The following is a 72,089-nucleotide window of genomic DNA, read 5'->3' on the forward strand; positions in this document are numbered from 1 at the left end:
CAAACCCAATAACAGGGTTTAATTTGTGCCAGGACTCAGTATGGCTCAGGCCCAGCATCTATTTCCACATCTGGGGAGTTAGCCTAGTAACCTGTGCAAGACACCTACATTGTCCATGAGCAGGTGCAAAGTGCCTCCGGCAGCAGATCTGGGGTGTCATGTATTATTTATTTCTGTATTGCTCTTGTAACTCACCTTTTCCTTCTTACAAAAAACCCAGAGCCGCTTACATGGTCCTCCTCCTTGTATCAATCTAACCCTCACAACAACCCTCTGAGGTAGGTTAGGCAGAGAGTTTGTGACTGATCCGAAAATGTCCAGTGAGCTTCATGGCCCAGTGGGACTAAAACCCAGATTTCCTGAGCCACAGGGCAAACACTCTAACCATGACACCTGACTTTCCTTCATTCAAAGAAGACCAAGGATTCAGATGCAAGACAGATGCTTATTTGTGAGCTATTATATTTCCTTTATCAATGAAAGATTACAGGCAGTCCCTACAAACAAGGGGTGGGGAGAAAGCTTTGTACTTTCCTTGCTTTTTCAGATCCGGCCTGTCTTTTTCTATCAATGAAATGCCCCTGAAAGTTCTTGAGCTGTAGAAAAAATGAAAAAAAATGAAAAGAAGCGCGTTGCCCCGACGATATCCCTTATTGAGATCTGAAAGAGCAGCTTTTGAATGGTAGGACCAGTTCCTGCAAATACAAAGTAGTCCGTGGGGCTTGACCTTATGCTTGTATATTTGCACAGGAATCCTATGCAAGTTAACTCAAAAGTCATCAAAGTTCGGGGAGACTTATACCCAAGTAACTAAGTATGGTGCCTCAGCAGTGCAGCCCGAAGTACCCGTATAAGCCTCATACATCTATTGATTTCATATGGCCGGGTGTCCAGACGGGTGCAAAGGAGAGCAGAACGTCCTCTCTTTACACAACAGTAACGAACAGCCTGGCCGTGTTGCGAGGACCAGATCCAAAGGCCACATGCGGGAAGTAGCCGTCATTTTCTTTCTGCCTTTTATATCATGCAAGAGCCGTAAGATGGCCTGAGCCAGACACTCGTCATTAAGAGCATGCCAGATGTTTGAGGACACTATGCATCCAGTTCAGATGCCAAGATCGAGAACAACCTTCTATGGCGATCCTTCTTCCTCCAAGCTGTCCTGCTTCTTTCTCTTTCTAAGGCAGGGACGGCCGGTGCACAAAGAAGGCTCAGGCTATGGCCCAACAGGTAGGGAGGTAGATCACCCGACAGCCACTTCGTAGCGCAGCTGGAAAAAACAGACTTTGCCGCCGCGAAGCGCGTTCCCTTTAAATCTTTCCCGGAGTCGGCCTCGCCCTCAGAATGCTTTCTTTCTTCCCCCATTCCTTTTCCTTTCCTTCTTTCTTTTTTTTATGAATGAAAACGCTCCTCGAAAAAAAACCCTATGTAAATCAAGGCCTCTTTGATTGGCTATATTTCCCCAGATGGGAGGGGGGCGAAATCTTAGACCGTTCATCGCTGCGAGGGGGCGGACTTCGAATGCACTGCTGGGCAACTGCGACCGTTCTGGACTGGGAGGCGTTGAAACATACGAGCGCCATTGGGTGCCTGGTAGGGTAAACAAGCTAAGATTGACAACCGCTGGCAGGGCTGCGGGCCAATAGACACGAGGCGAGGCGGGCTCTGGAGGCCGCTCGGGGGCTCCGACAGCAAGCCGAAGAAGACACAGGGCTTCTAGCGACGCTGCACAGCGGCATCGCGGTAGTTCCATGGGCAGGTGAGGAGGGGCGCAGCCTTCCAGCCTCCAGGGTTCGGGGCCGAAATCCAGACTGGAGCTGCTGAGCAAGGGGGCATAGAGTTGTAGAACCGGGAGGCTGCGGCGACTTGCGGGGATGCAGGCAGGTGCTTGGGGCTGCAAGGTGGCGTGGTGCTCGGGTGAGCTTGGCAGAGACCCTTTGCCACTATGGAGACATTAAGTAGATCGGAGCCTGCAGTTGAATCTCGACGGCTGGAGCGGGATAGGTTTGGGGGATGCAGAAATGCACTGAAGAAGGTGCTACGGCGGCATATGCACAGCCGCGCCGCCACAGGCTGCAGCAGGCACTCGCTCGGCTGGGAGCTGCTGCTTCTTTTTTATGTCTTCTTTCTTTTTGCTGGCTTTTGGGGGGGGGGGGCGAGGGAATGAATGTGGGCGATTTTATGAATGGAGCTCGTTTGTGTGAATGGAGCCTTGAGTGCGGGGGCGGGAGCTGAGGCTCTGCTCGACGTTCTGCACAGGGGGTGGGGGCACTTCTGAAGGCGTTTCATGAATGGAAGCGAGCTGGGAAGTGCGGCTCTTGTTTTTGTGAATGGGGCCCTACGCTGGGGATCTAGTTACACTCTACCTGCTCTTGTTGCTTCCTCTGCCATTCATAAAACTTAGGCCAGATTCGCGCGTGGGGGAGGAGATGGCAATTGTATGGTTTGGAGACGTTAAAGCTTTTCTTGGAGGCGCAAGAGCGGGAGAAGGCGAGTTTGACCAAAGCTGACTTAGCATGTGCGATGTAACATTTGTGAAGATGCTGGTTTCGTTTTTGTTGTTGCTTAAAATTGATCACCCGTTTACTCAAGAACGACCGGCTAAGGGTTCGAGTGCTTTCAGATGTGCGTAGCGTCTAAAATGTTTGTGTTCCCAGTGACATTTAGGACTGATCTGCAACAGTTGGTCTGTTCGGACAGAGCAAGTCAGAGGCGATCTCACCGCTACCATCTTCTCCCTACACCCTACCCCATGTTGGAAAACCGCACATTTTCCTCAGCCCCCCTTTCCTCCCCAAATGCTAATTCAGTATCATGGTCAAATTCAGGAGAAAATTTATTTATGTACTTATTAGAATACAAAACTTTTGCGCACAACTCCACAGTAAATTTACTTTCCCGGGGTGACTGAAAGCGGCCCTTTGCCAGCACTTCTTTTACAACATGCAGGCTGCTCGGAGCAGCAAAAGTTGCGTCAGCAGAACAAGGGACTAAGTGGTTTTCCGTTTCGTGCTGGATTTCGTGTCAGCCTATCATGGAGATTCTGTTGCAGTATGTTTAAGTTTTCGAGTAGATGAGCTAAGATTTCTAAGCCTTTGTCAAAGGCTTATAACAATAGTGCTTGCACATTCTGAAAAGCAATCCCCATTAAAAACAGATGAGTTTGCTTCTCAGTGTATAGTATGTGCAGGCTTTCCAGCTCATCCTGAAGGAATATTCGCTCTCTCCCTAAACTAGAACACTTGAATGTAGATCCCTTTCCTGAAAGCTGATCTCCTTCATAAAGTGGAATTGACTTTCTGTGCACTTGTTGCTATTTATATTTTATCTTTTGACCATGTAGGGAGAAAATGCTCCAAGCAATGCGATCCCTACCTTGTAATCCATGCTGTTCTCCCTGTGTTTGTTCTTAAGTGGTTGTAATTTGTCTTTAGTGATGTCACAGTTGTTTCTATAGTAACTCTGTGACATCATGGTTAAAGGTTGGAGCCATTTGTGTGTTGGCTAAAAGAGATGTGGTGATAGAGTGGCACCTTAACAAATGAATATCATAGCAACTAGATGAACGGAGGGGGAAAATATACTATAATGGGTTCATTTTCCAGAACAGTGTGTTTGTATGTTAAACACCACAGATAATCCTCAAAGCTTGCAGACAGTATTCAAGTGCTATTAGAGCTGAAGTCTCGGTTAAGGTGGCCTAAAGGCAGAACATTCTTTGATTTCTCTCCTTCCTCTTCCCTGCAGTTTAAAATCTGCCACAGCTAGATTCTGAACTCTTCTCATCCTGGAATTGCTCGATGCAAAAAATATTCACGGGAATATTAAAGAAACCACAAGCACAATGGATGGCTTTTATGATCAGCAGGTCCCTTTCATGGTCCCTGGGGTAGGTCTTGTATGCTGCTACCTTTTTATGTAGTTCTGCCTCTATCTTAGTATATGACCCTTTATTTGTTTTATTGTATTGCATTTTTCTCTTCTCCTTTATGTGATGTTCACATTGGCTCTGTACTTCGAAAGCGTGTATTTCATACCTGTTGTGAACCAGCCAGAGAGCTTCAGATCTTGGGCAATATAGAAGAAATCAAGTAAATAAATAAATATCTTTGCCTTTACCAGAAACAGTGCATGGATGAATGTCGAGGGAGGTCATTGAATGACAGAAAAAGGAAGTTTCAAGACACTGACTTGGCTCATGATTCTGAAGGTAGTTCAGAACTCCCCTTCTCATTTAAAAAAAAATCCTGAAAAGCTTATTTGAACCATCACCTTTCTGAACAGTATGTGTGAACTTTTTTGTTGGTGGAAGAAGTGAAAACATTTTAATGGCTTTTCTTATTTCCTTTCAGAATTATTTCAAGATTTGAGTCAGCTGCAAGAGGCTTGGTTAGCTGAAGGTAAATCTCTGTTAAGCACACTATCTGTATCAGCCTTCTCCAATCTGGTGCACTCCAGATGTGTTGGATTACAAAACCCATCGTTCTCTGACAGCATGACCCTTGAAAGATGCAATCCCACATATCTGGAAATCACCAGGCTGTTATCTACAGCCTTGTTGTCCTTTAATATTTCTTGGCTTGGCTGTACTAATCTGCTTTGCCCACTGCTATGAAAGAGTCTCTTCTGTGCCTATTGTTTTTATTGCTGTGGAGCTTGTGATTTGTAACACATGTTACTTGCATGATGTTTGTATTGATTTTAACTTGCGAGCTGCCTTGGGTTTGTCTTTGGATGAAGCAAAGCTGGTTGTATGTTAAACAGATAGAGAAGCTCTAAGCAATGCAACCTTTTTTCTTTTTGTAGCCCAAGTTCCAGATGATGAACAGTTTGTTCCAGATTTTCAGTCTGATAACTGTAAGTCACTCTCTTATTCTTTTGTCTGCCTGCTGTGGAGGCTGCAAATACACTGCAAATTCTGTAGCTGATTTTAGTTGTTCCTTTGGTTTTGCGTGCAAGTTTTGGCTTTGTTAATAAAATATAGTTCTGGTATTTTGCATGAGTTAATGGGACTGGCAGAATTTGGAAGAGATGGGAGCAGATAGAATGGTGTAATATTGGAGCCTCTGTTAACAGCATAACTTTAACTGAAGAACTACAAATATTTATTTGTGTATCTCTGGGGCTACTTATTAACCTTGGTATCTGCAGAACGTTTTCAAGCCCCCATGAATACTTCATAATGTAAAAGATATTAAAATCCATTTGACAGCAAGCACAAGAGCACTCTCTCACCAGCCCTGTGCCTCCCAATTCCCTCAATGACTTTTCTGGCTATTATAACCATAGCTAGCGAAAGCTGTGAAGGACAAAGCTTTGCTGGTGAAACCTGAGCAGCTTTAGGGAGCATTAGTCATTGGCAAGCCAGCAACTCTGAGAAGGCAGCTATAGAAGCACTCCCTCCTTGTGCTGCATTGCCAGGAGAATTCTTCCTTCCCTGCAGTGTTAGGTAGCCAACACCAGGGCCTATTACTCCCCTTTTGGGTGCAGGGAGCTGCTGACACATACATGTTCCCTGCATATTTTAAGCCTGTGGTCTTGGGGCATGAAAAGTGCACTAAAAGCTAGATGGTCGTCTTAAACTTCTCAAAGGAGAACTATCCGCTCAGCCCCCCTCTCCAGACACACGTTTTTGTTGCTAAGCTGTTCTGATTGCTGCAGAATCCATTGAGAAGCAAACATAGCCTGCAGTGGAACGGATTCTTGATTCAAACTCTGTCACAGCATGCAGTGGAGTATTTTGTGCTACAGTAAATGCATGTTAATTATTGCCCTTTGATTACTTTGAAGTGAATGGGAAGCTTGCCATGAAAGCTTCTTCAGACAGACAGCATGTTTTGCTGTGTTCTAGCAGTTGTTCCCCCGTCACCGTTCCCTCCTCCTCCTCTTCCTCAAGATGAAAGGCAGCCTGGAGTAAGAATTTTTCTTTCTGTGTTGACATTCTAGCCCAGCCCTTCCAGTACTCGCTTGGAGCAGTATAAAACTGCAGTCAGGCTGTGTGGGCGGAGGTGTTGTTGGCAGAGGTGTTCGTAAAGCCTCTTGGCAGGTTTTTACAGCTCTGTAACCTGAAGGATTGTGGGAGAAACCAAATGTCTTCTCCTGAGCATTGGGCCTCTGCAGCAAAGCTGGTTGATGCTTCTGTTCCCCTCTTGGGTCAAAGAGGTGTTTCTTTGTGGTTTAAGCATAATGTTGCATTTGGTATGTGTGGCAAGCAAGTCAATGGCAAGAGAAATTCCCGTTGGAAGCTGCATTATATATATATGAATGGTTTCCTGCCTGGAATAGATCTGTTATTCTTACTGCAACATTAACTCTTACTGGCACAAAATGCATCTGTAGATGAAGCAAGTTTGGCTTCGGACAGTCTTTAGAATTTTAGACGACTGAAACTAGTGATTAAACAAAATCTTTGGTCTACAAGCAACAGCAGGAAGGCTAAATGCTAAGTAGATGTGAGAGAGATGCCTTCCAAAACTATTGCCCATCTTCAAAACCTTTTCAAGAGAGGGGATCTGAGCCTTTCCTTGTTTGGAAAGGAAAGTAATCTCGGAAACAAAATCTAGGGACTGAAGCAATCCCTGTGGCCTGTGTAAAAGTTGATAATTAGTTACCAGTATAGCTGTATGAAATAATACAAAGAGAAATGAAAAGGGGGCCTGGCATAGATCGGCTGGATGATGATTCATGGTTTGGATTATTCCTGTGGTTTCTGGCACAGAAATCAACTGTTGCATGACTATCATGTTAATCATAAACATGCTTACTTGAAAGTAAGTTCCATTTCAATGGGTGGGGCTTGGCACCAAGTCAATATGTTTAGGACCGGAGCTGTTAAGGATGCAGTTGATTCTGTTTTTGTATCAAAAAATGTTGTTTCTAGATGTGGGATTAGGGTAAATTGGGGGGAAGTATTGGTGGAGTTTTTTTGATGCTTCCCATTATGTACTTCCATGAACTTGTTTTTCGAATGCCCTTGTAGGCTGAACTTTAAAAGACTGGTTCTTCTGAAAGTTCTACATATCTCCCCACATCTCTGAATTCAGTTTTCTGAGAACAACATGGTAAGAAGCTTTAGGTCAGCCTCACCCAGTGTGGTCCACCTAGATGGGTCAGACTGCAGTTTCCATCCCTTCCAGCCAGCATGGCCTGCTGGTTGGAGATGATATGAGTTGTAGCTTGCATCATCTGCAGGATGGGTTAGGGAAGGGTGCTTTAGGTCAAGGTGCCTCTCTTCTACTGCTTCTTATTTTTTAAAACTTATTAGGCAGTATCAAATGGTATTTTGTCATTCCACAAAGTCAAGAGTGCTAGCAGAGCTCTGTCACCACTTTCTGTTGCACAGATACTTGAGTATTGCACAATCAGTTGTGAGAACGTAACAGCTTACAGAGCCAAACTTTGTTCAGGAATCTCCTCTTGTTCAGAACCTAGTTTCTGATAGTACAACATCATTTGTGCAAGTGGAATGTCACTGATTATTTTTATTATGGAGGCTACTTCCTTAATATTGACCTCTTCCAGATCTTAACTCTGTTTTATGCCACAAACATACTGTTCTTAGCATTTGTTGTACAGCTTCCAGATGATTTTCCATTCATGTCTCGTGTTGCTTCTGTTTTGGAGAGAGAATATATTTCCCTAACTAAATATCCTTATCTAACAGCCAGGATTGTGACTGTGCTCCCACAGTGGATAGTGCTTCTAATAGCATTAGTATTATGACACAACTCCTTCCCTCCTACTCACCCACATATCTGCATCACTTGGGGAACATTTAAACATTCTTTCAATGCTAAATGTTCCTTTTCTGTGCCTATTTTATTGCAGTGTTCCTGTCTGGGTTCTTTCTGATTGTTTTATGGTTTTACCTCTGTAAAGTGAACTGCCCTGGATGAATGCCTGGGAAGGTGAGATGTACATAGAACACAAGCAAGCAGAGGAACAGTTGCATAGCCTCAAAATGGGAGCACCAGGACAGCTACTCCTTTTGAACGTTTTTCTCACCCTATGAGGTTAGCTTCAGAAGCAGACTTCAGTAAATCTGTAATGGTTACAAGGGTTCATAGTCACAACCTTCCATCTGATAAGACCTTGAATAAATAAGCGGGAAGCTTCTTCCTATCCTTAGAAATAGGTCTGTGGATAAAGATAAAGGGCTAGATCAGATAGCAGTATTTTCAGAGCTGAAAGCAGTTTGAAAGAAGGATAGCTGCTCCTGCAGTGTAAATTCATCCTTGCTTTACTTCTGGTAAGCTAAGTTTTCAGATTTCTGTGTTTTAGAACACCCTGCCAAAGTTATTTGACCACAGGTGACAGCAAGCAATGGTTCTATAGATGCCCCATGGACAGCAAAGCACTTCCAAAATCACTTCCAACTCCCTTGTCTACCTCCAAAGAATCAGCAATGTTATACTCCTCTAACATAAATGAAGAAAAGGGCATGATCAGATGTAGACAATGGTATTCTGCTGCTCTTAGCAGCATATTAAAAGTCTACTATGCTGCTGCTTTTGGTGAAAGAGGTTTTTCAGCTGTCAACATTTGTGCTGATCAACTCCATTTCTTTGATGGAGTGTTTGTGAGCACAATCCTATGCATGTTTAGATAGAACAAAGTGCAGAAAAAATGGCTGGCTGAGGAATGGTAGTTGTACGATTTTTTTATTGAGTAAATATAAACAGGCTTGCACCCTTAACTTTTTCAGCTGGAACTGGTTGCTGTAAAAGTCTGTCTGGTGACACAATAGTGTTAAGCTTGATTAGATTTGTAGCTTCCCCAACCTGGTGTTCTCACGCAGATGTTTTGGACTATAACTCCCCAGGCTTTGACCATTGGCCCTCCTGGCCAGGGTTTATGGGTATCCCACTCCAAAACACTGGGAGGGCATCAGGTGGGGAAATTTAGGTTAGAGAACCCTGATTGCCGCTTTAAAGAGATTTTTGTTCGGGTTTAAAAAAAAAAAAAGCACTAAGTTTTAGTGATACTGCAGATTTGGAATCTCCTAAACTGTAACTTTGGAATCCAATTTCAGATTAGTCCTGGGAAATTGGAACCATGCCTGCTGCATCTCACCTTTCTTGTCAGTGTAATTGTACATGTGCATTGTTACAAGACAAAGAATGCATCTGATAAAAATAGGCTATTTTCTGCTCTGGATAGGCTCAGTCTGTGTCCACCCTTTGGAGGATCAGCAATCACAGCATTTCTAAGTAAAGAAGAACAAAGTTCAGGGTCAGAGTGGCTTTGGTTCAGACCAGTATGAGAGACTTGAGGCAGAGAAACCTTGTCCCCTGACCCTCAGTCAATATTTCCACCTTGGTTCTGCAGAGATAAGGAGATAGGGGCATGTATGATGGGCTGATGAGGAAAGAGGTTGTTCTGTGAGAACCTACTTTCTTCCACTATAGTATACCCTGCAGCTAAGTGCTCTGGAATTGAGGTGTACAGCGATCTAATCCAGATCAGCTGGCTTTTCAACTGGCTTTTCATGCATGTAAAGGCACACCATTGCCAAGCAACTGGTTTGTCTGGTCACTTTGAGATTGGTGCTTCAGTAGGGGAACCATACAAGCCTAGAAAATAAGGGCCCTGAAACTAAGCTACTGCTTCTGCAGAAGGGAAAGGGATGGATAAGTGGTTGGTATCTTGCAAGAATGCAGAGAAGCATCCTCTTCTGGAGTCTCAGACAGACCCAGGGTAAGACACTAGTAGCGAACAGCATCTGAAGAGTCCCAGCTTCGGCAAGGTTTGCAAAGAGCTACATATCCTGAAAAGGCACATATGTTACTAATGTTTGCCTTTCTGTTTTCATCCAAATTGGGTAATTTGCTTCATTTGGGCCCTAAGCAATTCTTCTGTCCTAGTTCTGCTTTTCTAACCCATCAGTGGATGTTCCCTCTGAAAGTGTACTAGTCATCAAAGTTGTGGTGAGAAATGCCTCCATCAAGACATTTGCATGGTACAGCTTTTGCTGGACTGTTCTGCTTGGGACTTCAGGGGGAGAATTAGTAACACCACCCAAAAATTCCAGCATCTAGAAAGAAAGGATGCCAGTGGAAGGAATTTTAGGCCAGCTCTCTCCTCCTTGATATGTTAACGTTAATCAGTACAGAAGAATTGGGAAGTATGAGGAAAAAAGATATGATCCAGCCAAGACAGACTGAAACAGTACAGTTTAGTTGATTGTGTGTCCAAGTTCATTCTATTTGCATAAGTAAATTGAGATGGATACTTTGAGCGTGCGTCTCTACACCTTTCAGTGGTGCAAGCTGTCCTAGGATAGTCCCGCCGACTGCAGTGTTATGGCATCTCTGCCATGGCATCTGAGAAGGAGGCAGACTTACCCTGGCATGGAGCTCTGTCCAAGCAAGGGCCTGGCCAATTTCCTAGTGCTATTTCAGCATGATTGTCTCACTTGGCTGCCAGTGGACAGGTACGCAAGGAGGGACCCGTGATACCTCCTGTCCAAATAGTGCTGCATTCTTGACTTCCTGCCTGTCTCAGCATGTCAAGACACATCCTGTAGTTGTACCACTTGCTTTCGTCTTCAGGTTCTAATTATAGTGAGGATATTAGAACCTGCATTTACTCTGATACAGAATGTGTGTGTCTGAAGCACTGAGCTCTTTCCTGGAGTGCTGGCATGCCTCTGCGTTCCTCAGTCGGAACCCAAAGAAAGCACTCTGGTGCTGTTTGCTATGCTTGTTGCCTGGCAGGGCACCAGAAATGGCTGTTGCCAGTAACATATTAGTTGTTATTAGGGATGGGTAAGAAAAAAAACTATATTCTTTAGCTGCTTTGGCCTTCCCTGGCTTGGCATCTTCCAGATGTATTGAACTACAACTCCCATCACCTCAGTGAGCATGGAGGGTAACAAGTTGGGGAAAGCCAAGTTATACCCTGTTTGTTTCATTATTAAAGGTTTCACTCCTGTGTGCATGTTAATTGGTCTTTCTTTTGCTCAAGAGCAACCCAATGCTTATATATTTGATGATGATCATGATCATGATAGTTACATCCTGTCATTTTTCTTCTTGCAAAAAAGTCAGGTGGTTTTCAAGATTCTCCTCTCCACTTTATTCTCACAATAACCCTATGAAATAGGTTAGACTTGGATTCAGTGCCTGGCTCCAAGTCAACCAGTAAGCTTCTTGGCTGACTAGAACCCAGATCTCCCCAGTCCCAGTCCAGTACTCCAACCAGTATACCATACTGGTTCTGACTGGATCAAAATCTCCATCTGCTGTATGACCTGCATTACTCAGCAGAACACGCCCTTGGATGAGTGGCCAAGCATGTGTCTTGCTGCAGATAGGGAAGAAGAGCGCTCCGTTGAAAGCACGGCAGCACTAGGAATCTGCATCTGTACTTGGATGCACCGCCAATTTATCCTGCGGTCTGGTGAACTGCAATAGGGCTCTTACCTTCACTGCTTAAAGCAGGAGTGAGCAGTGGTTTGCAGCAGATCTCCCAAGAGTTTCTGGTTCCCAATACTTTAACAGGAGCACATAAAATACCCCAAGACTGGCTCTCTTCTAATTGCATATCTCTCAGCCTCATCTATAAAATTGGATGACTAATTTATTGCTTTGGATCATGTCTTTTTTTCACTTCCGCTAGCCAGTTTTAGAGTACTGTGTTAGGAACTCTGGTATATTTCTATGTAAATTAATTATGAATAATTGACTCCACCCCCTCAGCCACCATTTTGTGTCTGGCTTGAATATAAATAAATAAACCCCGCAAGCCTGAGGACTGCCCACCCTCCCTTGTCTTAGAGTGTCCAAGCTTTCTCTCTTCAAGAGTAAAGGCCTTCTCTGCCCCTTTTCTTTCCTCTGTTTTGTTACGCTCAGCACTTCCATACATGAGACATCTAGTTTACAAAATTGGGAGGGGGCGTCTTCTTCCAAACCGAAATATTGTGTGGGAGGTGCATCCAAACCCAGTCTGTCCAGGCAATTCTTGGCTGGCCTGCTAAAAAGTCCATAGGAGCAAGTATTTATAAACTGCCACAGGGAGGGGAGGTAGCAGAGGGTGGGCTTCCTTTCCCTTTGGGTGATCTTCCTTGAACTGTTAGGAAATATGGGACAGAAATGAAGAAACCCAAAGGGCCCTGCTCTTCAGCCTCATCACTACCACCTGCTTCTGCATAGGCAGGCAACCAGTAGCAGGATATCCTGCAAAGCAGCACCTCCCTGAAGCCAAGTATAGGGTGGCATCTCCCTCTGTCTCTCAACAGCATGTTGCCATGTTGGCTGGGAGGGCAGAAGTGACCCCCCAGCACATCTGGAGGCTGTAGGATTGGGGATGGGTAGGAAGAGGCCTTGTGGTGTGTTTTTTGAGAGTCTGGATCTAGGCCAGGGAGAGCTCATGGTTGACACCTAAAATGTGAATTTATGCCCAGACACTAATTGGCAGTGAGTGCAACTTGCTTAGTGCTTGTTATATATGACTTTAGCAAACTGTTAAGAGCTTTCAGATGCTCCTCAAGAGCGCCGCCTCCTCAAAGTCAGAAAAGGGATTCTTCACCCTCTATCAGACAAAGGCAGTTGGTAGCCCTCTGGATGCTTTTTTGGCCTACAGTTCCCATGATGCCTCACTGTTGGCTACGCTAGCTGGGGCTGATGGGAGTTATGGGTCTCCCAAAGTGTTATCTACAAGTTGCCTACCAGTGCTGTGGAGCAGGGGCTCCCTACTGTGGGTCTCTGGGTGACATTGGACTGTAATTTCCATCTTCCTCAGCCAGAATGACCAGTGGGTGGAGTGAGGGGAGTTGTAGTCCCACAGCGTCTGGGCACCCCAGGTTGGGAACCACTCTGCTTGGAACTCTTATGGTTCCTTTTAAAATGCATTGAGCTAAGGCTCTCTCTTTTCCTATCTTCCTACTACCTCTGCTTTCTTGAACAGCTTCTCTGCCATATTGTGCACAACCTCCTGGCCCTGCATCGAAGTCAGTCGAGTGCTAAACTGGCCAGCTAATTAGGTCCTCTTAATTCTTCCCGTAGATACAGAAGCAGTTGTTGATAGAACATAGGCCCAAGGATGTCAGGAGTATGAAGAATAACTCTTCTATCTGCTCGCAGGCAGCCGTTGTTTTGAAGAAAAGTTACTTTTTAAAATAATTTTTATTCCCCCCACCCATCCTGCCAAAGGGCATTTCCGGACTTCACCACAAGTGGGGTTGCACAATCATTTGAGTTTTCAGTGAACTCTGTTGAGGCGCTGACTCCCTCCTAGTTACGCAGGCCATTCCTGCCGTGTTTGAATTCCTTACATAAATGTTGCCCACAGCACAAGCTCCTCTGTGCAGGACAGCTGGTCTCTGTTATGATCTTAAGTGTCATTTCCCCTCTCCTGATTGGTGGTGTTCAGCTGCAGGGATAGAGGGCTGTTTTATTTTTTGTGAATGGATGGAGTATTCCAAATTGGTTGTGAATGGAGGGTGGTGCCTGCTTGCAGGCGTCCCCCCACCTCCTTCAATGAATAACTAAGCCCCATTGTGCTGCTGGCAGAAAAACAATCCTTCAAACAACACAGAGACTGTTGGAAAGAAACATGCTTGTGACTGACAGCTGGAACACCTCCAAAGTGAGTTTCCTGCTGTTTGCTGTTCAGCAAGGCCATGCCTAATTGGGGGGGGGGGGGGGGGAAGAGGAGAGGGGACAATTTCTGGAGTGGGGGGGGAGAGGGGGGAGATTAACACTTGAGATGCCAAAAGGCAGCCAAAACATAAATATGATGAGAGAGAGAGAGAGAGAGAGCTGTTATTCCTATATTTATTTAAAACAGGCCCTGATTAAATTTATTTGCCCTAAGTTTTTTGAGCTGGCTAAATGTAACTGTAGCCTTTCCCTGCACATACAACCTGAACATGACTTTAAGCCCCAAGGGTCAGCTGCATCTCAACGTGCTCTTGGGTCTCCTCTTCTGCCCTCCCATACAAAGAAGCAGGGGAAGAGTTAATCGGGTTCAAGTGTGATATCTTAATTCCCAGGAAGTGTCTGACTGCACTGAAAGTGTTGATGCTTCTCCATCTCTTGGCAGCTTGAATGCATACAGAATGCAAGGCACTGCCTAATTGGCAGTGAAGGCTGAAATCTGCTGGACCTAAGCGATCCTCTCGGGGTATAAAGGTGGTGTGCTTAGCCTTTGTGGAGATAATGCTAACTAAGCCAAGCTGTTCTGTTCAGTCACTATTTCAGTACAGAACTCTGACGCACTTGCCTTTTCCTAGAATGTCTCTTTTTAGAAATTAATTAGGTTAAGCATATATTAGTTGGTTTAAACATTATATATAGTAGAAGAACTCCAGGCTGTGGTATCAGGACCAGGTACAACCCTCACTCCATGTCTTTGTCATAACTCAACATTTAAAAGGTCCTGTATCCCATGAATAGCTCCTGTAATTTCAAATGGAGTTTAAATATTCCTACTCTGTTCCAAAATCTGCATCCATATTAAGAGATACAGAATGGCTGCAAGCTGGAACACACTCTCTTTGATGGGTGTAAACTGAGAATAGGGCAGGACAGGTACCCACTGCTGGCTTGTCCTGTGTCCCTCCTATTCTTCCTTGTAGGATTTTTGGTTAGCAGAAGTAGGATGGCACCATTTTTTTCCTAAGTAGCTATCCGATCTGTTCTAGTTTCACTTGAAAATTAAACTGCTCTCCCTTTTTTTCTAAATGCACACACAAATCCTCAGAGAAGAACCTTGCTCACAGAAGGGCTATAGCTCACAAGTTTTTCATGTAAAGGTCTCTAGTTAAATTCTCAGCACCTCTGACTGAAGTTGAGGAGAGCAGGGATGTTGAAGCCCTTTTACTTCAAGGACCAAATTCATTTTCTGTGAGGCTTTCAAGAGCCATATCACCCTGGTGGGCACAGTCAAAAGCAGAATTGGGTAAAACTAAAGGCAAAGGGAGGCGACCAGAATGCCAGCTATATTTCAGCCTATCTATTATACTGTTTTTAATAGAACCTTGGGAGAAACAAGTGAGCCTTTCAGGATGCAGTGAGGGAGTATGCAAGACCCAGGAAATCACCAATTGATGGGCAGTCATGGGAAAGGGGCTATTGCGTACCCAGAGTAATCTTGGGGTTGCCATAGCAGGAACTGGCAGCAGCTGAGAATCTTTATTAGGAAAGGACAGGAGTAAGGGCAGAGGTGATCTTAGCACTGATATAACTGGAGAGCTTCACGCTTCTGGTCGGTGTTGTGTTGTGTTGTGAAGGTCCTTAAAGCACAAAATATTAGGATTGAAGGGCTTCTTCGTTGTAGCCTCTGTGCATCACACATATGGATGCTGCGCCTGCGCAGTGCCTAGGCCAGAAGATTAGAAAGCTAACGGTTTTTGGTGGGAAAACACTCCGCTCCCCTCCCCGCTGCAGTATAAATAGAGCGGAGCGTCCGCCATTTTACTCAGTCTCTGCGACCGCCGTTCGCTGTGCCTCGTGCCTGCTTGTCTCTCACTTAGATCTCGCCACGTGCTCCTTTACAGTCATCTTGTTCAACTTACCTTTTCCTCGTTATATATCCCAGTTTCTCTTTTCCTTGTTGTAGTTCCTCTGTTCATTCGTTTTGTAAAAAACAAACAAACAAACAAACCACTGTACTATCTGTACTATCATCTCTTTTTTCCTTTTCGCGATGGCACAGCGGGCGGCATTCCGCAAGTGTAGTGAGTACGGCTTCAAAACGTCTCCTGCGGACCCGCACAACTTATGCTTCCTCTGCCTCGGCGAGGGGCATAGGACCGATAAGTACGGGCATTGCCTGGCCTTTACCAAATAGGCCAGGAAGAATAGGGAGAATCGTCTCTGCAAGTTACTTTGGGACCAGGCCTTGCTTCAATCTGACCAGCTAGTCTCAAGGCCTACCCCCTCCTCAGCTGCACCGCCTCAGCGCTCCACCTCTACCCTGGGCGCGCACCCTAAGCGCCCCGCCTCAACTTTGGCCGCACTGCCGCAGCTCCCTTCGGATGAAGGCACTGCTCCAACAGAAGCACAACAGCTACCTTCTTCTCCAACCAAACAAAAGGAGAAGCGTAAGCATTCAGAGCCGGGAAGGCCCTCCGGCCATAAGAAGCCAAGGAAGGAAAAGGTGGCTAAGGCAGCCCACAAGGGCAAGATACCCAATCGCCCCAAACACCGAGGCTTGGGTTTGTCAGGGTTCTCAGTACCGACTCCCGCCACGGCACCGACTCCCTCGGGACTGGCCCTGCAGTCCGCAATGCAGGTGACGCCACCGGGATCTCCCAGGCCTGTTCTTTGGCCTGAGAGCATGTCTCCTCCACAGGAGCCACTGCTTAGGGAGTCCATCTCTGATGGAGAAATTAGAGATTCCCCGCCCAGGCAACACTCCCCAACGCCAATGCCTGCTGTTGGGCCACCTGAGGGACCAGATTCTCCTCCTAGACATAGGAGTCATTCATCAGAGCGCCATGCAGATGACTGGGCTATGCACAGCTATGGTGGCTATTCTGCCTGGAGTGGACTCCATCCATATGCCTTTTTTCCTTCGGACCGTCGCTCGCCGTCGATCCCGAGAGAGGCACCGTCCACTTCTGGCCGTACGGAACACAGACCTCCACCCTCTCCTGAAAGCTCTTCGTCCAGTGAGCATTACCGCTACCATCAAGACTTGGACGAGTCAGAAGTAGACTCCATGTATCTGGACGTGGCTATTACTTCCCAAGACCCGGGATCCCCGGATGAGCCCCATGTTTCTTTTTCGGAGCTGGTTTCTCATCTAGTCCAGTCGCTGGAGATAGAGGCCTACCACTGCCCCAGGCCCAGCACAGACCGGTTTTATGACATCATCCAAGGGGAGCAATCTGCCACCGTTGCCTTACCATTGATTACCACATTTCACCAGGCAATGGTTCAGCCCTGGGACCAACCAGCTCAGCTGCAGGCAACGTCTCGCCAGTACGAATCTATGTACCGGGTCCAAGAAGATGACATCTCGTTCCTGCTGCGCCACCCGAAGCCTAATTTGGTGGTGGTCAAGTCGTCCCAGGGCAGGGAGGCTCGGGGACATACAACTCCCTGAGATAAGGAAGGGAGGAAGGTCGACATGATTGCGTGCCGGGTCTACGCGGCTGCAGGACTCGGTTTGTGTATTTCAAATTATGAGGCTACACTGGCATGTTACCAGTACTTCATTATGCAGAAGCTGGAAAACGTCGTCTCCTCCCTCCCAGACCAGCAGACAGACCTAGCCAAGATCTTCTTAAGCGAAGCGAAGCAGGTGGCCATTCAACAGTTGTCTACTGTGAGACATCACGTAGACACTGATTCTCAGGCCATGGTCAATGCTATCTCCCTCCGACGACACGTGTGGCTCAGGAACTGCAATTTCCCTGAGGAAATGAAGAGGAGGATAGAAGAAATGCCATTCGATGGCTCGAGCCTCTTCCATGCAAAGACCTATCGGAAACTCAAAGCCATCCACGAGTCCCATATGACGGTGCATCGAATGGAACTCCCACAAGCGAAATGTAAGTGGCCATGGTCCAGACCCTATCGGCACCAGCAATATCAGCCTCGCCAGCAGTTTCACCTGCGCCAGCAACGTAGAAGGCAATAGCCTCAACATCACTTCTCCCAGGGCCGCAGGCGTTTCGACACCGAGAAACGTCCCCGTTGATGGTCCCGGCGAACCAATTCATCTCTCCAACTCCCACCTACCCCTCTCCCCTTTGGGAGTCGGCCCCAAAGCCGACTTCCCATTTGGGAGGCCATTACATCTGATAGGTGGGTGCTGTCCATCATTCAGCTCGACATAGAATAGAATTCAACATGGTTCCACCGTCGAGCCCTGTCCGATTTACACCGCCATCTTCATTTCTGTGCGATGAAGTCCTTCACCTTCTTCATAAGGGAGCAATTCGACAACTCTCTCGCACTGATGGGCTACACAGATTCTATTCTAGATATTTTATAGTCCCCAAACGGGACGGTGGTCTTCGACCTATCCTGGATCTAAGAGGAGTCAATAGATATATCAAACCGAGGAAGTTCCGGATGACCACTTTACAGAATATTCTTCCGTTGCTGAGGGAAGGGGATTGGTTCGCCTCATTGGACTTGAAGGATGCATATTTTCATATTTCTATCCATCCTTCCCATAGACGCTTCCTTCGTTTTACTGTCGGATCTGATATTTTCGAATTCAATGTTCTACCATTCAGACTGGCTATGGCACCAAGAGTCTTTACAAAGTGCATGGCCCCGGTTTGCGCCCACCTACGGCTCCGGGGTATACAGGTGTACCCCTATTTAGATGATTGGCTAATTGTGTCATGGACTAAAGACAACTTTTTAGCGGCTGTCTGCGTGACTTGTGCTTTACTTGATGACCTTGGACTCTGTATTAACCTTAAGAAATCGTCACTTATTCCCACGCAGGTCATCGATTTCATCAGAGCACGTATCAACTCCACCCTGCAAAGAGCGTTCCTTTCTCTGTCCTGCAGGGCCACCCTGTGTTTGCACATCCATCAGATTCAACGACAAAGGACAGTTCAAGCCGTCACTATACAAAGATTGTTGGGACACATGGCAGCCTCAGTGGCCATTGTGCCTCATGCAAGGCTCAGGCTCCGCCCACTCCAATTATTTTTCAACAACTCATTCCATCCGCAGCGGGATCTACAAACCAAGCTTCTGCGGATTCCATCTTCAATCCTTCACACCCTGACGTGGTGGACTATTTCACGCAACCTATCTGTAGGCGTTCTGTTCCGCCCACCCCAACCGACAGTGACAGTGTACACCGATGCGTCTCTCATTGGATGGGGTGCGACATGTGCAGGACTTCGGGTCCAAGGGGCATGGACCCGATGGGAAGTGGCGAGGCATATCAACTTCCTCGAGCTTCTAGCGATTTTCAAAGCTCTCAAATCTTTCGAAATGGTCTTACACCGCCAAGTTGTACAGATTGCGTCCGACAGCATAGCTACTGTTTTCTACGTCAACAAACAGGGTGGGACAAAATCACCTTTCCTGGCCCGTTTGTCAATGCAAATCTGGGACTGGTGCATTCCTCGGGACATCATGATGCTGGTGGTTCATCTTGCGGGAACCAACAATGTAGAAGCTGACGCACTGAGCCGACAGATGTCAACTACCCACGAATGGGAGTTGGATTGAGTGGTTTGCAACCAGCTGTTCCAGTTATGGGGACAACCGGATATAGTCGTTATTTGTTTTTTGGCGCCAGGCGAAGACCTTTTTATTTAAGCAGCATTTTAAATGTTAATATTATTGAATTTTATCTGGCCAGGGCAGCTTATTTTATATTGTATATTTGTATTTTATTTTAATGTGTATATTTTAAAATGTTATTTATGATGTTTTAATTTATTGTTGTAAGCCGCCCCGAGGCTTCGGCGAATGGGGCGGCATAAAAATGTTTTAATAAATAAATAAATAAATAAATAAATAAATAGACTTGTTCGCGACCCGGTTGAACAGGGCGTGCAAACTGTTCTGCTCCAGAGCGGGGCTGGGACTGGACTCAAGGGGAGATGCCCTAATGATCGACTGGAACAACCTGTTCTTCTACATGTTCCCTCCAATCCCACTCCTCATGAAGGTAGTGTCAAAGATCGTGCACGACAACGCCACAGGAATTCTGAAAACCCCATGGTGGCCAAGGCAACCCTGGTTCACCACTCTCCTCACTCAGTCCAGAGGAGTTTTTCGATGACTTCCACTTGTTCCTCATCTGTTAACAGAACGGGACAGTCCGACACCCAAACCTACTCTCGCTGAAACTAACAGCATGGTGCTTCCAATAGATCTGACGGCTCCGTTGCCGTTCCGATTGATGCAAGTAACTCCTTCCTTGGAACCGTCAAGGTCCATTTCGGGACCAATAGTGTTATCCTCGGATATCCAGGCCATTCTCGAATCTGCGCTACGACCTTCCACACGCAAATCGTATTCAGCAAAGTAGAGATGATTCTCTTCCTTTGCCAGTGCCTTTTCCTTCTCTCCAGAGTCAGCTTCGATCGAGAATATTTTGCAATTTCTATTCGACCTTCATCGCTCAAGACTCAAGCCTTCATCTATAAAGATCTATACGGCTGCTATCTCGCATTTTCGTGGCAGCATCCAGGGGTCATCTGTTTTTTCTCAACCCCTGATTCGCCGTTTCCTTAAAGGGCTACAAAATTTGCACCCGTCGGTTCGACCTGTTATGCCGATGTGAAGTCTTTCTGTTGTACTTCAGGCCCTTACAAAACCTCCATTTGAACCTTTGGCAACAGTGGATTTATGCCTAGTTTCATGGAAAACTGCCTTCCTTGTTGCAGTTACTTCAGCCAGAAGAGCCAGTGAACTGTGTGCTCTGCACATAGACCCCACCGTTCTTGAACTTTCACAAGGAAAAAGTTGGCCTCTGAATGGACTCCGAGTTTCTTCCCAAGGTGGCTACACCGTTTCATTTGAACCAAGACATCGTCCTCCCTGCGTTTTTTCCATCTCTGTCGACTCCGATTGAGCGCTCTCTCCATACGCTGGATGTTAGGCACTGTCTAGCGTTTTACAGGTCTCACACAGAAGCATTCAGGAATTCCAATAGACTTGGGCTGCTTCATGTACTTTTGCCAAGCATTATCGGCTTGATGTCCGCGCCAGAAGGGATTGTTCCTTTGGTAGAGCTGTGCTCTCTGCCATTCTTCACTGACAACACCTTCCCTCCTCCAAGTCTGGTAAGCTTGCTAATCACCCATATGTGTGATGCACAGAGGCCACGACGAAGAAGAACAGGTTGCTTACCTGTAACTGATGTTCTTCGAGTGGCCATCTGTGCATTCACACAACCCACCCGCCGGCCCCGCATGTGTCAGTGAGTGGACTGTTTTTTCTTACTGTCGGTTTCGTGTTATTCCTACGGTACTGATTTTTCTTGCTGTGATGCTGTTTTTCGGGGGCGAACGTTGGTCTTCAAGAGTGAGTAAAATGGCGTACGCTCTGCTCTATTTATACTGCAGGGGGGAGGGGAGCAGAGCATTTTCCCGCCAAAAACTGTTAGCTTTCTAATCTTCCGGCCTAGGCACTGCACAGGCGCAGCACCCATATGTGTGAATGCACAGATGACCACTTGAAGAACATCAGTTACAGGTAAGCAACCTACTCTTATGCCAGTCCATGGTTTTAATAAATCTTTGATTTAGAATCTTAACAGTCCATTCACTCAGTGGTATGTGTAGTCTTAATCCTTAGATAAATGACTCATGTTAGTTAATGTCCTAATGTATAAACCTGCAGTTCAAAAGGCTAACTTCAGTTTCTGTAACCAAACTGAGCTCAGAAAGAGCTGTTGCAGAAAAAGTGTGCAGCTCATTTTATGATCTGCAGTCTGCCTGCTATATTTCCTCATGGCCTGGGAATGACTGTTACAAGTATATGTATGCAAGGCAGAGAAAAAAATCTAGTGTGAACCTGCCCTTAACATGGTTGGTATGGAAGAGTCAGAAAGGCCACCTAATCCAAAGCTCTACATTGAAATAAGACCTTGTGTACCCAAGCAACCCTAACAGATGATCCCATACTGCCCAGATTAGAGCATGCCATGCTGCAAATGATCAGCAGGAATGAACAGGCTGCCAACAAAACAAAGGGTATATTTAGTATAAATAAATAACAATGATTGTTGACAAAAACATTTGAAAGGCTTAAAAGTTTCAAGCTGAGAGGGAGAGTTTATATTGTTTCTTTGAGGTCCTTATCAGTTAGTTATTACTGACCTTTGAGGGGAGGGAAACATTCCTGCAATTACCCAAATGATCTGGATGGTGATGGGAGTGTTGCTGAAGGCTTAATATGTTGCTGAAGGTGGAGCATCCTCACATTGTTGCCTTAAGCTCATTAAATAGACATCCTAATAGAGATTTTAGTGTATGCTTGGTGTTTGTTGATTAAAAACTTCCTGTGCTAAAAGTACATTCATGGATCGTTGGCATCAGGTTGTGCTGCCTTATGTCAAAATATAGAATACGGGCAATACTGGCCACATGGTGATCTGCATCATCAAGGTGACAATATGTATTACTTTTTTGCTATTGAAAGATCAGAATGAGAAGACCAACTTAGCTACTGACCAGATGCAGGCATTTGTTGTATTCAGCATTGTGTATTTTTAGAACTAGTTAATCTGGAAGTTGCCATGCCTCTTGTTCAGGCAAAGTGTTTTTTCCCCTAACAAGGTCATTTGCTACTTTGTAATTTATCACCCAGGATTGGCATAGCTGCAGCTCTTATATTCTCAGGACTTCTATTGCCAAGCCTGGCCTGGATATTATTATAGTGCTGGGAAGGATACATCCTTCTCTCAGAGGGATATCAGAATGCCAGGATGGCAAGACTGAATGATCCAATTACAAGCCTAGTTCTCTTATTTCTCTCAATGACAGCTGAGGACAGGTATTTGTCCAAATCAGTCAGATCACTTGTCATTTTTGATGGTATTACTCTTCATTGAACTGACACAAAATGCAGTTGTGTTGCACTGCCTGATCCTGAAAATTACGTGAGCAAAAGACAATATGATTTCTGGAATATATTGATATAGAATCCTTTCTTTTTTAAAGTGTAGGTTATAGTTCAATATTTCAACTGCAGGCCCTGCCATGGCCAGAATTGTACTGTGTAGAATCTTTGCGTGCCATTACTGCTCTTCCTGTGCCACAGACAGCTACAGCCAAGTGTTGAGATAAATTCCAAATGCACCGTGTTTGCCTCTTATCCAAAGGTGTACCTTTGAACATGCCCCCAGAATGCCCTGCAAATTCCTGCTCCATATGATTGATATTGGCAGAGTAGGATGTCTGCAGTCCGTAGTTCTGTAGTCTGGACTGCAGAGCATTGTCTATCATTATGGTCCCAAAGTGCACGCTGTCATATTCTAAATTCCCTACAATTACAGCAACAAATGTGTTTATCCTGAGCACTTATTCTTTGCTTCCCTCCATGCTAGCTTTGGGATAGATCAGAATAGGGGGAGGTCAGGCCTTGAGAATGAGATTCCATGATAGTCTTGCAAATAACTTGGAAAGTTACTGACCCGCTTTCCCATTAGTAACCCCCCTCCACCACTAATAGGGCTGCTTCTAGGTACCCACTTCCTGCAGCTGCTACCCAGTGTGCATCGTAACCAAGGCTGGCACTGGTGCTTAATGCTGTTCTCAGAGGTACCACAGCACTGGCACATTGCTGTAGAACAGTGTTTCCCACCCTAGCTGGCTGGGAATGATGGGAGTTGTGGTCTGACACATTGGAAGCATGCCAACTTGCAAAGCGTTGCTATTCAAACTTAAACATGCTCCCCTCTCAGACCTAGTAACTGTTCAAGGCAAGAAGAAAACAATATGAGAGTTGTGCTTGTGTGGTCAGCACCATGCTGTGCTATGACAACTGTAGACACAGCTCTAGCTCTGGGTTCAATAAGTAACATCTGGCCACCTGCACCTGATAGTTACTCTCTACAGGAGTCTGAGCAAGTGCTAAGCTATATGATTGATTTATAACAGGTTTCTTCTGTTTTTTTTCTTCCTCACCCCCCCCTTTTTATTTCTTTCATCTAGTGGTATTTCATGCACCACCCCCTGCTAAGATCAAGAGGGAACTCCACAGCCCTTCTTCTGAACTGTCCACCTGTAGCCATGAACAGGTGCTCTGTGCTAATTATGGAGAAAAGTGCCTCTACAACTATTGGTAGGTTGGGTGGGCTTGTGCCACACAACTAAGATGCCTTTGGATGGTTGGGAAGGGATGGTTGGGAAGCATGGACACTGAGTTGTGTGCACATGGTTAGCCAAAGCAATCCCATTTTCAGCAGCTTGCCACAATGGTGATGCTGAAAGCCTTTAAAGGGCTGTCTAGCTGGGGAAGTGAGGTGCATCAAGAACATATTTTATGGCATTGCTTTGGCTCTGTAGTACCTCAGCAGTGCAATTCCCAGTCTGCACAAAGAACTGAAGCAATAGTGGCCTCTCGTTTTTCTAAATATATATTTAATGCAGAGTTGGGAAACCTCAGGCCCAGGGGTCAAATCTGGCCCTTCTTGGGTCCCAGTCCATTCCTCCAAGGTTTCCCAAATGGAATCTCCAATCATTTTGTAACTTCCTGGCTATTGTGCCAATTTTGCTCACATTCTGAATAGCCGAAGTGCCTCTCCTAAGGCTGGCAAATTGGCAATAAGAGGTTCAAGATGCAGTAAGCTGAGATTTGGAAGGAATGTGTTGCACTCTTTTGTCTTTGGCCCTGCCAACCACTGGAACGCAGCCCCTGTGATGGAATTCAGCTCTTAGGCTGAAAGAGATTTCCCATCTCAGGTTTAATGGGTGAAAGGAACATGCAACTCATTGTGTATCTCGGGCCTTATTGTAAGGCAATGTGAAATTGTCCTTTGCCAGGTTCTTCCATGTTGACTTGCCTTCCTGTACATGCTTCCTTATTAAACATCAAAATTGGAAAGCTGGTTTGGAGTCAAAATGCACGTTCTATGTTTAGGTGGGTTTTGAAGGCTGGAAGGAAACTAATCTGGATTTGTGCTTATCATGGAATAGGTGCCTCCTGGTGTTTTGAACTACAACTTGCCTCAGCCAAGCTGCATGATAGTTATGGGAGTTGTAGCCCAAAATGTCTGGAGGGCATCTGTTTGCCTACCCCTTGTGTTTACCAACTCTTGAAAAACATCTACAAGCCCATCCAGGGAGTCCTGATTGATAGGCCTTTGCAAACCATTTGACTAATGCCTAACAAAACTGTAACAGTAAAGAATGAGCTCCACTCTCTAAATACTCCATGTAGCTGACACATATATTTGTGGTAGGTCATCCATCCAAAAAGCATAATACGTCTTCATGGAAGTGATACTTGCGAGTTCATAGAGAGTCTTTGCTCTTCTGGATTCTAAAACTCTCCCTAAGTATAAAGCAAACACACTGTTGATATTTGCTAGTGTCATCTTGGCAAGACCTTTTCTGGATATGTGTAAAATAACTCCAAATTATTGGGGCTGGGTGACCATTTCTGTCTTCTGTCATGTATGCAGATTCTTCCTATCTATATTTGCATGTGATCTCAGTTGAAATCAGCATTTATTTTATTAATTATATTTATAATGAAATCTATAAAACAAATTCTCTAAGCATTGAATATTTCAGAATGGAATAAAATGCAAAACTCTGAAAACAAACTACAATATAAAATCAACTGAATAAAATACAAAAGCACAAAGAAAGCCAACATGATAAAAATATAATATAAAAACCATCTAGTAAAATGAAGAGATAAAAGAAGCTGAAAACTAAACATGAGTCTAAAACTGCCAGTGTATAGCAGGGACTAAAATTGCATTGATTCCAAAAGCCTGGAAGGACAGAAAGAAAACAGTGTTGTCACCAGGCAGATTTCTGTGGGGAAAGCATTCTGTAACTGGGGGCCAGTACTGAGAAAGCCTTATTTCTCTGGTAGCCACCATCCAGACATCAGAATGAGGGGAGACTCAGAGAAGACCTCTGTATATTTATTTATTTAAAACATTTGTATGCTGCCTATTGTGCCACAGCACCTCTGGGCAGCTCACAACACAAGATAAAAACATAACATATTACACATTAACACTACAATAAACGCAGTAAAACAGTATATGAGCTTAGGATGTCAGGTGCATACATAGATATGCATGCATGCAGGTGCAAACACTTTCTTCTCCTTGCCTGAGTAGGGTAGGGAGATAAGTTGCATTTGAAGCAACTTGCAGAAATGGCTATATGTTAAGTGGGCAGATTGTGTAAAGTACTAGAGAGATGGGGGAAGGGAAGGCTATGTTTCCCCTTCGGTACCATTGGAAGCTACAATTATCTCTGAGAAAATTGTGAGAGAACGGTTTTAAAATGAGCTGTATGACTCAGCCTGTTTGTCACTTGCCTGAAGTACAAAGATTCCCTTGGGGCTGTGAACAACCTTAACTGTGACTTCCTGACAACCATGAAATGCAAACAAGCCAGAACTGTCAAGAGCGGCAAGCTGAAGCTGGTTTACATTGTGCCCCTCTCTGTTTTCTCTTTGCACAGTGCCTACGATAGGAAGCCCCCTACTGGGTTCAAGCCATTAACTCCACCTACTACCCCAGCATCACCTGCACTCCAGACCACCTCCCTTCCACCCCCACCTCTGCCAACCACACCTGTGCAAACCCCCACCCATGTCGCCACCGCAGGCCCTTTGCAGGGAGTCCCACCTCCACCTTCTTCTCATGCTCTTCAGGAACCAAGGCAGCAAACCTTTGCTGTACCTCGGCCACCTCATCAGCCCATTCAGATGCCAAAGATGATGCCTGAAAACCAGTATCCAACAGAACCCAGGTAAGACAAGAGCCTTTTGTTTTGTTTTCTGGTACACAGATTGAGGGTCCTTGCCATTCAATGGAGCATTTACTTTGCTACCTGAATGCCCAGACTGTTTAGGAATGCCATTTCCGATTCTTTGAAGTTGGGTAATGTAATCTAGTGCAGAGTGGAGACAAAAGTTCACATCATCAGAGCTATGACTCATAGCTGACTTTACTTGCCTGGCATCTAAGGAATGTGGCTTTCTGATTGGTTATGAAGCACAGGGCACGAAATCCAATATTATACGAGTGGTCTTCTGCTCAGGAGTTTCACTTCCTTTCCTCCCTTCTCAGTCCCCTGAACACACACCCCTGGCATACCAGCCTTCTGGAAGAGGTTTCAGGGTCTGCAGGGAGGAGAAGAAATTTGATCTCCTAACTGTGTTTGTTCCACTGGCAGAAGGACAACTGGACAATAGTTTAGTTAGCTGTAGTTTATATTAGATGCTTTTCGTTGTACATGTAAGCACTTTGAATCATACTGTTTTAATACTGAGCATCAGGGAGTGTTGGCCCTTTATACTGCCTTACTCTTCAAAAGGAACAAGTCAAGCGATTTTCTTCTAAGACAGTGAGAAGTAGAGTGAAACAGCCTGGCCTCCTATGTCCAAAGTGGAGTAATTTCTACTACAGAAGGCCAAGTTCTTGGCTTATAAAATACTGATCAGTCAACATTTAGGTTGTCTTCCAACTTGGACTGTGACACTATATTTTAGAGAGTCATATCTTGTTCCACAATGAAATTTTCAGGGCATCTTACAAAAACTGAAGTAGATTCAAGTCTTTTGTTTCATTTCACAGGGTCTATTTATCATGCTTATATTTACAATTTAGTGTACAATTTAGTGAGTACAGACTGAGTACAGAGTACAGGTTGTCACATGTGTACCGTAAACCCAAAGTTCACAACCCAACAACAAAACGTGTTATTTCCTAAGTTCTTAGTGGCGAATAACCCATGGTTCAATAACAACCCATATTCAACCAATACTCTGGATTGTTGTTACATGTGAACCAGGCCATAGGCGATTGCTGTCACTGAAACTCAAATGAGAGGTGGGGGGTGTTCTTCATAAAGTCCTGTGATCCCCTTTTCTCCTGCTATTAGATTAAATTTACCCCCGAGACAAAACAGTGAGATAATTTATCATCACACATATGCCTTTCTTTTGCAGCTGTTGCTGCTTCCTTCCCAGTATTGCTCTATTTGCTTTTATTTCAGATATGTTGGGCTGCATCTCCAACCATTCCCAATTTTGTAGATTGGGCACAGGAGCAGGCAACTTTCTTAGTGCTGCTCAGACTTGGTGCTCCTGTATGATATTTGTCCAGTCTTTGTCATTATACTGTATTAGTGCTCTCCCTGCTTTGTTTTTACAGTGTGAAACAGCTATACCTTCTCCTTCATACCTTGTGCCTCTCTTGGCAGTAATTATTTTCCAATTGCCAACTCCTGTGGTGAATGGTATCCCACCAGTTCAAGGTTTTCCTGAGAGCTTGATAGAAGGCAATATATCCTTCCACAACCTGATGTTCTCCAGATGTATTGAATCACAGCTACCAGCAATCCTGACCGTTGGGCCATACTGGCTGGGTCTTATGGGAGCTAGCTCCAAACATATGGAGAGCATCAAGCTGAGGAAGGCTCCTGTAACTAGTTTGCTATTTCAACCATCCCATCTCTGCTAGAATCCTCTTTCTCTGGGAATTGGGATTTGTTATCCTGTGCTTAGTGCAAACAACTCTGAAGCTTGCCCAGTGTCTCTTTCAATCACTTTGGTACAGCAGCCAGTTCAGGGATTTTATTAGGCTCTTCCTATTTCCCTGAATGCTGAACTGCAATCTGAAAGGCCATCCATAGGGACCTAAAGTAATGGAATTAGACCACTTGAGCCAATGAGCTCTTCTGTTATAGTTTGCTGTTCAGGAAACAACTCTGCCTTTTTGGGCAGTGCAGATTTTCCAACTTCTTACAGTGCATGTTTTTCAGTCTCCTGAATGATTTGCATGGTTTCCAAGCCTTCTAGCTGGATGTTGATGCTTGTAAGAACCAGCACATAACAAGGTGGAGATTCTTGGAAATGCAGTTAGTCCAAGTGTCTGTGTGCCTCCTCCCCATAAACAAGGATAGGTTTATACTGGGGAGATAACCAAATATGTAAGAGCTCTTAAAACAGTTGGAAGGGGCAGACTTGAAGGTCAGTATGCAAGCCTAGCTCAATCTATCTTGTGTCAAATGCAATGAGAAATGCTTTGCTAATCTCCACTAGTAAAGAACCCAAAGGCAATGAATTAAATTAACATTAAAGCATTGAAAGCTTATCTCCAGAAAGAACTTCTCTCATCTTTCACTGTGACCCTTTCCCTACCTCATCTCCTAAAAAAGCAGCACCTCTCTATCCCCAGCATCTAAAGTTGCTTTTTAGAACCCCGCAGGCACTGCGTTCCCAGTGACCTTAAAGCTATGCTAGGGACACTTGGCACAGCCCCATCTGGAAGTGACTCTTCCTGTAAAGGCCATACCAGCACAGCTCTAGAGTTACATTCTGGAAGGTTAGAAGGACACGGATCGGAAGTAGAGTAATCTGGGCCTGTCAGCTGTGGAGGATCAAGTTACAAAGCCAAATGGAGCCAGTGTGCCTCTTGGTGCTTGGGAATGTAATTGATTGCTATCAATCAACTTTCAAGTTGCTAGGAGAATGGGAGAGGGTGCATCTTGCTTACTAGCTTCTCAAATTTCAGAAGTAGGAATATGAGGACTCCAACATAGCTTCAGCCCCCACAAGGGGCAGCATAGAAATAAATTAATAACAAAAACAACAACAACAACCCTTCCCCCAGCCTTCTGGATCCTGATCCCCCAGACGTGTTGGACTGGAAATCTTGTGATTGCAGCCAATAATCCCTGGGTATGGTTGGAGGTGCAGCCCAACACATCTGGAGGGCACCAGATATATGGCAGGCTGCCTCCCCTGTCATTTATTTTATCTGGGGCTAGGTGACTGATGCTCTCTAGATGTTTTCGACTACGGCTCCCAGACTCACTAACCATTAGTTAAACCAGGAAGTTGTAGTCCAACTGAAGAATGCCAGATTGTCCAGATTAATCCCCTTGTGGGGCTGATTTAGACACCTCAGCTCAGGTTTTCAGGTGCCCATTGTCCAGATATGCAGATTGTTATGCTGCTACCCTCTGGGTATAAACTCCTGATAGGGACCTCTGTGGGTATGCAGTCCCCACAAGCTGGCTCTCTGGAAAGAAAATGTGAGGGCAGGTGGAATCCCAGGAAAATAATCCTGCTTCTCTTAAATCATTTCCCACCCAGTTCAGGATCCATCCAAATTTGGCACTTCCATGTTTAATCTGGAACCAAGGAAGCTAAAGTAACATCTGGTCATGGCCCTTAAAAGAGAAATTATTTCCCCCAAACTCTTTAGGGTAGAGAAATCCCCCTGGCTGGAATCCTGATGTTCTTTCAACATATTTTCTGGTAAGATCTGTTAAGTCTGACTGCCCAACTTTCCATACAGCCCAGCAACTTTTCAGAAAGTGCACATTTTTTCCCTGTGTGGAGAGTTAAAGGTTTAATCCCTAGCCCCTTATAGGCAGATTAGCAGCCACTTGGCACTCACAGATTGCTGAGTGGATTCAGAATTATGTAACCATTTGTTTGTTTCTTTGGAGTGAAACTTGGCCGCAACAAAGTCGTTGTCTCCTCTTCTTCCCCAAAAGGGCAACTGCCTGTCTCTCTCATTGGGAACAGTCTCTTACCCAGTTGCAGGTCTAGTTGGCATGGCAGGGTTGTCATGCTGTTGCTGCTGTAGTCAGCTAGTTGCTTCTGATGTTGCGCCCTCATTGTGTCTACACCATGGCTGCCTCCTTCCCCACAGTGCTGGTGCTTTGATCCAGTTCTTCAATTAAAATGAAAACATCCAATCGGAGATCACACTTGTACCATGATGTGTCATTTGGCCCTGCAATGAGAGTGTTTGGGGGTGAACCACAGGCGAGTTCACTCTAGCGTAAAGAATGGGGTGACCTCTCTCGTCCTTTCAGCTGTTGTTTCCTGGATCTTTCCCAATTGCTGTTGGCTGATTCGGCAGAAAGGAAAAATCGTTAATGCCTAGCTCTTTCTTATGCTAGGATTCATTTTGCCTCCATGTCTGCTAGGAGAATTTTTCATCATTTATGGAAAGTTAGGTAGTCAGAGTCCTGGGATGGATCTTCCTCCATATCCTATATTGTTTTGGCTTGCCCTTAAAAATATAAATGTAGCTTTCTTCACCCAGTACATTTCTGAGAATCAAATGGAGACTTGTAGGAGGTAATATGGGAGTTGTTAAGTAATTAACCAGTTCTGGGAAGGGTGAGCAAAAAGTCCTTATTTTTCTAGACTTCATGGAGAACCTTATTTTCATACCAGTGTTTGATGTAAGTTAACTCTGAGAAGTTTGTCTAAAACAGGTTTCCCCAACTTGACACCCTCAAGATGTGCTGGACAGCAATTCCCATCATTCTTCCATTGAGTGAATGGAAGAATGATGGGAAAGGGAAGCTGCAGTCAAGCACATCTGAAGGTTACCAGGTTGGTTAAGGCTTACCAAGAGCTCAGTGAGGTTTGAGTAACACCTTTCCCTTTATGCTGTCTGATGTTTGGACCCATCCGTTGCAGTCCTTTAGCTGCATTCCTTGGATGTCCTATAAAGTTCTTTTTAGCCTGTGTGCTGTTTGTCTCTGTAGAATACTTTTTCAAAACAGGGCATGTGTTTCCCCACCAAACAATTCAGATATTAGCTCCTTGTTTGCAGAAAGGTTTGTAAGTCTTCAAAGTGAAGATGGTACCACAGAAATCTGAAAGGGAAGTTGCAGTGTTCCTTCCACTCCCAACAAACTGATATACTTCCATGCTTGAGTTATTTTTACTAAAAGTGATTTTTTAATACATTGAGTGACTGAGGATATGATTCTGAATTTATCTATTATCCTCCATTTGTCTAGGAATGTAAACTGGAGGAAAAGTTTAGATTTGTAATAACTCTCTCTCATTCTCTCATTTTCATCAAGGTTTCAAAGACAAATGTCTGAACCTTGCCACCCGTATCCTCAGCCAGGGCTTTCTGGAGACAATCGTCCTGTCTACCATAGGCAAATGTCAGAGCCTATTGTCCCTGCTGCTACCCATCCTCCTCAGGGATTCAAACAGGAGTACCATGACCCACTCTATGATCATGGGGTCCCAGGCATTCCAGGTCCCCCAACACATGGATTCCAGTCTCCAATGGGAATCAAGCAAGAGCCCAGGGACTACTGCATCGATTCAGGCAAGTGCTAGATTTGAATCCACACCAACAACCCCCTCCTTCCCTGGCCTGGTTGCATGTATGTGAGTACTTGCTTCTAGTGTCTCTCATGCCATAAAGCAGATCTTCTGTATTTACCATATAGTGTATGGCCTTCACTGACTGGGCACCTTCAAGAGTAGCCCCAGTAAACACAGCCAGTGGTCAGGTATAATGTAAGATATAATCCAAAATATCTGGAGAAAACCAGGTTCAGTGTGGCTAATAAGCCTATTTTCAATGCAGCCTCTGGACTTGTGATACTAATCAGATTGCAGTCACAGAATCTCTCAACCATTTTTAAACATGACTTCTGAGCAATGCTGCAAATTCCAGCAAACCTTTAGTCCTCTTAGTTTGGTTTTGAGGAATAGCTCAATATCTGCTGAAAGGTGTGTGTGTGTGTGTGTGTGTGTGTGTGTGTGTGTGTGTGTGTGTGTGTTTAGAGTTTGAAGACAACATCAAACAGTTCCACTCAGGCCAAGAAAGGTTTGTGGCAACTGCTCCTCTCTGCTTCTTGCCACAAAGGGAGATGGACACTATAACTGCCATCCCAGTAAAGTTATCAGATGCAGTCAGTCAACCTGCTGCTCTTGTGCTCTGCCTGCAGGAATGCTTCAGGGGGCTTCCCCTCCACCCAGGGTTCCCTTAAAATGGTGGTCAGTGCTGTTTCTGCACATTCTTGTTCAGGGAGAGAGGAGCAGCTGCCTTTTGTGCCTGTCTTTAACCTGCTCAGACCATTAGATTATCTCTTTCTGGCTTAAAAAATAAATTTAAAAATCAGGCATTCAACAGATGTAGCAGAATCTAAGCTTCCATAATCTGAAAAGCATTACTGGGCTGAAGTGGGTGGAGGGGATGGAGGCAGTTTTGCACACTTTTGTGCAAAAGCTCTTCCTCTTCCCACCTTCTGTTCTCCATTGGGCGGCTATGAACCTGCAGCTGACTTTGGATTGCTGCTGAAAACTCACCTTGGGATATATAAATTGGTGGGGGGATGCCTGATCACTTGTTAGATTGTGCAGCTGCTGTTGATGTTCAGCCCACTACATAACTGCAAATCGCCTTAGGCCTAAAAATACCATGACCTCTCAGAGGCAGGGGTGGAACAGATGGGAAAAGATCTAAAGTTAAAGGAATTTTTCTCTTCTCACCCTGCTTCTCACGTGTTGTTGGAGGGAATACAAAATACAGAGCTTCACTTTGAGATGGTGCTTCAGTGCCTTGAGATGGTGCCTTGAATACCTTTTTCCTGACTGATCATGCAGGTTCATAAGCGTGTCTTTCACATGCTGTTGGAAAGGGATACCGGAGACCTTTGCCTTCGGGGAGAGACAGCTGCAGCAATACAGTGGATTGCATTACAACTTCCAGGAACAATAAGTTGTACCTGTTTTTCAAGGGATTGTATCATTGTCCATCAGTTCAGGGCATCTCCTGTTTAGCAGCTGATTCCTCTCATCTCTTAATGCCTGATACCAGTGGGTAAATAGCCTGTGCACATGGGAAAGGAGCCAAAATAGTTCTGAGGTTTAACCTCTCTTGGGAGTCTTTTGTTTTCATAGAAATGGGGAAATTATGGGAAGGGTTGTAGCTGAGTTACAGAGCATATGATTTTCATGCCAGAGGCCTCTGGCTTAATCCCTAATATCTCCAGTTGAAAAAAATAAGTCAGCCTTCCTCAACCTGGTCCCCCTGAAGGGTAGCTGATGGATTCTGGGAAGTTACAGTCCAACCCAACCAGGCAGCACAGACTGGAGAAAGCTGGATTAGGTAGGATGTGAAGGGTGCCTGAGAATAGCATCCAGTGTTGATTAAGGCCATGTGTGTGTGCACACATGCACAAACATGCACATGTGCATACACATGGGATGGGCTCCTTTGGGGTTGCTAGGGCAGAACAGAAGCTAAAGTGATGAGAAAGCAGCAATCCCAGCTGCTTCAGAGTCACTGGGGAAGGAAGCAGACTCAAGTCTTCTCCTCACCTCAGGAACCCCAATTAAGATCACTACTTCCTGACTACTGCTAGTGGCAGTAAACCAACAATCCTGACTGCTTTGTGGTCACTGAAGCCTTTTCTTGTGCAACCCCAAGTGAAACCACAGCCTTTTCTACACCGCCTAGCTGATTTGCCAGGCTGTGGGGAAACCTGGGTGGGAAAGTCCTCTGCTTAAGGCCCCGGAGAGCTGCTGCCAGTCAGTGTTGACAACACTGGGCTAGATGAACCAATTGCCTACGATTATGGCAGTTTCGGTCATTCAAATTAATATTTAGTCTTTATTTTGCTTGCCAAAATTTGAAAGATCAGGCCTTCTAACAGGTTTATAGTATTGACTTTCTACCGATTCAGGAGGACAGTCATGGGAAATACCTTGTCATCAGACTGACCTAAACAGCTGGCAGGCACCTGGGGAACTTTAATTTCAGATACCTGGGAATTTTTGCACTGGTTTGGGGCAAAGCGAGCTTCCACTGTAGGGGTTGCTTCATGACTCCCATTCGTGTCTCAATGACTGCCTGTAATTCTGTGGGTTGGTTTCAGCCTGACAGAGAACCAGTTAGGGCCTGCAGCACTGCTCCACACATAGTAATGTGAGCCTTACTATGCCTCTACCACTGCTTGGTTACAGGGGTTCCTAAAGCAAGGTAAGACATGCTTCCTCATGCAGCTACATTCTGCAGATACCTGGCCTCACCCCCCAGTGAATTTTCAGTTTCCAGCACCCCTAGGTAGGGCTCGGAAAAAAATCCACCTGAATTTTTGAAGAGCTGCTGGCAGCCAGTGCTAATTATATTGGGCTGGAGGGACCAAGGGCCTGACTCAGTAGAAGGTAACTTCCATTGTGCCTATGTTCCTAATCCAAACAAGAAATGAAGTGTATGAAGGTTGCAACGGTATTAACTGTAGGTCCTTCTTTATTTCAGAAGTGCCTAATTGCCAGTCAGCATATGTGAGAGGAGGAGGCTACTTCCCCAACAGCCATGAGGGTAAGTGAGTAATTGGTATATACATAAATAAGCGAGAGATCTCTGTGAGCATGAGAGATAAAATGGCGAGGTGTGCTGGAGTGCAGCTGCATGTGAGGGCCAGAGTGCACTTTCTTTGCAAATAAGTCCTTTGAGAAATGGTTGAAAGAGAGGGTATATTTAGCCTGGAGAAGAGAAGACCAACGGGAGAGGCAACCTTAGCATTCACATATCTGAAAGGCTGCTGTGCAAAAGAGGGAGAGGAGAGTTTTTCTCTGTTGCTCCTGGGGGCAGATTGGAACCCCTGGGATCCCCAATCTCAGTTGTTCAGCAGTGGACTAAACAGCCTTATGACGTGGCGGGCTCTCCTTTGCTGCAATATTTGAGCAGAGGCTGAAGGAATGCTATACCAGTATCCCACATCACGGAGCCTGCATTGAGCTGAGGCTGGACTGGATGAACATTGAGGATCCTTCCAACTTAAGACTCTAAAATCAGAACAGCATTGGTGTTCATGTCTCTGCTTAAAGCTCCTTATTAACACACAAAGAAGTATCAAGGCAACAGTGAGAGGCAGCTGCTAATAATACTGATGACATCTTAGGCATTTATATAGTACTTAACAGTATTCAAAGTTTACTTTAGTAAACAATCCAGGGTTATGTGTTATCCCCATCATGCACATGGGAAATGGAGGCTGAATGACAGCGGCTTGCCCAAGACCACCTAATGAGTTCAGCAGTGAGATTTGAATCGGGGGCTTCCTGGTGTGTATTTCTTTCTTATATTTGAAACCTCTGATCTCTCTCTTGCGGTCCTTTCCTTGCCAAAGCCTGGCTCTTGGGCCAGTTAATATCTCATTGTTGAACTTTTAATGGTGTGCGGTAGGCCACTATCTCTTAGCTTCGATTTCCTGTTTGCATCACAGAATATCAAACATTCCTGGCTTGAACCTCCTGGCAGAAGTGGATGTGTTCAAATGGTCCAGCAAGCTCAGGGGAGGAGCTGTGCTGGGCATTCAGTGCTGTTTAAAAAGAGCAATAGTCCTGAAAACACAGCACAGCCACGTCAGGCTTTCCTCCGTCAGTAGAATGCTGTGGCTGAACTTCACAGGCAGCAAGTCCCTAGCAAATCTTCCAGCCATCCTTAAACCATGCAAGGAAATTGGCAATCGCAGAGTGAGTGTGCAGTCTTAAAGCTCTTAATTATATTTTTACACCCTCACATTAATTGGATCAGGGAAGCCAGCTTTATTCAGATGATGATGTTATCTCGATTTTGCTAATTCCCCATCATCTTACTACAAGCTGTTCTGGTTCCTGGCAAGTAGATGAGCAGTGATCTTTCAGGACTAACTGTCTGACAGCAGTTTCCTTCCTTGGACATGAACATGTCTCCTTCCACTTGTTGAAGAGTGCCTTCTTCCATTTTGCCTCCTTCCTCTTTTGGCACAGAAGGTGAAGATGCCACCTGCCATAGCGGCCTGAATTCGTATGAAATCCTTCCTTTGATGGAACCTTTATCTGAGCAAACAGCATCTTTCTCACATGTGTATGAAGACAAAGAAAAGGGAAGCTATCTATAAAATCATGATTTCACACTGAAGCAAGCCCATGTGGCATTGTTTGAATGGAGTGAGAAGACAATGCTGCATGGATGCATTAAGGACTCTCTCACTTATGACACATTTCCTACATGGATAATGGATTCTGTGTAGGAAATTTGTATGTATTCCATCCTGTGGAATGGTACAGCAATCCTGCTGAAGCTAAGCAGAACACTGGATGCTCCCTTTTACTGAGTCAGACCATGGTCCATCATGGTCAGGACTGCCAACAATGACTGGCTGTGTTTCTCCAGGGTTTCAGGCAGGGTTCTTTCCTAGAGAATCCTTGGAAAGGCAGGGAATTGAGACTGGGGCCTTCCGCGTGCAAAGCAGATGCTCTGTTGTTGAGCCTGGGCCTGCTTGGTGCCTTGACAGGAGACTGCCAGGGAACCCCAGGCATTCCACCTTGATTTCCATGATGGAGGAAAGGAACAATGTAAATGGAATAGATGTGGTGGTAGGTGCATGTGGCAATATAGATCCATGGGTCTTGATCACTGGAATCAGAAGAGGGATTTTTTTTAACAAGCTGTTGATTGTTTTTATTTGTACAGAGTTAGAGCTTAGATTTCATGCTCTTGCTTTTCAACCAGTTTGCAAAGAATGCAAATACCTTTGTTTAAAGATCAAGTCTTTAAACTGCCTCTTTTCCAATTTAGAGGAAACAATCCACAGCACAACCCCTTCTTCTCTTAGTCAGGCTTGCAAGCACTTTGTCAAAAGAGGCCATGTCATGCTCTGCCTCTTTTAAGCTAAGAAACCATTTGCAAATTGACTAAAGGAGGAAGATTAGATTGAGTCAGTCCATTGACCTATAAACATTTACCTGGGAGTAAGTCCTGTTGAATTCAGTGGGACTTAAGCTTGAGTAGTCACACATAGGAGTGCACTGTAATTGACAAATCCAACATTGCACATCCTTCAGATCTTAGTCAAAAAATATGCCCCTTTTTTGTTTTGATTTACATGCCTGCTCTAGGAAGCAGCCACAATTAGGAAAATGAAATGAAAAGTTTTTTTCCTCCTGCAGTGAGGCAGTAACCCTCACTTCCCGCATCCTGTTAAATCTGTTCAGTTTTCTAGCTACTTATGTCTGGATCAGAAGCAGAACCACAGTTGTCCTGAGAGTCCAAAGAAATAAGTCTGTGCATAGGTTTGGAACAGCCTTTCCCTGTCTTGTGCCTTTCGGATGTGTTGGATTGGCCAGGGATAGTGGGAGTTGTTGTCCCACACATCTGGAAGTCATCAGCTGGGGAAAGCTGATTTATAGTGGACATAGTGATCAACAGTGTATATATATTGGGCAAGACTTACCTGTGCAGTTTCAACACATGGGAAGGAGATTTCCTCTTAAAGCCGTTCAATTTAACCCTTTTAGATTCTAGACAGATCTATTCGGTTAGTTTAAGCAAAACTTTAGGATACCTTTTAGATCTCTCTCTCTCATTCTCTGTGCGTGTGTGTGTGCGCACGCATGCATACATACACAGGGAATAGGGATTATGAGTTACAGGCATACTGATAACTCCTGCAAGCGATGCTGGGGAGCTGTGCTGAGGTCTATGCTTGTCCTTGCCAATCTAAATGGCCAGATAAGTACTAGGAGAATCAGTGCAGGAGGCATAATCCAAACAGGGTGACTGCAGCCCAAGAAACTTCTTTTGGTTGGTGCTACTTTGGTTACAGATCTCTTTCCTTCACTTGCTGCTGATCATTTCCATGTGAAACCGGCCATGAACTGGCTTCCCGGACAAGTTGTCGGAGTTATGAGAACAGCAATTGGCACCTTTGCAGTTAAGCCCTTTGAAGCTTTACTGGTTGGTTTCAGCAAATGGCTAAGTACATCTCACTGACATCAAGAAGCAAAGCAGTAGCATGAACTGAACCATCCAGGTTTTGTGTTGTGATGCATTTCAGAGAATTAAACAGAACTTGTGATAAGCTCATGGGCATGTCTTCTCTCCTCCTAGGGTTCTCCTATGAGAAAGATGCCCAATTGTACTTTGATGACACCTGTGTTGTACCAGAGAGGATGGAAGGTAAGGAATTGTGTGTGTTGCAGGAACAGCGGGGAGGGGTGGGGGGCAGGCATGTGGAAGAGAGCTCAGCAATTACTGCCTTAGCCAATAAGCAGCCCTTCCATGTGCTTCACAAGATCTGCCTCGATTGTGCCCTATGACTCTGGCTGAATCTGCTAAAAGCCACTGGTCATCAATAGTATACCTAGGTTCCTGTCCACCTGAAGATAGGGCATATGAAAGGACAGGGACTCCCACAGTTGGCTGCCTATGCAGCACCATCTCTCTGTGAGGCGAGATGCAGAAAACAAGTATCACCTGCCAGATTTGCAGCTGCTTATTTACCTGCTTTTAAAGAAAGTCTGTAGTTGTTTGGAGCAATCTAGAGCAGGAGAAAGTGAGGCTAATAGAATGTCCATTCTGACTGGTGTGTGATGGTGTTGTTGCTGTAAACAGGTAAAGTGAAGCAAGAACCCACAGTATATCGTGAAGGGCCTCCTTACCAGAGACGGGGGTCACTCCAGCTGTGGCAGTTCCTCGTCACGCTCCTTGATGATCCAGCCAATGCCCACTTCATTGCCTGGACTGGCAGGGGCATGGAATTCAAGCTGATTGAGCCAGAAGAGGTAAAAGGAAACAAATCTGACTGAGCCTACCAAATTGGCCATTATGGTTGAACTTCCACTTTCCATAGCTGAATAGGAGGACTAAATTTCAGCATACAGAATGGTTGGAACCCTGCCAGAGAGGCTTCCCCAACCTTGGCCATGCTGACTGGAGCTGAAGGGAGTTGTAATCCAACATAGGACACCAGGTTGGGGAAGACTGTATTGGAATGTAGCAAAGGAAAAGGATGCAACAGTTTGAAGTTCAGACTGAGGCATTTAAAACATTCTGTGTCATCTTGCTCTCCTCTCTGCTGAGAAGAGAGCAGGATGAGACCTTATGGAGGCTGATTGAAATGCTGCTGCTTAACTTACACTGAACTATGGATCAGACCACCTGTTAAGGGACGTAGTTGGTGCCTCCCATTGCGGGAATCTTTTGGTTCTCACTCATGCAAGAGTAGGTCATTCGGCCCAGGGACAGGGAAAGCATGGAGAAGGGCTGGTCTTTAAACATGAAAACTATGGGGTGCCTCTTGGTCAGTGGTAACATTGGGGATGTACCAGAAGAATGCAACGATTTGCTACTGAGCTAAAAGGAATATTATGTGGGCAGTTCATGTGGTGCCTTGGCAAGGCTGATGCCTCTGCGAGATCCCCAGTGCATCATAGTTAATGACTTACTCCCAGGTTGCAATTGGTCATTTTCCTTATGAATCAGCCTGGGGCTGCAACAACAGACAGAGCAGCTGCAAATAAAGCCTTTTCTGGCCCTGTGTAAATCTGCTTATTGAATCTTCTCCAGTCCACATTAAGGTCAGACAGTGGAACCACAGAGCAGATGGCACAAGGCCCGGCTTCCACATTTCTTGCTGAACCTGTTGAGCACAAAATTGCTTGGTTTGGCTGTTGCTGTGCCTGCTAATTTGCCAGCAGTGACTCCCCTGCTTTAATTGGTTAGATTGTCTTTCATTCTTTAGTGTATCTTATCTAGGTTTTGGGATTGTGCAATTTGGGATTGTTAGACATAAATTGTTACTGGACTATTAGACTATTGTCCAACACACAGATGCTGGAATCTCTGTAGTGGAAGATTTTCTTTGAATTCAGAAGACAGCATTGCTAGACCTCAGGCTTTGGCTAGTTCGTGAGAAACATGAAGTTTCATTCACTTTCTGAAATGTGGCTTGGACCCAGAGAACAGGCATAGAGGATGTGCAACTCTTGCCAGCACGCTTTGTACATATGTACTAGAACTGTAGTTGCCTTTGTTTGATACTCTCTTCCCCACAGCAGGAGGAAGGATCAGGTGAGCAAGAGTAGTCCAAGGGCTCCTCCAAATCTGGTGTTACAGAGGAGAGGAGATGAACCCTGACCTGAAGCACAGGTTGAAAGCTGGGATTTGTTTTCACTCTGACTTGCTGGGAGGTGGAGGCAAAGGTCCAGTTGCCTATCCCTGCACCCAACAGTTGTGCTGTGGGGCAAATCCATTTAGCAAAGTCTGTAGGTAAGCAAAAGGTCAAAGCACAATATTATGAGTCCAGAAAAAAGGCAGTGTGAAAGCAAGGTTGTATTCAGAATCCATAGATCAGCAGCCTGAAAGATAAGTCCGAGGAAACACAAGCCCAAGAAAGCTAAGTTTTAAGGCACTAAGAGCTGAAATAAAAGTGATGTTTTAGGAACCAGCAGCTCTCAGCTGCAAGTTTATAAGCTGGAACTTCCAACCCTGTAGTGCATCTAAGGTTAGTGGGAAAAATTCCTCTTTGTGAGGCGGGCTTTACTGACAAGTCCTCTTGTCATGAGGAGCCTTCCTTTGCAAACAGACATACCTCTTCACAGCATTTGTTCTGGTCTGCCTCTTGAGATGTTGCCATGCTCAGGGTCTTGGTGGTTGCTCAGCCGCCAACTCAGAGACAGAGTTCCCCTCCCCTTGTGGGGCTGGACCCATGGCCACCCCTCATTTCAGTGTCCTGGCCAAGTTGCTTGTCCCTGGAAGCCTTAGCTCCTCCTCTGAAGAGGATTCCTCCATTGGGGGTATAAAGCTGATGAGTGTTCTCATCTTGGTGCAATGGCAGCTCTCTTCTCCCCCGCCCTGCCCTGCCCTGCCCTGAGTCCAAGCTTAGAGCATGAGATTTTCTTCTGGTCTTGTGCTGAGTGTCAGAGAAGAAAAAGGTCAGGAACAAGACCCTGCCTTTTGGGAAAGGGGCAGGCCCGGACAAGGAAAAACATTTGGTCACCAAGACCAGCCAAAATGCGCTACTTCTCAGTTTTTGTGTTTTGGCATTAGATTGGCTTGGTTTTTATCTATATCTTTGGTCTTTTACCATTTGATTCTGGGCTATAGTCCTTCCCTGTGAGTGCTTTCTAAAGATGGCATGGGTTCAGCAAGCTTTTTCAGCAGCAAGGAAGCTGCTACATAAACACTGGAAGTCTGATTGCTCTCCTAGAGTTGAATGGTGGGTAGAAGGAACTCTGTATAGTAGAAAAGGTTTTATGCAGAGACTCTTGAAACCATAGGCTTGGAATAACTAGACCAAGGCACAGAGCCAGTTTCCATAGAACTTTGTCTCCCCCGCCCCCCCGGAAATATAAATTGCTCATAGACATCAATAAAGAAGTGCAGAATTCTGGAGCAGCTTCCATTAGACAGCAGAGTGTCCACCCAGAAACTAAACTTAGCAGCAAAGATGGGAGTTCCTGTTCTTTCGAACATGGATTTTATGTTGTGGAAATTATCTTTTTTTTAAAGATCTGGGTTTTAGATATTTTAGAAGTATAAGATGACTACATGCAGGTCAATGGAACATGAGACTTCTGTGTGTGGCTGGGTGCTGTTTGCAGAATTATTTTTAAATGCTTAGAAGCTCCTCTCCCCTCCCCAACAAAATTAAATGCTTCACATGAAATAGATGCTTATTTCATTTCATTCCTTTTCACTAGTTGTGGCAAGGTCTATTCTAGGGTCCAGGTACCTTGGCAGAATACCAAGGTACCTAGAATGCCTTCTCCGTTACTAGCGATCCTAATTTAAAGCTTTGTCAATTATTTCAACTTCCTTCTTGATAGCCAACTTTGTTGTGTCTTGTCTCTACCCCTCCATATACTGGAAGCTGAGCTACTGTGAGGCACAGGGAGCATAGCAGCCCCTCAGTCATTCCCTAGAGCAAGTGTGAAGTGTTGGATCGGGGACCTGGGGGATCCAGGTTCTATTCCCTGGAGCTCACTGGGTGAGTTTGGGGCAGTCACTCACTCTCAGTGCAGCCCACCACACAGGGTTGTTTGTCATTGTGGCAATAAAATGGAGTAATGGAGGACTATATAAGCCACACTGGATTCATTGCAAGAGGCAGAGGGAGGATATAAATATACTGTCATCATAACAATCTCTTCACACAGAATACCCCAGAATGACTTCTGGGTCATTGGTACACAAAACAAGATGGTTTCCAAAAGCTGCTCCATGCTTGCACACTGACAAAGTAAAGGGGGGTGTATTTATCTTTTTTTAGCTTACTGAGGGAAGTGGTGGATCTTCTCAGGGCATAGTGGCCCCCATAGTGGCCTGAGGATTTCTGATACAAAAATTGGCCCTGAGTTTTGGGATGGCTTGCCTCGTTTTCTTCCTTCCCTTCACCTCTTTCCCTGACCACTGCCTTTGCTATTTGTTTCTCACTAGCTCCTGGAGGAAAGTTGCAGGTAAGATGGAATATGGTATTGTACAAATATGTCCAATATAAAGGGCTATTTATATACTTCTATTATATCCTGCCTTTCTTTCTTTAAGGAATTCAAGGTGGCTTACATAATCTCCCTTCTCCTCCCAGTCTTATCCTCATGATAACCCTATGAGGTAGGCTGGGCTGAGAGTTAGGAACTAGTCCAAAGCCACCCAGTGAACTTGGTGGCCAAGTGGGAATTAGAGCTTGGATCTCCCAGAGAATCAAACACTTGTACTGCTAAACTACACTGGCTCTCTCAATTAAATGTTGCCGATTAAAAAGCAGGCAGCACATAACAAAAAGTCTAGCAAGATTTCATTTCTTGCTGCTGCTTCTCTTTTCACCACCACGGCTTGTCCCTAGCTACCCCTACAGAGCTCACTGACTTTACATAGCAACTTCCCATTTAGCAGGTACAAAGCATGTTCTTTTCTCATAACTAGAGGTGCAAGAAATCTACCCCTAAAAATACATGCTAGAAAGCTAATAGCAGTAGTGAGAAAAACAATTATGTTGTTTTGACACAATATAATTGGATAAACATAAAGCAATAATGTACAATTATTCAAAAATGGAAAATTCTGAAAATAGAAACCCCCCCAAATAGATGCAACACATAACTAAAGAAGCATCAAGGTCCACACTGTGTTATGGGTATAAAATTGCTCGGAGGTCCATCAGTGCAGATGAGATGTTCCCTTAGTGTTTGGAATAAATGCTGATGGAAGGCTGGCTCATTCATCCGTTTTAGATAATTCTTATTCATAGGGAATGTATGAGCAAGAATGGGGGTGGGGAGGAATCCATCTGTTTGTTAATCCATGGCAGAGCTCAAAAACAATTGGTTTCAACAAGCTTAAAGACTACAATGAGTCTTTAAAATTCTCTAAAATTCTGAAGCCCTGTGGTAATTATAAACTATTCTATTTATTATTGTTGCGTATGAAGATATTAGATTTTTTTCTAGTTACTTCTTAAAAGTTCCAATACCTATAAAACATTGCCACTGACTAACAAATGGGTACTTTTTGTGGCTGATGTATTGTGTTTCCCATAAGTAAGTATAATCCAGAGTGGATAAATGAATCAGTCTCTTACCAAAATTGATCCAGAAGATTAATACCAGAGCATTTCTGAGCAGTGTACATTTACATTAGATTTTAAACATTGATGTTTCCAGTCATGCGCCACAGTGCATTATCTTTGAATATTGATCTTTCTTCATTATATTGACATTGATTGATTGATTGATTCCCAGTTTTACATATCACTTTCACCATTGTGCTGGAGAGGATGCCATCACATTGGTTCTTTAATACATATGCGGCCACTATGCTCAAATTGAAACTAGGTTATTTCTACAGTATGTGGAATTTTGGAATGGCGAATTCAAAACTGTGGAGCCCTAACAGCTACCTTCAGTTTTCAAAGATAAGAACAAGCACCTTTTAGAGAAAATCTTGATTGTTATACTTGTGGCTGCCCAGCTCAAAATTACATTAAATTGGAAATCTTCTGCTGGACTATCAATACAAAAATGGATGAATAGATCATGGAGGGGAATGTTCTTTCTGAAAAGCTGCTGCATAGGCTGAGACTTCTAAAAGGATTGGAAAACTGAGACTTATTCATAGAAGTGTGATATCCATTTATCTCATATGCTAATCTACATCCAGCAAGCCTGCACCTGCAGACTTCAGATTCTGGAGTGATGCATTGTAATTCTGCTAGCCTCATCATCTGTATGTTTTGTTTTGTATTATATTAAAACTCAATTTAAAAAATTAATCTGAAAAGGTAGCAATGATTGGTTCATTGATTATTACTGTAGGTTTTAAATCAGACTTCTCCAAGCTTGCACCCTCCAGATGAATTGGACTGCAAGTCAGAATTCCCAGCCATCGCCATACTGGCTAGAAATTATGGGAATTTTGTTCATACTCGTTTGGTAGATACCAGACTAGAGAACACACACTGGGACAGCATGCGACTGTTTTTGTCATTACTGCTATTCACTTCCCAGCTAGCATGCTTTCAGGGGTAAATTTCTTGTGCCTCCAGTTTTGTTTGTATTGGCTCCTCCCTTTCCCTTCCCAGCCCCACTCTTTTGGTGAGGGGAGTTGCTTTTCTCAGTAAGCTTCAGACACTTGGCTGTGCTGTGAAAAAGGCTTTTTTGTTCATTTTCACTGTTATAGGCTTTGCTCTGTTGTCGCCCTGTGGAGACACTGGTTTTGTAAATAAACCCCTGAAATTACTGAAAGGAATCTTGTGGTGTGCTGGGTTGTGCTGAGTGATGCAGAGGAGGAAGCTGTTTGGCTAATAATTGAAACCAGCTGCACAGTCAAGCAGTGCATGGTGGGTAATTATCCATAATATACAGTACACTCTGCATGGAAATTGTGGTTTTTTTCAAACAACAATTTGGCAGCCCCCTCCAGTCAAAAGGTCTTTGATACTCTGCCGCTTCACTCCCTCTCTGTTTTGAAAAGGCATGCGCTTTGATCTCAAGAGCACTTTAACCATGGGTCTGTACTGCCTGGCAATTCTTCGGTGAGAAGGCGAGGGGAACACAAGTGGGAGATGAGCAACTCCTTTGCCAGCCCTTGCTCCTGCTGTACGAGGCTTTGCATGGGACACCTCTGTTCTCCACATGTTGTCTTCTGTGGCAGCATTGCCCAGTGAGAGGATGAGAAGCACTTTGAAGGAGCTTGTGGCTTTCTGTACTGCGCTTGTATAGCAGCAAGAGGAAGCTCTTTCCTGGTGATTGAGCCCTAATCAAAGCCTGGGGGTTGAGAGAGGATTATATAACAACAGCTCCATGGCTGCTTGAAATCTGTGCATTGACAATGCGCTCTACTCTTTTCCTGCTGTTGCATACATATGCAGCAAGCTGGTGTCTCAACATGCAAAATGAACCACCCTGGAGCCAGCAAGGGGAAACCGTCATGCTATGTGTTATTGAGAGGCCTGTTGCAATGTGTCAGCTTAAAAGAGAAGGGCAGCATAGCACTGGGTTTGCGTCTTTTCCTTCTTTGACACTGCAGTCACTGATGTGCTATTGAATTCATGAATCCCTGTTATGTACACACAGTTGTAGCTGGCTCCAAATGCATTCCTCCATAGGGTGTGAGGGAGAGGGATCCAAATTTGACAGGAGGACAGGAGCAGGTGAGAGTAAAGGGGAGCTGGGCTAGCACCTCTGTTGCACTTTTTCCTGTGGCATTCATTGAAGCTCTGCAACCGACAGAGCACAAGCCAGGAGGCATATGGGAAGAAGTATGTAAAGGAACTGTGCAGTGCTTCTCTGATGAGGAGGATGAGGATGTGCCTGTTTAATTCATCCTTGCATCTCACATCCTCCCTATTTCTTTTTTCTGATAGGAAAGCTAGTTTGCCTGGTGCATTGCATGAATGTAGCTGTTGATGCCGTTGAAAACACCCGATGTATTTGGCTCTCACTGCTGTTCTGGGCCTTTGCAATGCCGCAGGTGAATGTTGGCTGCCTCAGTGCACTTAGTGCTAGGAAATCCCATTAATCTTCTCCAAGTGCCTAGATGATTGTCCATTCCTGAAATCCCCCAGGAAACAGAGGGTTGTTTGGCAACCAGTTTATGTCATCAGATTCTGCTTCCAAAGAGAGCTGAAATGAGTAATCCCCTCTACAAAACTGCTCCAGAATCATATTAGAATTGAATCAGTGCTCTCAGAACCCATTAGGAGCACACTCATACCTCTGCGAGGCTTTCTGATCTCATGTGTTGCTGGCTGTTGTTTCCTTTGCAGTCAATAAGTGTGACATGCTAATGGTTGGTTGGTCAATATGCAACCTCGAGCTGCAGCTTCTCAATGACTTTGCAAAGAAGCAAGTAGATCTTGGAAGTTCCAGGGGAGCTGAGGTGGTTCCAGTTTTATCTCTTGGTGTGTCTCAGCTTAGCTTATTCGTGGCTGAAGGTTTTTTCTGCTATAATTTTGTTGTAAGTGGCACACAGTTTAGTGATGCATCTCTAACCTATTAATAAAACAAGTGACATTGACATATTTGGAGAACCCTTGCAGAACGCAAGTGCTTAATGGGTTTATCGAACACCTACTTTCTGCCCATGCTAGTTGCCCACTTTTTTCCTGATTAATTCTCCAAGAAGGAATTGATTTTGAATGACATGAGTACTAAAAGCTGTAGGATCACTTCTTCTACTGATCCCAGTGGTATATTTATGGAAAAAAATATGGCTGATCTGGTTAGCACTGTGACGTGAGTGCAGCAGTTTTTCGGGCAAGATACTAAGCAGTCTTGCTGATGGAATATGGAGTTCCAATTCCAGCATCATGGTTCCATGTTTAGGGAACTCTGCAAAATGTGATGCCATGACACCAGCTGTTATGGTGGAAAAGTTTCTTTAAAAAGTTACAACTAAAAGCCTTGATACTGCAGTGGTAATGGACTCTAATCTTACCCACAAATAATTGCAAAATATTGCTCAGGTAAGCAGGTTGAGTCAATAAATGCAATTCTGCCTTTTAACAAATACTACATCTTTGAGAAATTTCAAGCTTCTTGGCTAGTGTGGGGGAAATTGTTAGACAAAAATGGATATGCCTTGCAGTTGGAGGTACTGGAGAAGGAACTGGGTACTGAAATATGGGGTAGTTGGACTTTCACAAGCAGCTACTTCTCCCAAGAAACCCAGGCACACTCAATCAGGCACTGCCTCAGTTGAGGAGCCAGTAGAATCCAGTGCCATATGTTAAGGAGGGGCATATATTAAATCTCCAAGTGTTCTGGGTTTCAGCTCCCGCCATTCTTGAACTTTGGCTGTGCCCGTGAGTTGATGCATCAAATATCTGGCAATCTACTTTCTGCTGTTCTTTGATTCTCTTGACATGTGCATGGGAAGGGGGCATGTCTGTGATTACTCTGTGGCCATAAGTTTTCTGAGAAAAAGAATTGAAGTCTTTTGTAGAAGTAACTTGGAACTTCATGCATTTGTGGTCTTGCCATTTTCCTTATTTTTTTCTAGATGAGGGGCTTTGTCTCAAAGAGATTAAAACTATTTTAGTCATACCAGGAAATGAACAAGTTTCACAGAGCTTCATGATTCATGATTGTATTTTCCCCTTCTTAGGTAGCCCGTCGTTGGGGAATCCAGAAGAATCGGCCAGCTATGAATTATGACAAGCTCAGTCGTTCTCTTCGCTACTACTATGAAAAAGGCATCATGCAAAAGGTAAGTGGCTCAGCTTCTTGTTCTGAACAACTCTGCTACGTGAGGAGATGGTAGCTATAAAAGAACAGTCTTTGGCTCATAGATGACTCATTTTTCAGGACTAGCCTCCTTTCAGTTCCATCTTCATAATTAAGAAAAAGCAGCCAGCATACTCTTTCTTGGTGTCTTTCCAATCAATATACAGTCCAAAAAAAGCAAATCTAGTTCTCGTGCATTTGCACAATCTACATGTTTTCCTTCAGGAATGTACTTTTTTATGGAAATACTTCATTTTCTAGATTCCAAGGCACAGTGTAACAACTTGAAATATGGCTAATAATATGTATTTATTATCATATTTATATTGCATCTTATTTCCTCTTGCAAGGAAACCAGGGAAATGGATATAGTCCTCCCTTCCATTTTATCTTCACAGCTATCCTCTGAGGTAGATTAGGCTGAGAGTCAGTGACTGAACCAAAGTCACCCTGTGAGCTGCATGGCCAAATGGGAACCAACACCCTTCCTGCCACCAGACCACACTGGAGAGTTGCAGGGGAAAATGAGATTGTTCTGTCACCTGCCCACCCACCTGCATCCTCATTTCTCTTGCAATTGGTGCATAGAAAATAATGAGTCACAAGTCTTGCTCCTTGTTGCACCTGGCCATTTTCTAGCTGCTCCCTCTTTCCTTTTTCATAGTGTGAATTTTCATTCAGGTGACAATTACTTGGTAAATGTATTATCCTGCATGAGGCAAAATGTAACTAGAGAATGGATATATCTTATGTCCCTATGGAAGATCCCTAATTACCTCTGTCCAAAAAAATCCATTTTAAAAGGAAGCCTGAGTTGTGACAGCTGTCAAAACTCCCTGCCCCTGTAGAAGGAGATGACTTACATGATGTCAACTTCCTGAGCATTTAGAACCTTGGAGAAAAGTAGAAAGGATGCCAGATGCTGAAAAGGGTCATGACCAGTCAAAAGAAGTAGAGGACCTTACTGTGAAAGGGGTGACCTACTGACCACCCCCTTTTGCAAAGATCACTCATGGCTCTGCTTTCCCTTGATAGCTCCTCTTCTGACAGCTTTTGGAGGAAAGCAAAATCCACAGTAAACCTATTTGCAGCTTCTGGAGGTCAGTGCCCAGGGATGGTACCTTGATATTAATTATCACTCAGGAGAGTGCCCATTCAAGACTTCCCCTTTTTGGACTAGCAGAACTGTACACCTCCACAGTTGCACAAGGCCAACTTAGAAAAAAATAACAATCTGAAAAAGGCACAGCAAGCAAAAAAGAGCTCACAATTGCATCAGGGGGCACCAGGGCAGTTGTTGGCACTTTGGGGCTCTTGTAACTGGCAGCAGCCCCAACAAGCGTGGCATGAGTGGTAATGTGCTTTTGTCATTCTTGCCAAGCAGCTCCCTGGCTGATTTCTTCTGCCCATGATTATTGAGTTGGTCTGAATCAGTCAAAAGACCAAACTTTCAAGGCATGACATCCCAGCATGGGGATCACAACCTCCAGAACATGCCATGAGTCATTGCCCTCAAGCAAGTCACCCTACAGGATTTGGTCCAAGTTTGCATGACACAACAACCCACTGAAGTTTGTCGCCTATGATGGGCTGTTGCATTGTGTTAACCCACTTTATGGCTCTCAGTACTTCCTCCCTGCAATATATTTCTTCTGGAAGGGAATATTGCAAGAGCTGAGTAGACTGTTTTGAAAATAAAATACAGTTCTACAGCAGAAAGACAGAGTGTTGCCCAATCACCAGAAATCTTGCTCAGATTCCATCCTACTCACTTTCTGTCTTTTTAATCTTAGGGACTAGAAATATTACTTTTAAAAAAAAGGATATCGTAGAACTATTATATCACAATAACTCTTCACTTCTTGTCTATCCCAAATAACTTTGTATTTTTCATTCTTTTGTGGCAATAGATCCATATCTCTCTCTCTCTCTCTCTCTCTCTCTCTCTCTCTCTCTCTCTCTCTCTCACTCACGCGCACACCACTGCCCCTTCTTCCTTGTATTACTGTAATTCAGGAACAGGTCAGAGTTGATGATCTACTGACTCTCTGAGGGATATACATCAAGGACCATTGTTTTCCATACATTCAATAATAGCAAGGAGAATTGCATGTAAAGAAGACAATCTGTCACACCTACCCTTGTTCTTAACTGTTCATAAATAGGTTGCCTTCACCTAGCCTTTATTCAGCCCAACTTGTTAGATCAGGGACTCTAATGACTAAGATAGAGAAGGTATGGATCATGCAGTGCGAGTGGTAATTGACTTGCTTGCCTACCTCATTCTTCCATGCCTGCCTTTGATTAGTAGCCCTCAGGGTTCTGGTGGGGCTTCCAGCATGGTGCCCATGCACACCAGTGTGCCTTTGAACACCTCTGTTGGTGCCTACAATACCTCCTAGTTTTTATTTTATTTTGCAAGGTTCTTGCAGTTACTTTATCTGTTGTAACTGGCCAGCTGGTATAAGGCAAAACCCAGTGCTGCCTTTCAGCAATGTCTGTATTTGGGCTTAAAAGAGTGGTTTAGTGCTTTGGAGTTGAGACCCCACCCCTGCCTTTATTCTTGCGGTCCTGGGCAAGTTACTTTTCTTTGCAGTTTACCTTTGAAGAAAGGAGTGCCTGGTGAGTGGCCAAGTTGTCATGTCCGCCATTTCAAAACCAGACAGGTTCACATGCAGTATTAATTATGTGACACATCCAGGGCTTTTTTTGTCATGGAACGCACCGGAACAGCGTTCCGGCACCTTTTTTGATGGATTTTTCCAATGGGTTTTATGAAGTGATTTTGAATCGCCTGTCGAGCGTAGCAGGTCAGCGGCAAAAATCATTAAAATAGTGCCTGCGGGCTGCTTGTGTGTCCGTGCTGATTGTGAGGGTGCTGCTCGGCTTGGGACGCTGCTCGGCTTGGAATTGGTTGTGTGGTCGTGTGCTGAGTGCTTACTGCCGGCGACGACCATTATGTTTATGTGTGTGTAGAATGACTGGCTACGTGCAAAAGGTAAATAATAACCAATTTATTTCAAAAAAAGTTGGTGAATTGAAAATCTTTTTTAGTGTAAAAGTGTGACTCCAAGACATGAGTTCCAGCACCATTTTTTTTTTTTTAACAAAAAAAGCACTGGACACATCCACAACACATGTTCACATTCCAAATGGTTCTCCTGACTAAAACGGTAGATTCCACAAGCCCAAACTCAGCCCTAACAGAAACGTCTTCCTTTTCTTCCAGGTGGCTGGAGAACGGTATGTCTACAAATTTGTTTGTGATCCTGATGCCCTCTTCTCCATGGCCTTCCCTGACAACCAGCGCCCATTTTTAAAAGCTGAACCAGACTGCCACGTGAATGAAGATGACACCTTACCTCTGACACACTTTGAAGATAACTCTGCATACCTCCTGGACCCGGATCACTGCAGCAACCTCCCCTATGCCGAGGGCTTTGCTTACTGACTTGCTCAACAGTGGAAAACTGATGTTAGAGACTCCAACTCCAACTAATAAGGGCAAATGGTTTTTGTAAAGAATTTCTGATGTTCATTTAAAACAAAAAACAAAAACTGCTCTTTGCAAATATTATCAGAAGAGCCTAAAATATGTCAGGGCCCTCCAACTTGAAGATAAGACAATAGCATGGCTAGCAAGTAGGACCCTCCAGTTGCTGATTGCTTCGGCTGCAGCCATGAAGAGTGACTGCGGGGAAGGGGTGGTAGTCCAGTGGGGATGCCTTCTGGGCCCTGTGGCTAGGGGCGTGTGTGACGTACAAGTTTGCAGGACTGGTATAGACCGGACATGAGTAAATTGTCAAGAAAATATGCTATGTAACGACGACAATCCTTGTATCTACCTTGTATAATGGAAAGGGCTTGGATTTGCAGCAGGAAGGAAGATCAGGTGCAGTGTAAGCCCTTCTGGAATGGGTCATGGATTAGTGAGGTGCTTCTGGGATGCCTGAATTAGCCCGGCCCACTCTGGGCTCTCAGTGCACAGCTCTTCAATCTGAGGAAGCCTTTTCTTCCAGTTCTTTCCTTTTTTAAATTTGATTTTGCATTCATGTCTTGGCCTGTAATAAGCAACTCACACTAAAGGACAGCACTTAAAGCACCAGATCCCCATGAGCCCAGTGGACCTTGGCCGCCCTCTCCATTACAAGGCTGTGCATGGATGGCTTGTTGCTTTTAGTGGGGGACATGGGGAGGGGGATTAGCCAGGACTCTTTTTATGCTGAGGGGCAACATTTGTAACCAGATTTTTGTAGATTTTTTGTACCTAAGGCAGTTACTCCTTTTGGCAGCGCTGCCACTTTCTTGCTTCGGGTGGCACCCATGCAAAGGGTGCTTGATCTTATGGCAGGGTGGCGGAGGAGGCCCCGCAGGTATGTAATGCTAGGCAGCCCCAGCCATTGAACTCCCCCGGGTGGCCCAGTTCCAACCTGACGGCAGCATACTGTCTTCTTACTGCAGAGCTTACCTGTTTTCAGCTCTCCCCGAGTGCGTGAGCCAGAGACACAAAAGGTGTACACAAACATACCTGTAGCCTAACTGTAAGTTGTGCTACACTCTTTTCAGATGCTTCATGCAAGTTGAATATTTTAAGAGGATTTTTTTTAGAAGACAAACCCCCCCATAACTTGGATTTGTAAAAATTTAAAGAAGGGGAGGAGGTGCAAGTTGTTCAGTGTGGGTGTATACACACACGCGTACGCACGCACACACACATATATATATATCTGGATCCTTCAGAAATTCTTCTGACCCTCATTGGAATGCACCTGTAAGATGCTTGACCCAAATATTATTACCTTTCCCTACAGGCTCCTACCGTATTTTTCGCTCTATAAGATGCACCTGACCATAAGACGCACCTAGTTTTTAGAGGAGGGATCCATGGAAAGCTTCCTGATAATCACAGGCACATTCCCCATCACTTCCCCATGGGCTTCATTAAAAGACGGGTTGCCATTTGAAAACACACACCGACCTGTGATTAACAGCTCTCACCTGCACCGGGGGAGGGAGGCGGAGCAGGGTGCGCTGAGCGCGTGCCGGCCAGGTGTGGTGCAGCCGGGCTGGCAGCGTGCCAGCGGTGGCAGGTCTTCCCAGGCAGTGGGGGTGAGCAGTCCATCTCTTCGTGCGGCCGACGAGTTAAAGCCTGCAGCTGCTGCTCCTCCGCACGCCTCCCCCTAAGCGGCACAGCTCTCGCCTGTGCCGGGGGGGGGGGTGCGGAGCAGGGCACGCCGAGCACGTGCCAGCCAGGTAGTGCCACATGGTGCACGCGGGCTGGCAGCATCCCGGGCGTTGGGCACACACACATTCGCTCCGTAAGACGCACAGACATTTCCCCTTTTGAGGGGGAAAAAGTGCGCCTTATAGAGCAAAAAATACGGTATATATATCTGGATCCTTCAGAAATTCTTCTGACCCTCATTGGAATGTACCTGTAAGATGCTTGACCCAAATATTATTACCTTTCCCTACAGGCTCCTATGTTTTGTTGTAAATGCTGTATAGGATTTCTTTTTTTTTTTTTTCTTGTCTTTGATAACTTTGTTTGCTGGGTTGGGTTTTTTTTTTTGGACTAACTTCACTTTTTTAAAATATGAAGATTAACTCTTTGTAGATGACTCAGCACCTCCCCCCAAGAATGTATCATGTGGCCTGTCACAAAGCACAGGGCAGTGGCATATGCTGCCACGTGCTCCCCCTCCCTATTTTGGCCCAGGGCTTAACCAAACCAGTGGGGTTAGCTGTGTTTGTTTTCATTTAAAATTTTGGTATGGGAAGTCTATAGTACAGAAAGGGTTAATCTGAGGATTGATGTGAAATGGCTATTGCCTGAGCAGGGCCATATCGTATATCTCCTGCAAAAGCTGCATTACGTTCTGTACTGTGTACAATAAAGAATATTTGCTTTCTGTTCAGGCATCACCAGCCCGCCTCTCATTCTCTTGCACTTCATCACTGCTGTGCAGAGGTGGACCTGGCTTGGCTTGTTTCGGTGCTTGAGTTCTGGATTTTACATCTGCATCTCCTCCCCGCCTCTGTCACTCAGAATGCCTCCAGAGAAGCAAGTTTGCTTTCTGCGACGATCGGGATGGTTCGGTGCGCAGTCCTATGCTTGTTGAGACAGAAAAAAGCTCTGCTGCTCCCCGCATGCCTCGTGGATAGGATGCACCCTTAAGTAGTTATTGCTCATGCTGGATACCACAACCTTGGGAGGCAGCAATTCTGTCTGCCATGAATCTCTGCTCTCACAAGATATTTTGGGTGGAAGTCCAGCAACATGTTCACCACCACAGTCTGTTTTCTGTCTCAAACACCCCTCCCTCTTGTCCCTTCCCTTCTGCCACTTCAGCAACCAGCACATCCATGCAAATAGTTTTGTAAATTGAAGGATACATCACCAGAGATACAAAGGCCTGGAAAAACAGATTTTTAAAAAATTTATTTCCTTAGTGGTTCCCCCCTCCCCCCACCGTCCTAGATTTGGACAGAGGAAACAAAGGCGGTTTTCTTTCTTTTTTTAAACAGATACCTTTGGATGTTTTCTCAGCCTTTGCATTTCTAATTGTTCCACCCTTCCTCTAAGGAACTTGGGATACTATACATTGGGTGTCAGAAACATACAGCACCCTCACAGAGCCCTTGATGCAGCCCCTTGGTTGTCTACCTGTAGTCCCTTTGGCCTCACCATTCATAGATAAAAAGGGTGAGGAAGGCAAGTAAGTGGAGACATGAGATAAAAATGGGGAGATGTACTACGTTGTGCACGGTGTGGTTCAAGCGGGTAAGATTTTCCTCCCTCTTTTTACAATATTAGAATCCAGGGTCATCCCATGAAGCTGATTGGTGAATGACGCAGGGCAGATTAAAAGGCCACTTCTTCACACTCGTGCACAGATAAATGATGAAATTTGCTCCACAAGATGTACTGATGTCCACCAATTTGGATGGCTTTAAAAGGGAGTTGGGCAAGTTATAGAGAAAGCTATCAGGGACTGCTAGTCCTGATGACTATATATGCTACCAGCAGAATCAGAGACCCTATGCCTGTGTATATCAGTTGCAGAGGAAATTGGTGGAGGGTGTGCTTGCACTCCTGTCTTGCTGGTGGGAAGCTGGCTGGCCACTGTGTGAACAAAATGCTGGACTAGAGGGACTCTTGGTCTGATCCAGCAGGGGTCGTCTCGTGTCTTATGTTCAACAAGGAGGTGGTAGACCCATGGAAGAAGACGACTCATGTAGGGCATCTGGCCAAGGCCTCATTTCTCATTAGACAGTGAAGGAGAAGGGCCTACCATGACTGTCAGGCAGAGAAAGATGAGAGAGTTCAGCCTCCCCTGGTAAGGAAGAGTACATGAAAGGGTTTGCTGCACAGTTAAGGGCACAATCCTATGGCCACTAGATGGTATCCCAGCTCCCACTTTGGAAATATGTTCAGAGGTTGGGGCTAGGGTTCTGCCTTCAGCGCACCCTCCCTCCGCCCCGGCAGTCAGTGCAGAGGTAGTGTGGGATAGGCTAGTGTGGAGGCTGTAAAGAGGAGGAACAAGTATCCACAGGTACGCAAGGATCTCCATAGTGCTTCCTGCTAATTAAGAGGGATGATAACTATAGATGGCCAGAATCAGCCTTCCATGTCTCTTGCACAGAAGACAGGGCTGCAGAGCACTCTGCAAATCCTTGCCATTGCACTCCTCCTGTGCTTGATTAGATGCCTATAATGCTCTGAGTCTGGAAAGTTACGGGCAACCACATTGGATGCCACCCTCAGGTAGTTAAGCTCAATGAGGAACTGTGGCTCAGTAGTAGAGCATACATTTTGCATGCACACGTTCCAGGTTCAATCCCTATTATCTTCAGGACTGAGAGCGACTCCTGCCTGAAACTCTGCAAAGTATCTGTGAGTTCATGTCAGCAGTACAAGGGTAGATGGACCAAGGGAATGACACTGCATATAGCAGTTTCTGATGTTCCCAGCTTCTGATGGCTCTGTTTTTACATATGAATGGCCCACATATGTAATATAATTTCAATCTGTGAATTATTTAAACATGGGTTGTCTGAGCAAGGGAATGTGTCCAGAATTTGTTGCTTAATCCCTTTAAAAAATCAGATTTCCAGGTTTTGACATCACAATAACTCAGGAATGGGTATTTCTTACTTGTTGAATGGGAGCAGAAGATGCGGGCATGCAGGAAGCAGTATACAAACTTGCTGCCACCTAATTCCAAATAATTGGTGAGTCAAACAATCTAGGTGTTCATGAGTTGTGAACAACTAGGGTATTTATGGATAACAAATCATGATTTGTTAGTGTGGTTGGATTCACACATCACAACAAACCAAAGTTCAATAGTCCAGTGCATGAGTTAGTGTTATATGTGCAGAACAGAATCTTACAAATTTAACTCTAAAAATGAGGAGCAACTTCTTATGAACAGGAACTGTATGAAAAGTTATATACCTGGATCCCTAAGTCCAAGGAGAAAAATGAAATGAAGTCTGTTGAAGAAACATTTAGCCCTGTACTTTTTCCTGGACAGAACATTGCAATACCACATTCAAGAACCTTGACAGACACTACTCTTGAGTATGGCCCAAGTGTTGTTGATCAATTGACCAGTCTGTCTCCCTCCCTCCCTCCCTCCCTCACTTAACATTCTATATTATTGTTGAGCTTTAAAATGGTTAGTTTTAAAACACAATGCATAGAGAGAGCAGAGCGAGATCCTTAAAATACACCAAGTGTGAAAGTGTGCGGCTTTGGTTAACAAGATAAAACACAGAAAGAGTTCACTGGTTAAACTTGGAATGTTTAATGGAGAATTGTAAGAATTCTATTGGTGGCAGGCCTCTCCAACCCAGAAAGAAAATATCAACAATATTGGATAGCCTTGTAAAGTCGCTCATATTCTAAATTCTGCTATATGCTGATGACCTTCTTTCTCAAGATTCTAAGACTTCCAAGTCATTTCTGACTTTGCAGTGGTGACAATGCAATCCTAAAGCCACAGGAGCACAGACTATTTCATATTCCAATTCCACCTGTAAGAAAAGGAATTACTCCTTTGCACTTCCTTCCCACTGCACTAAAACATATAAACCATTTCTTATATATTATGCTCAACATGAACTGACACTCTTCCACTGTATTTTGATAAAACTGGCTCAACACATTTCAACTTGCAACATTCTGATTCTCAAATTCCACTACTGTTTTGTTGTTGTTTGTTTGTTTTTAAGGTCTGAAGAACTGCAAACAATGCACAAGAAGAGAGTGGACATGCTCAACAGCCTTTGCACTAGCAAAACCATCAGGTCTCAGAAATGTAATGTATTTGTTGCTGAATTCCTAATATGGACTGGGAATTCCTAATTTAATGTGGTGTAATCCAGTGACAGATTCAGGCTGAGTTAAGCCTCATTTATTTGTGATTTACCATATTAATCTGAGATATTTATTGCGGGGTGGGCACTCTATAATAAAGCACCACTGAAGGGTTCAAAGAAGTCAGCAGGGACTAGCAATTACTAGAATCAATTAGTCAACAGAATTTATTTTGACCCAAGTGTTTTAGAAATGTTATGAAAACAAATGCAGCCATTCCAGCACTGGTTCCAGCATTAGTGGTTCCTTTGGAGAAGAAGAGGCTACAGTAGCACTTCAAGCCTGTTGCTTTATCTGTGTTTCCCTGCTTTCACAATAGTGGAGGTGAAGCACAGGGATGGGAGAGGTGAAAGTGGTGGGTGCATGCGTGCGTGTGTGTGTGTGTGTCTGAGAGAGAACACATGTACTTGTTCAAAAGCAGCTATTGTCAAGCCTGGTTTCCATGGTAATTAATATACTTTAATGTGGGCTATAGTGACAGCAGATTTGCTCTCACAAGAATGAGTTACTCTTTCAGGAAGCCGTACTTCCTAGAAGGCTCCTCTGAATTAGACATTATTAAGTATAACAAAGGGTTCTCAACTTCATATTTCACTTGCAACATGGATGTAAATTTATGGGATGCTTACAGGTGACAACTGAGTGGGCAAGAGGATTGGCCAGCTCTTCACCCACCAACTGGTTCTCCATGACAATGTACCTTCCTGCAGTTTTTAATTATTGTTTCTCAAGCTGGGCTCCAAAGCCAGAAGTAAGTTATCCAACTAGGGAAAAACCAACTAGGGAAACATTTACAGGGTCAAATGGTGGGTAAGGATAAAGTGTACCTCTCTCCTATTTACCAGAGCCTAGCTACAAATGATTTCATTATTGTTATCTTAAGGACAAAGTCAATATTTTATTTCAGAATGTTTTATACTGTCTTTCTTTAAAACAAATAACTATAATGAGTAAAATTATATTAGAATACAATCTGAAAACTATAAAGCAATTTAATAAAATAACCAAGGGTTAGCTTACAGTGTTAGCACTCAGCAAAACTTTGGGCAAACAAAGATGTGTTTAACTGCCAGTAGAAACACACCAAATTAGGACCTGCCTGATCTCACTGGAGATATCGTTCCATATGAGGGCACAGTGATGAAGTCCCTGCTCCATATCGCAACCACACGAACAACAGAAGGTCCGTGATCATGACCTCATGTAGGGTATTTGTTATGTTAAAAGGAAATACGCCCTCCAAGAGGCAAACTAGAAAGGAAAACTGGACTCTAGCCCTGGGTAATGGTAGAAACCTTCCTTTCACTCATCATCTAAAAAATTCTAACAATTGTTGCCTCTGAGGTCTTTCTGGACTCAGCCTGAATTCCAGTGTATTTCAGGGTATGCAACATTCCCAAATATGATTTCTGCTCTTTTGCAACATGATGAAGTATTTTTAAAATATCAAATATATTCATAAACACACAAGATATAAGGTGGAATGTTTGTTTAAATACACATCAACCCAATTTTTTTTGCACATAGTGTAACCAACAACATTTCTGAAGCCAAACCTTGAAAATTTTTATTTTCAATTGGAAATAATATTTCTGAACCAAAAAGAAAACTGAAAAAGGCAGGTGGCTGAAACTTGGGGACAATGTTTACTATCTTGTTGATGGAGTTGTCCTAGAATGACTAAATTATAGGACTACTCATGTAAGGTGAAATTCAGTGTGATGTAGTGGTTAGAAGCGTGGAACTGGGACTCAGCCATTCTGGGTTCTTGTCCCCACTCAGGCATGGAGCCAACTGGGTGACTTTGGGCCAGACACAAATTCTCAGCCCAACCTTACAGGGTTGTTGTAGAGGTAATAAGATTGAGAGCAGCAGGAGCAGAATGATGTAAGCTACTCTGCATTCTTTAAAAAAGAAAAAAAGTTGAATATAAATATAATATAAATAACATAGCATAGCAAAATGTAAGCCTGGAATAGGAAAGTGCCCCATAATGCTTGATAAAGTTAATATAACTTGACACATTCCAGTACAGAAGTTCCTGCTTTATTATTTATTGATTTTTAAACATTTATATAGGCTTCCAGTTTTTAAAATCCCAGAGCAGATCATAATGGTAGTTGCAAAACGATACATCATTACAAGCACAACAGCATTTAAATAAGTACATGGTTGGGAAAAGCCAAGGTAAAGAAAGACGATTTTTAGTAGCTGTGAAAAGCACATGCTCTTGGGGCTTTATTTATCACAGAAGAAAATGCAGAACTTCAAAAATTAAAAAAAGATATGAGCAAAAGAATGAGAAACAAAGGAGCACATTTTCCCTGTTCTTTGCATTTTAGGCACACTGCAACCAGATTTACTCTGAAATACACAGAGCTACATGAAGGATTTCTACCAGTTCTCAGTACTGAAAGTTTTCCTCTTTTGCCTTGCCTCATCGGATATACACAGAGATACTGTAGCTGCTATGAATTCTTCTTCAGCAGGCAAGAAAATTGATCTCCTGCATCAGGGTTGGTTGCATTCTCATCAATGGGATCAATTACCACCCCATCCCAGGGAATTTCCACTAATTTTCCATGTTCCCAAGTTGGCAGCAGTTCAGGAATAGTGCAAAATTGGAGGGAACACTGGAAAGAAATGGGGTTCCCCCACCACAAAAAAAATCCCAGGGGTCTTGCTGCAAAAGGGGGGATTGTGGCCCCTTTTCAATAGGCAGTCCTCTCCCAGGGCTTTTGAAGAATCTCCCTCCTCAATCTGATAGGTGTCATATACTTAACTGTATAAAACAGACACACATGCATGTGCACACACACTGCCCTTTAGTCATCCTCGAATCCCAGTAGTTGTGCATGGGTAGCAATTAAAAATAATAATTTCCACAAATATTTGGAAAATTAATTGGGCATTTCTTTTAAATTAGCCACCATAACAGTGCTCCAGGAGACTGCTGGTGCATCTTGGAGGGAATGCTCCAGGATGGCCAGAATAGGATCGTGAAAGCCAGATTGACAAGCAGCTTTTGCAATCATAGAAGAGAGAGAGAAACGAGATAAAAAATAAGCCACAGGGTACCATAGAAGACACCCAACCACAGTGATAAAGGGGGGAGAACTTTGCTGTTTCTGCGGACTCGCCTGGAATACCTGTGGATGAATGAAGGAGGCCAAGGAGGAAGACCGGCCCACACTGAGCCAGATCCTCTGTTCGGCACAGTGTGTGCCCCAGAGCAATCAACACACACTGCATGGCTTGTGCTACAGTGTGAGTTTCCACACAGTGCAAACCCACTTTGTGTCCAGCTTGTGGAGAAGGAGTACCGTTGTGCTACTGTGCACTCCAGTATAGGAGAAGAGAAGTGCACAGCAGCTGACGCTATGCACATCACACAAACCTATTGGGGATCTCTGTGTGTTTGGGGCCCAAATATTACATTAATGCCAGCATGGATTGTGAGAAGGCCACTGCTTTCTGATCAGTTCTGATCTTGTGATAGGCAACCAGCTACCCAGTTCTGCCTAGATTTGTATGCAAGTATAAACAAATGTGGGAGATCCAAAAGCATCATGTGCCTATAGGCCCTGCCAAAAAGCAGGAAAGCAGACTGTGACTGTGCCTGCATCTTCCGAAGGATGCACCCACCTGGGTAAACGCAGGACTCCTGTGTTGATATCACACAGGCAAGCCATACTCAAGGATTAACGCAGCACCCATTTCTAAATATATTGCAGGGCACTCTGATGCAGTCTCACTAACTCTTGGGGTTGGGAGGGACGTCATTAGAAGCATGAAAACATTGAAGTCTTTGCCTGCTCTAATTAGCACTGCACATGATCCAAGGGATGAAAGGAAATACCCGGAAAATATTTCAGTATAGACTCTGAAAGGGGGCTGTGAAAAGTGTGTGCCTGAACTTTTCCACTGAGTTTAGCAGACTTCGAATTTTACCCCTACACCACTGTTTATTTTATCTGACTTGGCTGCCCAACATTCCAAAAAGACAATACTTGCTCATATTTACACTAGGAGATAAGCATTTATATGTGCATCCACTACATGTCAGATACAGTAATCTTGTTTGAACTATTTAGAGTGAAAGCTTTCATTTCTGGGGCACTTTCCTAGCCAAATGTAAAAAAGAAGGCTTGGCTGAGTTAATCAGTCTGTTTGGCTTAATATGGGTCATTTAACGCATATGAAGCTTGGCTGGGCTTTTCTGAATTAACCCTTGCTTAGCCTAAAGTTAATTCTATTTCTAGCTGAGATACAGGGAACAGAAGTTGAAGATAGTCCTGCCTTGAAGCACAAAGTGTTAATGAATTAACACACAGCATTAAAAATTAAGAGACAGATCTATAGATACCAGGCATCTAAGGAGGTATTTTGTGCTAGGCAAGATTCCTGGACACTTTACTTCAAACTTTTAAAGCTGGTTAGCATCTATCAGACAGATCTGCACCTGTCTGTAGATGATGGAAGAAACCCTCTAGCAGCTTTACATAGCTGGTCCTTAATATCAATTATGAAATAAATAGTATCTTTGTATGTGTTATTGCAAGAAAGTAGGGTTTCAGTGTAGGTACTAGGGAATCTGTTTACCTAGTACAAACACACACACAGAGCACCCCTTAAACCTAGCCTTATAAATAAGGATTGTTAGCCTGCAACTCCATCTCTACACAGAAAATATTATAAAGAAAAGCTGGATTAGGATCAGAGGAAGAAGGAGCAAAAATTGGTGAAAAATACATCAATAATGGTGTATGAGGAGCTTAATAATGAAGAACCGAAACATCTGCTGCAAATGAAAGAAGAAAGTACAGGAAGCAGTACAAGTTTACAGCCATCCATGAAGAAACTAAAATTTTGAATGATTTTGCATTCTTTTGCTCAATCATCAATTCAAGCTGAACAATGAAGAAAGCTGACCAGAAGAAAATTAGTGTATTCAAAATATGGTGTTGGAGAACTTGTGGATATCTTGGTCTAACAGAAAGCCAAACAATTGTTCTAGATTAAATCAATCCAAAACTTTCCCTGGAATCAAAAATTATTAAACTGAGGCTGTCTTACTTTGGGCTCATCATAAGAAGTCAAATCTCACTGAAGACAACAACAATACAAAAGAACAAAAGGAGACTCACTGAGGAAGGAAAAAGAAGGCAAAAGAAGAGGAAAAATCAACAGCCATATGTGTACAAGAGCTGAGCAGGGTTGTCAAGGACAAGATATTTGGGAGAGCAATCATTCATAAGGTTACCATACCTCACAGATGACTTGACAACAGATAACCAAAAAAAGTCTGCAACACATTTTATGAGTCTGCTGAGGCCAGGCAGAAGAGGGCAAGAGAGGACCAGCCTCCTAGTGCAGCCCACTGCATTTCTGTGGAGGGGATCTAAGTGGAGGATTTCCCTCCTCTAACAGCATTGTGGTTCTGTGCTGAGTCTAGGGGATGGAGCACTCCTTTCCTTCTCCAGCAGTCTGCTGAGTTGCCTACAGTTTCCATATATGTTCAGCCTTAAGAAAAGAGGAGTATGAGGTGACAGGATAGCACTTTGCAAGTTCCTCAAAGGCTGTCACAAAGGAGGAGGAAAGACCAGATTGCAGGACATGTAACAATGGCCTTGAGCTGCAGTACACTAGGTGAAGGCTAGACACAAGGAAGAATTTCCTGACTGTGAAAGCAGTACCACAGTGGAGCCAGCTGCCAGGGGAGGTTGTGTGCTCTTCCACACTAGATGCATTCATCTAGCGGTTGTGAGCCGCCCCGAGGTTTCGACGAATGGGGCGGCATAGAAGTTCCCCTAAATAAATAAATAAATAAGTAAGTAAGTAAGTAAGTAAGTAAGTAAGTAAGTAAGTTCAGGAAGCAGCTGGACAGTTACCTGATCAGGATGGTTTAGCAGCAGGTTGGACTCAATGCCTTCCTGGCCGCTTCTGACCTGGCTGCTCTGTGAATCTGTCACTCTGTAAACATGCAACTCCTGGTGACCAGGCTGTGGCTTAAATGCAAGTCTGCATGAAGGAAGTTGAAGGAAGTACAAAAGCACAAAGAACAAACATACCGTGCTAAATAACTCTCATGACAGCTTAAGAACATATCCTGGGTGTCTTGATTCATGATATATTTATCCCCAGTGAGTGCTAAGTTAGGTAAAAGATGGCAGAGCTGTGATTCCAAAGTTCTCTTTCAAACTTAACAAGGTGCAAAAATTTGAGTGATGATGCAAAACTGCAAGAACAAATGTAGTGGCTGCTATGTAACTAATGAGTGGGTTGATTTTTGTGTGCTCTGGTGTGCCTGAGGTTTGAAAAGAAGGCACACAAAGTGCTGGTCTCCTCTAATCTCCTTCAGCAAGTCTACTCAATGAAGTTGGTGGGCAGGGGAAATCATAGCAGTGTGCTGGAAATATTGATGAGTCCCAAAAGTCAAAGTTCAGAGCATGTAATTGCACGGCTGCTTTCAAGTTTTTGACATGCCAGCAAGCACCTTGATGAGGCTGTCTCATAAGTGTAAAATAGTCCTGGATAATTAATCTACTGGAATAACTGGAAACACAATGTTCCTTTCAAGGCTAATTTTCTTCTGGTCTCATGAGTAGTTTTTTTCCTGGGTTGTTAAACCTTTGTCTTACATGCTCATTAATTTCATTCCTAAAGATACTCCACTTGTATTCACAAATGCTAATAACAATTCATGAGCAATTCTTTAGAAAGGGACATAAAGCATCATTCAAGCCCAGAGAGTGAAATTCCAGAAAGTGCTCTTGCAGTTCATCCCAGAGCATGCATATAGAGGTAATGGCTGCATTCTCTTGTCATGCTAAGCTACCCTGTGAATAAGTGAGGTTATGTGGGGTTGTTGGCAGAAGATCCTCCAATACACCTAACAAACCATGAAGCTCACACTGCCTCATTTTCACCTTCAGCAGGTGTCAGTGTCCTTCACAGCAGAACCTGTTTTGTTTCCCCCTCCACCCACCAATCACTACCCCTTTTCCTTCATCACTGTTCCACACACACACACACACACACACACACTTTTCTGACACCTTAAAAAATGCACAATTGGAGTTGTAGTCTCTCATTCTTTTCCAGGCTCAGAAAATAGCACAATTTTGTTTGTAATTTATTTATTTGCTGTCCATCTTTTCCAAGCATGCAAGTGCACTCTTATGGCTGCCTGACCTGTACAGTCCTGCCTAGTCCATTTCCTTGTATGTTTCACCTAATGAAAGGAGGCAGCCAAATGGAGTAGGTAGCTTACATGGAAACTGACAAAGCAAGATTGCGTATAGGCTAATTTGCACACCATCACCAGAGACCAACTACTGAGTTGCCAGTTGAAAAGCACTGGTAAAAGGTGGAAAGTGGCAAAAGAAAATGCACTGAAAAGTTGTGGGAAGGAACAATATCCACCAGTTAGCAATGTAACTCTCTCTTTTTTTAAGTATTGGACTGATACTTCTCAGTGTCCTCCACCATAATTCAACACCTCCTGAATCTACTCCAGAAAAGGAGGTGTTGGTTCTCTCTCTCATTCTCTCTCAGACACATGCACACGCATGCATGCACACGCACACACGCATACCCTACCTTCCTTGGCTCTCTTTCAGAGTACTTACACCTGCAGGTTCTTTCAATTCTAAAAGAGAGAGACTGAAATTCAGTGACTGGTAAGTAAATGAAGAGTAAGTTTGCATATCTGCAGTAACTGTCCCACATTCTTAAGCAGTAAGTGCTCCACAATGTTCTACATCAGGGGTCTCAAACTCAACTGACCTGGGGGCCGCTGGAAGTAGAGTCTGGGTGAGGCTGGGCCGCATCAAGTATTCCACCACCACGGTGGTGGTGGTGGGCCGCTCATCCCGCGACCTGCGCTTTGAAGGCCACAGGGCCCCTCCCCCATGCCCCGCCTGTCCCAGCAATTGGCCCGCAGGCCGCGAGTATGAGACCCCTGTCATGGATAATTCACAGGGTAGCTTCTGCACACATGTACTTGCTCTCTGTCTGAATCAACTTCCCTGTTCTGCTTGAATCAACTCTTCCGCCACATCTGCTTGGTTCTACCCAGGAGCTATTGCACAAAAAGGCGATAGTTCTGCCGTTTGCCACAGCTATGGCTACAACATGTATGAGACAAGTCATGACATTTGCTCAGTGTGATGTTATTGTGGATTCATTTTCCTGCTGGCATTTCAGGAGCAAGAGTATATGAAGGAGACCGCTTTTAGCTCTTGGCTAGTACTGCATTAGTCAGGTGCTATTCTTTCATCTAATTCGATTATTCTGCTGAAATGCTTTCTACTCCATATACACACACTCTGCTTTGTAGCTAAATATGAATTGATGTTCCAGAATAGAGTGTAATTTAGCTTAACTTTATCTATAAAACTAAAACAGAAGGGTATATAATGAAACAAAAAAGAAACCCCCAAACAAAAAATCAGAATTAAACAACAAATTGATAACAGGCAGAAGCAACAGTATGCCCTTCATGTCTTGTGAATGATCTAGCAACAAAGAAGAACATGTGAAAAAAGAAACATCTCTTAGGGGTGGGGTTTTTCCTCCCATGTTAAGCTGTATTTACAGCCTCAGAGGTTGGCCATGCCCAAGACAACAAGGGGTTGAGGCGTCTTGGGTCCAGCATTTCCCTATAGGGTTGGAAAAATTCCTCCCTGGAGAGCCATGCATTTATTTGCTTATGTTTTATATATTGTCAGGTTAGAATCGGTGCAGTGTCAGACCACAAGGATGGTGGCTGGATTGCAAGGAAAGTCATATGAGGCAAGACGGAGGGAACTAGGTTTTTTCAGTCTGGAGAAGAGGAGACTTCAAGGGGATCTGTTGGTGACATAGAGGTAGGTGAGGGTGTGTCTCACGGGTAGAGACCTGTTTTCCCCTGTGCAGGAAGGCAGGGCACATTCTGATGGAGCAAAGCTCAGGAAACCAAGGTTTAATTTGGATGCTGGGAAGTGCTTCCTGACACTTAGGATGCCAAGGGTATGGAATGGGCTTCCACAGGAGGTGGCTGAAGCCCCATCAGTGAGGGTGTTCAAGGATAGGCTGGGCAATGCACATGGTAGACATGTCATAAGCGGAGCTGGTTGGAGCTGGGGGTCAGACTAGATGGCCTGGGAGACCCCTTCTGACTCTGTTTCTATGTTTCTGTGTATATCCTGCTCTTTTCCCTTGCAAGGAACTGAATTCAGCTTACATAATCTTCACAACAACCCTGTGAAGCAGGTTAAGCTGGGAGTCAGTGGCTGGCCCAGTCACCCATTGAGCTTCAAGGCTGAGTGGGGACCATAACCCAGATCTCCTGGGTCTCAGGTGACACTCTAACCCATTATACCATATTGCTGTTATTCAGGGTTGACTATACTGGGCTGGACGGAGCCAAGGGTCTGACTCAGTAGAAGACAGCTTCCTATGTTGCTGTTTAGTATATTTCTACCTCAACTCTCTTCCATCATTGAACTCAAGCTGGCCTCCCATGCAGAAACTGAGCAGACCTAGCTGCATCCTATGTCTTTAGAATCAGAACTTAGGACCCTCCAACTACAACTTCAATCAGTCATTGTCATCATGGCAAAAGAACATATGTGACAATGTACACTTGCACTAAGCTGCATGAACACAAGTGTAATTTCCACAAATTCTGCCCCCAAACAATGCACAAAAGAAAGTCTGCAAGTTTGCAGAATCTGTGCAATTTGGATGAATCAGTCTACTATGGAATCATAAAAATCTGAACTCATTTGAATCAATGGCAGATTTCTCTGACATCTTTAGAACTAGGCAAATCAAGAACAGAAACATCTATTATTACTACTGCTAATTCATTGCTATACTGAAGCTTCCTTCCACAGGTGGGTCTCCCTTGCTGGACTGGGGCAATGGAAGTTATTTGTCCTAAAAATACACAGCTGGACCAAAGTACAGTTCCACTAATATTCTTCCCCAGAGCCTCCACATCCAGATTCCCATGGTCATATGGAACTACAATAATTGACAGATATTCAAAGGACACTCCTTAAGGCTGAAGTTTTACACCAACTTATTGAGAGTAAGCTCCTCTGAAAACAATGGGATTTTCTCCTGAATAGATTTGCATACGGTTGCACTATAAGAGTAAAATCCTATAAACAGAACTAGGAGTAACCCTGCTGAATGCTATGACACTTACCTCTAAATAACCATGCACAGATGATTGCTCTGTAAATGAACTCTAATAGTGGCTCTAGTTTCATTGTATTTTTTTGCTCACATCTGAGCTCTCAGTAACTTGGGAATTCTGTGAGTAGCTTGATGTAAAAGTGGCTAGATTAAAATTTCTAATATAAGAAATGTAGTAGAGCCCTAGTGTTCGTTCTATAGAGCCATATACTGTGGAAGAAGAGCCAGTAGTTTAAAATAAGGGATGACTTTTGATATAAGGGACAAATAAAATTTCATTCTTCTGCTCACTTCCCAGTTAATGTGTCCTTCCAGATTACTAACATAATTTCATAAAATAGCAATCAGAGTCTGAAATATATGAATTGAAAGGCACTTGGCTGGTTTATTGAAAATAAATGGTAATGCACATGCCATTTTCACGGTTCACGTTTTAACTTGTGGGCTTATACAAGCATACAGAACTGAACTTTGTTTGCAGTGCAGTGGCATTCAATGCAATGTGTAATTTCATTAAATTCTGGAGTCAGTGCCCAGGAACTCATGCTGTGCATGAGGCTACACTGGGATTCTGCTCCTGATTTTCTTACATCCTCTACACAAGAAACCATTTCATCTCCTTCCCAAATGAGCTGCTTTTCATTCTGTCCTTGCGTGCAGTGTGTAGCAGGATGAAAGAATGGTCAAAACCTTTCCAGCAATGAGGTCGGGGTGATCCCAGCAGCCTTGTTTAAATATCTCATTGAAAAACCCAGAAATATCACCGATGGTTCTCAGTAGTAGGGGTGATGTCAAGGGTGGGCATGGCTGGGCAATTGCCAAGGGCCAACACTCCAGCAGGGACCCTCTGACGAGAACCCACTGGGCTTGCTGCTCCTCTTCACCGCTGCAACCTGCTTGCTCACATGCCTCTTTTTCTGGTCCACACAATGGTGGTAATGGTGAGGAGCCACCACTTGCTTGCCCATGAGCCCTCTGCCGGTCAGGCAAGCATATGGAAAGACTGATGAGAAGGTGGATGAAGAACAAGAGCAGATGGTTATTCAGACAGGGAAACAAGAGACTCATTAAAGAAGGGAAACTACCAATTCTCAAAAACCTGTAGCTGGTCTAGCTAGGCCGTTTCTTTGCCTATGATGCTTTTGTCGTGCTGGGGGCTTGATGAAGCCACTACACATCAGGGAGAAAGCTGGTTGACCTTGCAAATGTCCCAATACAACTTTAATATATGTTGGGGCACCAGTATGATTTATTGAATAGGACATTGAACTTGAATTGGGGTTGCCTAGAATGTGCAAATCTGTTCAACTATGACATTCACTGGTATTGGAACAATCTCCCTACTCTTGTAGGACTATTTTGAAGCCATTATTTGGCTATTTCTTGGAGCATGAGGATATGCAGCACAGTTTTGGATTTTTCCAGCTCTGTCCATCCCCTCTGCTCCCCGCTCCCCTTCAGTAGGCCTAGTGGTAAATGCTTATCAGAAGAATCCATAAGAAGAATTAGCTTGTGAGGTTTAGAGAAACATTGTCAAATGTTGCCCTCTAGTGTCTAAGTGAATTATTTTCCTTTCCCTATATGCAAATAACAATACTATTAATATGCGTTGTGTAACTGTTCCATCTTCCCTCCTTAACAGTCTTTTTCTGGTTAAGAAACAAAAGATGCAAGAAGCAATGGAAAAGCACAAGAGGGATTGCAAATGAAAGACCATCCTGCACCATTTGAGTCTTGAAACTACCGAACACCATAAAATAATCCAAAAGTTACCTTCAAATGTGTATTAGGACCATCAAACATGTTATTTGATTCATAATGGACTAGCATTATATGGCATAAAACACTGCATATATGACTAAAGAAAATCCTTTAATAAGATGAAACTGAAGAACTTTTCAGCTTCTCCTAATTTTGCACCCAGCAACAGAAAAAGTAGTATTCTGTATCCACAAAGATACAATAGCATCATCATGTGACACTTCCATATGATTGTTATTGTGTAAGAAATCCAGGGTGCAATTTCTCTCCATGTATGTGAGCATAATCCACAAGTAATGCATTTTAAATTAGTACTGGAATAGCACTTCCTTAAAAGACACATCATTATACATTGTATATGAAATATTTATTTATTTATAACATTTCTATGCCGCCCCATCGCAACAAAGCCTCGGGGCGGCTCACACATATGGTTAAGTGAAATAAGAAATATTGCTTGCTCTATTTAGCTCATTTGCCCATGTGCTATGCTAACATATGTGAATCATATTACTGATCATATTGGATGAACATAAGGAGACAATCCAATGCCTATTTAGCCTGAAAAAGAGTGTCATGGGACTTCCTTTCTGTCTAAACATGCATCAGCTTGTGCCCTGAGTTTATCAGAGCACTTAGCAATCCATCCTTTTCCATCTGTGTATATTGTCAACATTTGTTTCTTATTTGTTCTCATTCATCCATACTTGATGCATTTTTCCTGTTCCAGAGGATACTACTATGCATAGGATTGTACACTAATACAGACAGGAATGTGATATTTAGGTTATATTGGTGGATGGTAGATTAAAGAGGGGTGCATTTTGCTCTGCATTATATATGCGGTAAGGACATTTCTTTGCATTTTGCCAAATTTGAATAAAGTCATACATGGAACATTGAAAAGAGGGATATTTGCCCTGCTGCGCAAAAAGGGCCCCTATCTAAATTGCAGCTGATTCCCACAGAAGCTATAAAAAAAGGAATCCTATTCTTTGGAGGGCACCACCCTATCATAACCATGGTAGATGCATGTAACTTCTGAACTGAGAATGAGTGTGGCATGAGGGTTAGTGCATTGGACTGGCAGATCCAAGTTCTAGTCCCCATTCAGCCATGAAGTTCACTGGGCAACTTTGGGCCAGACACTGACTCTCAGCCTAACCCACCCACAGGTTTGTTGTTCTGAGGATAAAGTGGAGTGCAGCAGACCATGTAAGATGCATTGGGTCCCTTGCTAGAGGGAAAAAGGCAGGATTTAACTGCAACGTAACAAGATTACCTCGGAGACTTACGTGTATCTTATGCCTGGCATGAGGTGTGGTGGCAATCTCTATGGTACCTGCCATGCTTTGCAGCAGGTATTTGCTCTACAGGGGAACTTTGGCCATCTAGGTTTAGTGCTGGGAGGAGGCTGGGGTAGCAATTGGAGCTGGTGTCTCTCTATGGCCCTGGTCTCTTACCCTTCCCACATTCCCCAGCTCATCACTGCCTACCTCTGTTAGCCCCAGACACAAATGTGGGGAGTGGAAAAGCCAGTATGGTTTTTACTCTACTAGTTGTGCAAAAGGACAGGCAGTGAACTCGGTCTTCAGAGTCCCAGCTCCATGGTCACAGGACCAGACGATGTTGGGAGGCCATAGGATTCTGCCCTAAATGACTCTGGATATCATTTATCAGTTCTTAGATGGAAGTCCTCAGGCAATTTCAATGTTCTGCTAATTTCCTGCTCTTCCCTAGCCATTTTATTAACATAGGAGGAGCACCTAACCAAATACAGTTTAAAAAGAGACCAAATTGAAACATATAAAAAGCATAGAACAGAAAAGGGATTACAGAGTAGAGTAAGAGGCTACAAACTGAAGCTGGTAAAAACTTCAGAAGTAAGAAATGTGAAAGACAGGGCTTTCACTGAATCTCAACTGATTTATTCCTGAAGCTGAAGACTGGGTTATGCTGAAACTCTTGAGGTTATTACAAAGAAAAATAGTTCCATTTTAAAAGGGGCAGCAGTGGGTCACTGCTTTGACAAGGCAGATAGATTCTTTTCTTTTTTATTATGCAATATAAAACCAACCAAACCACACCATTAAAAGATGCAAACACCAGAGGTGAAGAGACAAGATGAACAATCTTTGACTAGTATTTAAGAAAAAGATACATAGCATGGGTTGCATTTATGCTGTATATCCCTATATGTTAATATATAACAGAACATACTTTTGTTATTGCACAATAATTAGGCAAATACTTCCACAAAGGCACCCTCAAATCCATATATTTATCCATTTCTAAGTCACACCTAAAGATCACCCTTTAAACAATCAAAGTTTCATTAAAACCTCCACCCATTCTATAATTACAGGTGGCCGTTTATTCTTCCAATGTTGTAATATTAGTGTTCTGGCTGTCGAGATAGTGCAGAAAATTCATTGCTTTACATTCCAAGAGATGGACAGGTAATTCAAAAGAACATGTTTATCCTTAAATATTAAAGAACTTTCCTCCACAAGATTTGGCCAAATTATTACTTCTTCCCAATACCACTGGGCATTGCAAAACAAATGGAGAAGAGAAGCATTCACAGCATCACACCTCCAACAATATACTTGAAACATCAATTTTTGCTGAATTAAGTATAGCCTGAGATCCAAAACCCCATGTGAAATAGATACTAGTGATGCACCCCATTGGTTGGGCAATATGGAATGCTTCAGTTCATTATTCCATTTTTACTTGAGACCCTATGTATCATATTTATTTACTGATATTAAATATTTATATTTACAATTTTCAGCCTCAGTCAATACTTGCAATAATACAGGCAGCTTTGAAGGTGTAAAGGCAGCTGG

At 44.0% G+C, this 72,089-nt stretch overlaps 1 protein-coding gene across 1 annotated transcript; it reads left to right on the forward strand.

Moving 5' to 3' along the window:
* Positions 1–1,682: 1,682 nt before the first annotated feature.
* ETV5 (ETS variant transcription factor 5) lies at positions 1,683–52,794 on the forward strand. The gene is made up of 13 exons (XM_044434581.1): positions 1,683–1,759; positions 3,748–3,889; positions 4,123–4,210; positions 4,353–4,400; positions 4,807–4,857; positions 23,594–23,723; positions 26,090–26,380; positions 31,472–31,728; positions 34,672–34,734; positions 38,290–38,358; positions 38,794–38,963; positions 47,785–47,886; positions 51,133–52,794. Exons 2-13 carry the CDS (start codon positions 3,845–3,847, stop codon positions 51,352–51,354), a joined length of 1,536 nt encoding a protein of 511 aa, XP_044290516.1. The 5' UTR covers positions 1,683–1,759; positions 3,748–3,844; the 3' UTR covers positions 51,355–52,794.
* The last annotated feature ends 19,295 nt before the right edge of the window (positions 52,795–72,089 follow it).

This window comes from Varanus komodoensis, unplaced genomic scaffold, assembly GCF_004798865.1.
Source record: "Varanus komodoensis strain SLA01 unplaced genomic scaffold, ASM479886v1 scaffold1, whole genome shotgun sequence".
NCBI classification, from domain to species: Eukaryota; Metazoa; Chordata; class Lepidosauria; order Squamata; family Varanidae; genus Varanus; species Varanus komodoensis.

Excerpts from the sequence above, each read along its gene's own strand:
- ETV5 (XM_044434581.1), top strand. The coding sequence starts at position 3,845 with ATGGATGGCTTTTATGATCAGCAGGTCCCTTTCATGGTCCCTGGG. Across the intron at positions 26,381-31,471 it reads CAGTATCCAACAGAACCCAG|GTTTCAAAGACAAATGTCTG; the intron begins GTAAGACAAGAG and ends ATTTTCATCAAG. Across the intron at positions 47,887-51,132 it reads AAAAAGGCATCATGCAAAAG|GTGGCTGGAGAACGGTATGT; the intron begins GTAAGTGGCTCA and ends CTTTTCTTCCAG.